Raw genomic sequence first — 61,228 nt, forward strand, 5'->3', positions numbered from 1 at the left:
TAGTCAATAGTACAAACTGGGTGATAATAGATAATAACCACTGGTCCTTTAGGGAGATGTTCCATGCCAAAAACTTCATAACCTGGAAATAATATAAAATGCAATAAATAAATGTTATTTTGTTGAAAAATAAATGGAATATTGCAATCTTTTATTGGAAGAAAACACTGTGGTTCAGAAAACTGAAATTTAAGATCAGTTAAAAAGCTCTCCTATATGTTGCAGCATTCTGGATACTAGGTTGTCATCCACATGGGCCAGAACTTTCTCTGTTGTGCTCACATAATAAATGATATTTCTCGTCTGCTGGAATCTTCGTTCCTTGCTTAATTTTGGGCGCAGGTGGGAAAAAATTGCCTAGTCTTTGAGTGCGCTAAAACTGTGACTTGGTTGCAGACGCAGTGACTCACAGTGCCAACTAACGGGGGCACCCAACGCACAGGGGCGTACGAAGGTGGGTGTGGGTTCCATGCTAGGGGGGAACAAAATGTTCGGTGACACAGTTTCTGTGCTGTCCATCCGCTGCCTCCACACACCTCGCTGCATGGCGGCTAACTGTTTCGGCTGGGATCCATGCGCTCTTATTTGTCGGGACTTGTTGCTGCTGTCGGTGCTGTTGGTGTGCGGCGGATCCCATCCAGAGATCTTCCTCTCCTGCCGCTAGCATTCCCCGATGTTCTGTGCTGGCACATTACGTTGGGTGGTGCTGGGAGAGTGTGACGACAGTGGAAAAGCCAGCAAAGGAACCCACAGCTTGGCACATGCAACAGGATGCATCGTGCCACACCCACAACGTTACATGGTGCTCCTGGCATGGCACTGAAACAGTTAGCTGCCATGCAGCTGGGGCAAGAGCCGACAGGCTCTTCTGCTGCGGGCAGGTTGGTGCGAGTTTGGGAGCGAGCGTTGGAGTCCGGGGAAGAGCCGCCTGCAGAAGACGAACTCCGACGGGCTCTGCTCAGCTCGGCTGTCGGCGGCTCTTCCCTGGACTCCAACCCTCGGCCCTGGACTCTCAGCCTGGGACCCCTGTGAGCCCGGAGCCCGGGTGCCGTGCACCCCTAGCGCCAATGGTTAAGATGCCCCTGACTTTCATATGGGTTATAATACTATATTTTCCTGAGCCTTTTTTATTTCAAAACAGTATTACCCTTCCGTACAGAGTGTTGCACATTCTTTCCCCATCCCTAAGAGCTCTAATTTCAGACATCTTCAGGCCATTCTCTGAATCACTTTATACAATGTGAGAAAAAAGTTTCCCAGACAGATGCACCCTTGACCATGTCCTAAGTATCCACAGGGTTTCATCCTTATGACCCAAGCTTGGTTTTAGTAATGTGTTTCTGATTTATGCTCCAACATCTAAAGGAACACCACACTCTGGGAAGCGATGAGAACATAAGATGGATCCTCTTGATCAAGCCAAAGCTCTCTGTATTCCATCATCCTGTTTCTCACAGTGTCCATCCAAATTAGCAGCCATCACCACATCCTTTGCTGACAAATTCCATGGTTTGTGTACAGAGTTTATGCTTCAGGGTTACCTAGTGATTTACCATGCTGAAGAAAATTGCACCCTCAAAGTCTCACTACAGCATTCTGGATACTAGGTTGTCATCCACACGGACCAGGACTTTCTCTGTTGTGCTCACATATAAATGATATTTCTCAACCCTCTGGGATGCAAAATTGCACCCTCAAAGTCTCACTACATGATGATATACTCATTAAATTCACTGTGTACCCACCACATGGTAAAAACCAGTAGTGGTAACTGTTGTTCCAGGGCCTCAAGTCTGAAATTCTGATGCTCAGTCCTATGAAATTGTAGCTGAATTATTGGTATGAAAGAAACATTTACTCACCATGCCATATCTTTCCAAATATATCTAAAACTTGAAACGCAATTTGCTTTGGCTTTTTCCAAAATTTGGTATCAAAATCAGTTTCTTGCTGGTTATTCCTCTTCTTGTAGACATATAGCAAAAATGAGATTGCACAGATAAACAAATACGTCATTATAACGATTGAACAAGGCAAAATCAGAAGCATACGCAACCACCAAGACTGAGCCACTGAGCTCATGTATTCTTCCAAGTAAGGAAAACTAATCCAGTTTCCCAGCATTTGAGTAAAGCAGCTCATGGTTTCCTGATATGAAGCCCCACGTGTATGCCGAGGAAGGAAACAAATCCAGTTAAACCTTCTTTGGTTTTGATGGTATTTTCCCCACTGTTTACCTGGAAAACAGAAAATGCAGTATATTAGTTTGAACTGCCATTCCAGAAGCGTTCATGATTACATGAATTCTCCTGCTATTTAATATTTTCCCAGTTTTCCCCACTGTAACTTGCCAAGTAGATACAAGTAGATACAAAATGACAAGTGTATGACTCCATTTATTTCTTGTAAAGCAAGCTGGTTTCAGTCCACTGCTGAAGTATTAAGGAAAGTGAGAAAGGGTCACTTCTCTTTGAGTCAGCAGAAATGGTTCCCTGCCTCCTAAAAGTGCAGCTGCATGCATCTTGTGAGTGTCTTCTTTGTGTTGCTGGGCAAACTAACACATATCCCAGGATAGATAAAGAACTCAAGTTACAGCATTCACTGTTGTGGGGCATTGGAGACATGGATACTGTTGGAATGATCTGGGGAAAATATGTCGGATTTGTGAAGAGCTTATCTGAAGGAAGTTAAGACACATTGCAAGATGTCTACACAGAGGGAACTCTGGCAGTTGCAGGACTTTTTTGAGCAAGTGGACTTTGCACTTGCTGTGTGCACTTTTCCTCAGCAAAAACTTTATACGTCGAAACGCTCTCTGGGCTCAGAGAGTGAAGACTTCTTGTAGCAGAGACAGTGTGTGTCTTTGTGCCCCCAAAATAAAAGCGATCTCTGCTGCACAGTTGTTTTTTGTACTGAGGCTATCCACTTAACTTAAATTATGTGGAGCGAACACAACACCGAGCAAGAGGGAGGGTGGGGAAAATAGTGAGCTTATGGGTGGCAGTATTTTGGAATTCACTGCAAAGTGCCTCTTTCTGGGGATGTGAAATGGAATAGCAGCATTGCTGCCGGATAAGAACAGACGCCGATGGCCAAACCCTGTTTTCACTGCCTCTAGAACTTCATTCCGGTTGGGTTATTGGGGACCATTCCACAATACACAACCATTGCAAATTTGTCTAGAAATTACTAAGTCATCCAAAAACAGACCTTCACATAGTTAAATTGCATATTTTTTATTTTACTCTATCTCCACTACATTTTTCAACAAAAAAGTATGGGAAAAGAAACAAAATGGATAAGGGTATGCAGGCTTTATACCACAGCTGTTTTGATTCCAATAAAGACTATGTTGACTTTCTTTCTCTCTTTTGTTGACTATGAGGGCCACTCCATTTCTTTTACGGGATTCTTGCCCACAGTAGTAGATATGATGGTCATCCGAACTGAATTCGCCCATTCCTGTCCATTTTAGTTCACTGATGCCCAGGATGTCAATATTTATTCTTGCCATCTCATTTTTGACCACATCCAACTTACCAAGGTTCATGGTTCTTACATTCCAGGTTCCTATGCAATATTTTTCTTTACAACATTGGACTTTCCTTTCGCTTCGAGGCATATTTGCAACTGAGCGTCCTTTCGGCTTTGGCCCAGCCGCTTCATCAGCTCTGAATCTACTTGTACTTGTCCTCCGCTCTTCCTCAGTAGCATGTTGGACGCCTTACGACCTGAGGGGCTCATCTTCCAGCGTCATAACTTTTATATGCCTGTTGTCTTTGTCCATAGAGTTGTCTTGGCAGGGATACTGGAGTGGCTTGCCGGTTCCTGCTCCAGGTGGATCATGTTTGGTCAAAACTCTCCACTATGACCTGTCCATCTTAGGTGGCCCTGCATGGCATAGCTCATAGTTTCTCTGAGTTATTCAAGCCCCTTCGCCACGGCAAGGCAGTGATCCATGAAGGGGTTGATAAGGGTATGTGGGCTTTAAACCACAGCTGTTTTGATTCCAATAATAGCTGTGTTACAGGGAGGAATTAAATTTCTGCTTCTCAGTGTTATAATATCTGAAAAACTGTAAGTGCTTAATTTCATCTCCGCAAGTAGCAAACATCCTAGCTGTGTTTTAAGTTGACAATGTAGAAACAGGCTAAGATTTTCATACAACTGGTTTTTACACACACATTCAGACAAGACAGCATTTCGCTCTCTCTCTTTGCTGACCCATGCACAGTAACTGACAAATAACACAACTACTAGCACATTTGCAAAACTAAGCAAGAATCATTTGTTGAGATTGCAGGGGCAATGACTAGACAACCCGATGGGCCCCTTCCAACTCTACACTTTATGATTCTATGAACAAAAACTTTTACTTACATTCCTGGTAAGCCTAGATTGACTTGACTTTGGTCACCTCTCTTTGAGAGCAGCAAAAGTCTTGTCTGGTGCTCTACTTTTTCGTAGGCTAATTTCCACCACTATGGAGACACGTCCCTTTATGTGGAGGTTTAAAGAGACTGTGATGGGTGTGCCATCTGTATGAACAAACCAAGCATTGTGAAAATGAGAGAAGACTTGGGGAGGCTGCTTCTGGGAAGTTGTGGCCATTTGTAATCAAACATAAAATATGGAGTCACACCTACAAGAACATTCATAATGTACAATTACATATTGGGTCACAGAAAACCAGTTCTTGACTAAGGAATAAACGTAGGAATTGTACTCGCAACACTCTGTTTGTGATTCAGTCATAGACTCATTAAGAACAAATATCCATGGCTTGTAAAAGCCAAACAGAACCAGAAAACATAAAAAGCGCATGTATCTTCACTAGCCACTTCATGAATCACTTGAAGAAGAGTTAAAGCTAATTAAAACTCATTAAAACCACTTTGTTGTTTAGTCGTGTCCGACTCTTTGTGACCCCATGGACCACAGGAAGACAGGCACTCCTGTCTTCTAAAAGCCAGATAAAAACCACAGGCCTTCCAGAGAGAGATGTTGCTTTGCAAGCTGCTGGGTCCCTTCCAGGCACTGTTCTACTTCATCACCTGACACTCTTGAGAATATGCGTGAGCCCTGTTTGCTTGAATGTTGAGGAAGGCACTTGAGAGCCATCCTGTCAAGTGCCTACCTTAATTCCCAATTCTATAGCAAGACTTTGACAGAAGTGGTGAGCATGCCAACTTGAAAATTCCTGAGTATTCAGGAATCCACCAGATACCATAAGTCTCTGGGAACAGACCACCTTAATGGATCCCCCAGCCTTATAGAAGGGCACTGCATCATCACTTCGAATTTCACTGTCGAATTATCCTTCTCAGACAATGGGCTCAGCACAAACTTCCCTACGAATGGATTTCTGCCTTCCCACTCCCTTGGAGAGACCTGAACTTGGGTATGTTCTGTCTTATGTGTTGGGCCTTTAATTTACTGAGATGGTTTCACGGTTGCCGTGGAGACCAGGACCTAGAGGTTTTATGGTCAAGAGCCATGTGTTGCAGTATTTCTGGTCTGTGAACAGATAATGGAGGAGGATAGAGACTGCTCTATAAAAAGAGGCAATAAAGAAGAAAATACAGTTATAAAAGGGGAAATCAGTGAAATTTATAAAATATAAGTAGAAAAGGGGGATCAAGAATGCAAGGCCCCACGAGATGACTCCGGCCGTTAATTATTTAAGATTTATTGGTTCAACAAAAGCCCCGGTTGGAGCTCCACTAATTTCAGTCTTGAAAATGGAGCTCCACTAATTTCAGTCTACGTTGAAAAGGCTGTCCATAAGAATAAAATAAAATTATTATAAAATTTTTAGAGATGGTATTTAACACCAGTCAGATTAAATCAAATAAACAAGGAATATTGGGTGTTATGTTGGAGGGGATGCCAGGAAACGGAATTATGTTCAAATGGGGTGGGGGTGTAAATATGTGCAATTTTTTTTGGCAAAGTATGTTTAAAGAGATCACAGAAATCACTGGGTTAAAGCTGATCAAAAGTTCAGAGGTAGCATTATTATCAATTTACAATGGGGTGGAAGGGGTATGTCATTTATTCTTCTCTTAGTCCCTCCAGATTTTATGCCATGACGGAGGGGGGGGGCTACTCTTTACCCCCCTGGTGTGGATCCTATATATATATATGTTTGTCCAAATATATATAAAATTGTCCAAATTGGTCTGATTTCTTTTTACTTTATAGAGAAGTTGCTGCTTTAATGGTGGCACTTGAGGCGTTTTGCTGAGAGGTCTTGATTGCACAGTGTCTCTGCGTTCAATATTGGAGCTTCCGTGGATCCCTTCGGTGCTTTGGAGACTCCTAGGGAGCATTCTCCGACACCACTGGACCCTTGGGAACCAGAATTTTCCTTATGGGCTTTTTTAGATAAGGTGCCATGCCCAAGCTCCCTTCCTGCCTATTTGCAGCAATCGGGTTACTCAGGGCAAGCAATCCCCATCATCCACCATAGCTTGCAGCAGTCCACAACAATACATTGCATTTTAAAATATAATAATTTTTAATATTTTTTCATTAATAACAATCCAATATAGACCACATTAATACAATACCAAATCATAATTCAATTAAAAAAGCCAATTGTCAAATTTAAATTAAACATTTTGGTTGAGTTCCCATGTTCTGATTTTAGGAGATTTTTTAGGAGATGTTGATTCCTTTTTGCTGCTTCAATCCAATTTAACCCAATTTATACAGTTCCTATGTTGATCCTTTATTTTATCAGCCACTGATGTGTTGACTTTCATTCGTATTTAATTGTTCCATATCATTTAATTTGCAAGAGGAGTTTATATCTGGTAACTTTCTGTGTGGAATGTTTTTTTTTTAAATGTTCAACCTTCCTTTCTTGTTGCAATCAATTATTTCCAGCATTTCCCCCCTGCTCCAAGGACTCAGTTTTACTGTGTAGTGACCTTTCACCACCTTGCATTTCTCAAAACCGAAAGTGGTCTGGCATCTGGCCATTAATCTGGGCAGACTTCCAGCATTTTCTTTCAATACTTTCCCATCTGATAACAAGCTGATAGCTCATCAACACCATAATAAATCAAAGTTATAATCCTCCGTGGGAGGGTATTGCCACAGAACATCCCAATATGTTCCACACAGTTTCATTCTTTGAATTAATCCATAAGCATTATAAAGTTCTGATTGATTCCCTCTTGCAATCCATTAATAATTGCAATCCATTAGTAACTAACTTTTTGCTTTGGTGAAGAGATGCCATATTATAAAAAAAGCATGGTGAATATATAAAGAGAAAACAAAGGCTTTTCTCTACCACATACCAATCCAATTATGATTAAAATCTTCTCCAGATCGAGACCTTGGCACTCAGTGGCTGATTCATTCAGCAGCAGGTTAACTTGTCTCCTTCTTCCAGAACATGCCTGCTTCTCAAGTCTGAATTCGGATATGTCTTAAAAAACAGAAGAATCTCTGTGCATGGTGACCACGTTGGAGAGTTTCCAATGCATGCAGTGCATTCCGTAGGAGCGGGAGGCAGCTACTGGGTGATCTGCGAGTGAGAGCGCTCCCCCGACCTGGGGTAGGGGGTTGCAAGGATAATTATTCTCAAATTATCCTTAATCGGCTGCATGCCCTTGGTCTGCTGTGGTGAGAACCATTGTTCACCATGGCGTCAAAAAACGGAAGTCCGCAATCTATTCATAACGATTACGATTACGATTATGATATCTTTATTGTCATTGTCCCATGCAGAACAATGAAATTTGAAAAACTACATAAAAATTACATGAAACTACCACAAAACTACATAAAAACTACATAAAACTACATAAAAACTACATAAAACATTCAAACCCCCCTAAAAACTCTAAAACCCCATTTTAAAATACACTATACTATAGAGACCCCTTATGCTGCGTTTAGAACCAGAATTGCATTTGCATAGAAACTGTTTCTCAGACGGCTAGTCCTGGCCTTTATAACCCTATACCTTCTTCCAGAAGGCAGAAGCTGAAAGAGATCATTTGCGGGGTGCGTACTATCCTGTGCTATACATTTCAAACAAAATCAAGTTACACTACACCTTTATCCGCTGCCGTAATACCACAGAACAATCCCTCCAATTCTCAGTCTCCCATCACGGCCAAGAAATCTCTCCCTCTCAGCTCACTTTCTTTTTTTTTTTTATAATATTTTTATTTTTTCCATATAGACACAACACAACAAACATAAATATACAAAAACAAAAACAAAACAAAAAACATGTATCATTTCATATCCTAATTTCATATACCTTTCTTCCCCGACTTCCTCATGCCTCCCCTTTCTGTATTCCAGATTCTTATCAGTTGTTCAGCAAATCTTCCCTTATTTTAGTTTAAATTTGGACTATTCTTTCTTATTCTCCTTGTCTTAACCATTACTAATAGTAACCAATTACTTTCCAGTCCAACATCATTCTAACTTTCATTAACTTTATAATATTTCTTTAAATAGTCCTTGAATTTTTTCCATTCTTCTTGCGCTGCTTCTCTTCCCTGGTTTCGGATTCTGCTCGTCATTTCTGCCAAGCCCATGTAGTCTATCACCTTCATCTGCCATTCTTCCAGTGTGGGTAGCTCTTGCGTCTTCCAGTACTTCGCAATAAGTATTCTAGCTGCTGTTGTAGCATACATAAAGAAAGTTATATCCGTCTTTAGCACCCCTTGGCCGACAATACCCAAGAGAAAGGCCTCTGGTTTCTTGGGGAAAGTATATTTAAATACCTTTTTAAGTTCATTGTCGATCATTTCCCAGAATGCCTTAATCTTCGGGCAAGTCCACCAAAGATGAAAAAATGTACCTTCAGTTTCTTTACATTTCCAACATTTGTTGTCAGGCACATGGTAAATCTTTGCAAGCTTGACTGGGGTTATGTACCACCTATATATCATTTTCATAATGTTTTCTCTTAAGGCATTACATGCCGTAAATTTCATCCCGGTGGTCCACAACTTTTCCCAATCAGCAAACAAAATATTATGACCAATGTCCTGAGCCCATTTAATCATGACCGATTTAACCGTTTCGTCTTGTGTATTCCATTTCAGCAGTAAATTGTACATTTTGGACAAATTCTTAGTACTGGGTTCTAACAGTTCTGTCTCCAATTTTGATTTTTCCACCTGGAAGCCAATTTTACTGTCCAGTTTAAACGCTTCATTTATTTGATGATAGTGCAACCAGTCTCTCACCTTCCCTTTTAATTTCTCAAAACTCTGCAATCTCAATTTGTCCCCTTCCTTTTCCAAAATTTCCCAGTATCTTGGCCACTTGGACTCCATATTTAACTTTTTAACTGCCTTAGCTTCCATTGGCGACAGCCACCTTGGAGTTTTATTTTCCAACAAGTCTTTATATCTGACCCAGACATTTAATAGTGCTTTTCTGACAATATGATTTTTGAAACTTTTATGTGCTTTAACCTTGTCATACCACAAATATGCATGCCACCCAAAAATGTTATTAAAACCTTCCAAATCCAAAATGTCTGTGTTTTCAAGAAGTAGCCATTCTTTCAGCCAGCAGAAAGCTGCCGCTTCATAGTAAAGTTTAAAGTCTGGCAGGGCAAACCCCCCTCTTTCCTTTGAATCCGTTAATATCTTGAATTTAATTCTGGGCTTTTTGCCCTGCCAGACAAATTTAGATATGTCTTTTTGCCACCTCTTGAAACAATCCATTTTATCAATTATTTGCAATGCTTGGAACAAAAACAACATTCTTGGCAATACATTCATCTTTATAACTGCAATACGGCCTAACAAGGAAAGCTTTAAGTTGGACCAAATCTCCAAATCTTTTTTCACTTCTCTCCAGGTTTTTTCATAATTATCTTTAAACAAATTCACATTTTTAGCTGTCATATTTATACCCAAATATTTCACTTTTTTAACCACAGTTAACCCTGTCTCATTCTGAAACCTTTCCTTTTCTATCTGTGTCAAATTTTTCTCCAAAACCTTTGTCTTAAACTTATTCAATTTAAATCCTGCCATTTGACCAAACTCTTGAATTATTTCCAAAACTCTTTTCGTACTAGCTTCTGGCTCTTGTAATGTAAGTACTAAGTCATCTGCAAATGCTCTCAGTTTATATTGTTTAGCTCCGACCTGAATCCCTTTAACCAACTGGTCCCTCCTAATCATATTAAGCAAAACCTCCAGGACCGATATAAAAAGTAGTGGGGAGATAGGGCACCCCTGACGTGTCCCTTTTTCAATCTTGAACTCTTCTGTAACCACATTATTTACAATTAGTTTCGCTTTCTGTTCAGAGTATATTGCACCTATACCATTCTCAAACCCTTGGCCTACCCCCATCCCCCGGAGGTTCTTCAACATAAAACTCCAAGAAATATTGTCAAAGGCTTTCTCGGCATCCACAAATATCAAAACGGCTTTAGTGTTTATGTTCACTTCCAGCTTTTCCAAAATGTCAATTATATTCCTTACATTGTTCGACAAATGCCTTTTTGGGAGAAAGCCCGCTTGGTCCCCGTGAATCTCCTCCATCAAAACTCTTTTCAGTCTCTTTGCTAAAATATTAGCAAAGATTTTGTAATCCACATTCAATAACGAGATGGGTCGGTAGTTTTTAAGTTGGGTCTTTTCAGTCTCTGTCTTTGGTATAAGTGTAATGTAGGCCTCTCTCCACGTATCGGGTGCCCTTTTCCCCTCCATAATCTCGTTGCAGACTTCCTTCAGAGGTTGTATCAACCCTTCCTTCAAAACTTTGTAATATTTGGAAGTCAGTCCATCCGGTCCGGGGGATTTGCCCAGCGTCATACCTTGAATGGCATCTTCAATTTCTTGTGCTGATATCTCCTGATTCAATATTGTCTTACTTTCTTGCGAAACCTTTTTCAGCCCATTTTCCTCGAGGAACTGTTGTATGTCCATTTCTTTCTGCGGCCCTTGTGTGTAAAGTTGTCTAAAGTAGTTCTGAAAACAATTCCTAATTTCCGCTGGGTTGCTTATGTTTTTTCCTTCCACTTCTATATTTGTTACCGTGTTGAGTTTTTGTCTCCTCTTTATTTGCCAAGCCAATAGCTTGCCACATTTATCAGCAGATTCAAAGGTCTTTTGTCTCATTTGTTTAATTTTCCACTCTAATTCTTGATTCATCAGTTCCATATATTGTGTTTGATGAAATTTGATTTCTCTTAAAATCTCTTGGGATTTTGGCTTTGATCTTAATTGTTTTTCCCCTTCTTTTATCTTTTCCAAAATTCTCTCCTTCTTCTCATTTTGCTTTCTCTTCTTTAAAGTATTTTGCTGAATCAAAAACCCTCTCATCACGGCTTTGCTTGCGTCCCATACTATTCTTTTTTCTACTTTAGACCTTAAGTTAATTTCAAAGTATTCTTTCAAAGTTTTTTGGGCCTTCTTGCAGATCTCCTCATCTCTGAATAAGGTGTCATTCATTCTCCATCTGAAGGAACCAGTTGTTGTTTGCCTCATCACCATCTTTACAGCATTATGGTCGGAGAAAGTTTTTGGGCAGATTTCTACTTTTTTTATGTTCGGAGCCATACTGCTAGTCACCCAGATTTGGTCAATCCTTGTCCATGTCATTTTGGCTTCAGAAAAGAAGGTTCCCTCTCTTTCTAGTGGGTGTTTTGTTCTCCAAATATCAATCAAGTCCATATTGTCAGTCATTTCAAAAAAAGTCTTTGGTAGTCTTCCATCTTTTGTTATTACCTGTCTTTGTGCCTTGTCCATATTTGTTGAAACTACTCCATTCATATCTCCCATCAAAATTAAGTTGTAATCCATATGGTCCATCAAGATTTCATGCAACTTCTTAAAAAATTCAGCTTTCCCTTCGTTTGGTGCATAGATTCCCACTATCAAATACTTCTCTCCTTGGGATTGAATTTCAATTGCCAAATATCTTCCTTGATCATCTTTAAAGATTTGTTTCGGTTGCAATTTTTCTTTTGCATAGATCACCACTCCTCTCTTTTTTACTCTGTCTGAGGATATAAATTCCTGTCCCAGTCTTTTATTTATTAGTAATTTTCTGTGTGCTCTTGTCACATGGGTCTCTTGTAGGCAAATCAAGTCCAATTGGTCTTTCTTTAAGGCATGAAATATACTTTTTCTCTTCCTGGGAATGTTCAAGCCGTTACAATTCCAGGTTAGAAGTTGCAGAGCCATGATGGGATTATTTACTCCTTCCTCCTACAGCTCCCTGTTTTTGTTCCTCGTCTGTCGGTGGTGCCGTGTTCGTGTCCAGTGATGGATGCCCCTGTCCTGGAAATGTCTCTTTCTGTAGGTCTTCTTCGTGCTCTCCCAAGAACTTGTCTTTATCACTTACAGTCTTTATTCTTCTCTTCTTTCCCTTATATTTAAAAGACAAGCCTTGGGGAAATTCCCACCTGAATGGTATGTAGTTCTTCTTCAGCAGTGTCACCAGGTCCTTATAATGTCCTCTTGCGTCCAAGATACTCTTAGGGATGTCTTTAAAGATCTCAATAAAAAAATCTTCAATTCGAAGGGTTGTTTGGTAGTGCAGGTTCAGTATTTTATCTCGCTCCTCCTTTGATCTTAGAATAATAAGACAATCTCTGGGTCGATTCTTCTTCTGTCTTGTTCCCAATCTAAATGCACTTTCTATCTTAAAGTCCTCTTTCTCCAACTCCTGCTTCCAAAAATCAGAAAATTCTTTTGTCAAATAATCCACCAAGTTGTCTCCTTCCTTTTCCGGCACAAGTCTGATCCTTAAATTCCTCTCCTTGCGTTGCATATCCTGCATAGAGAGTGCCAGCTCATACTCGTCCAATTTCTTGTAAACTGGTGGAAATTTTTCCTCCGCAGCAGTTGCAATTTCCTTAGCTTCCTCAGCTATCTTTCGTGTTATAGATGAATCTTCCAATAATTTCCCAATTGCTTCTGCATTTGAGTTCACTTTGTTCCCGAGGTCAGTTATACTTTTGGTATTTAAGTCAATTTTCCCAGAGATTTCTTCAATTTTTTTATTTGTTTCAGCAACTTGTACTTTAGTTTCAGCAACTTGCAATTTAGTCTCTGCGCCTTGCTTTTTTAGTTCCTCCAAAGAGTCATTTATCTTCTCCAATACCTTAGCAAATGATTCTTCTGTAGACATTGCTTTCACTTTTGGCTTTGCAGCCACTATAGTTCCAGAGGCTCCTGTTACAGAAGCCCTTCTTTGCATGAAAGGGTCAATTTTATATTGTCTGCCAGATCTCAAGGTTGTTTCTTGTAAATCCCCTTTCTCTTTACCATCTGCCATAACAAAGTCTTTTAGTCAAGGTCATTCCCAGACTTTGGAGCTCACAAACAAAAGTTCTCAGATTTTAAACTCCACTTGTTGCTGAAACAATTTGTAGGTCCTCTAGAGGGCGTAGAGTCAGTTCTATACTTCTCAAAATAATCCCACACTCTTCAGAAAAAAGAATAAAAGTTTCCTAGTCCCTTTCAATTTTTCTTTTCTCTTTCAAGGGGATCCCAATCAATAGTGTCCTGTAAGTAACTTTGCAATGCCACAAAAACAGTGTTTCAAATTGGAAGTAACCAAAGTCAATTTAAGATACTTTTTAGCCTTCTTATAGCAACAGTCCTTAGCCGGTTCCTTTTCTCCGGCAGTCCGATCCCAGGTTAAAGAGCAGCGGTACTTAATCCAATTCTTATAAATTGGCAGGGAAACACTTTAAAATCTTCTTCCCCCCCCCCTCCTGCCTTCGGGGGGGGGGAGTTCTTTGCTTTGGTGGTGGATTTCTTAATTCCCACAAGTTTCCTCTCAAGCAGTTACAGCTAGAGTGCCTTTCACTTTGATCTTGCTACAGAACGGAAAGCAGACTTCCTTTTTAGTGCTTATCCGTCTCGGTGCCCAATTTCTTTATTTTAGAGTCCGATTATATTTTAGCAGTCAATCCTACTCACGGATAGTTGTTCTTTTAATCCAATTTCACGGGAAGAAGTCAGCGCTCTCCGCTAATGGCGACGCGGCTTCGCTTCGCAGGCTGGGTGAAGACGACTCTCAGCACTGCTCCAAAACCCCTCCGCTGCTCCGCAGCCTTTAAAAAGGCTATTTCGCAGCGTCGGGGGGGTGCAAAGGTGCCCGCCGAGTCTCCGGTTCACAGGCAACGCGCCTGTGATTTTTAAGGGTCCCCGCTTCGCCGTAGCTGACAGGACCCGAACCCGCGAAGCAGATCTCTCCCGGAGCTCCGGTTGAGATCCGCCATTAAGCGCCGGCGCTAACCGGAAGTCCTCAGCTCACTTTCACAATAAGTTTGAGAATTCAATGTCCCAAGGGAGGGAAGTAACTCATGGCTCTTGATCACAAAACCTATAGGTCCTGGGGCAGCTCAGGAATCATGGCTTCTGTGGCAACCATGAGTCTCAGTAAATTAAAGGCCCATGAGGCAGGGTATGGATGCGGGTGGCGCTGTGGGTTAAACCACAGAGCCTAGGACTTGCCGATCAGAAGGTCGGTGGTTCGAATCCCCGTGACGGGGTGAGCTCCCGTTGCCCGGTCCCTGCTCCTGCCAACCTAGCAGTTCGAAAGCACTTCAAAGTGCAAGTAGATAAATAGGTACCGCTCAGGTGGGAAGGTAAACAGCGTTTCCGTGCGCTGCTCTGGTTCATCAGAAGCAGCTTAGTTATGCTGGCCACATGACCCGGAAGCTGTACGCCGGCTCCCTTGGCCAATAAAGCGAGATGAACGCCGCAACCCCAGAGTCGGCCACGACTGGACCTAATGGTCAGGGGTCCCTTTACCTTTACCTAGGCAGGGCATACCCTGGTTCAGGTTTCTGCAAGGGAGTGGGAAGGCAGAACAGAAATGCATCGATAGCGGGGTTTGTGCTGAGCCCATTGTCAGATAGATCATTCCCTGGTGACTTTTGGAGTGATGATGCAGCGCCCCTTTATAAATCCTCATAAAACCTGAGAAGTTCAGATCAGAAGAATTTTATTTGCATCAGCCACTAGCCATAGGAATAAAATAAAATAAAATAAAATAATAAAATAATAAAATAAAATGTACTGAAGATAGAGGTAAAAACTTAACTATACAAAATACATTTTGGAGGTTTAGATCAATAATCAAATAATAGATCTTATTCTAATTGCCCCCACTAAAAACCTTGCAGATTTTGCTGCCACCTAGTCATCTAGAAGCTCATGAGCCACTGACTCAATACTGCAATCTCCACATGGACATCATTGTTTTTCCAGTGGAATTTTCTGAAATTAACCCTCAAGCACAGCTGAAGGCAGTTTATTCAAGCCTGCGAAAGTGAAAGCACGTCTGTATTTTGGAATTGTTAAATTTTGCAAATAGGGTGCCCAAGTGTCAAAATGACTAGGTAGAAAATAATCATACCATGGACAAAATTGCCTTATTGTGGCCAAATTATTCTGTCGTTCAATTAGGTGCTGTCTAATTTAATTATTTACTTTACTGAAGCCCAGTGTTAATAACTGTTGTGATGATAAACCAGAAAAGTAAATCTTTTGGCTGACAATTTTAGTCCAAGCACTCTCATGACAATCTTACAATACTAAGTGTAGCAGACCAGTGGGGTTTAAATTTAGGCAAAGCCAATAATTAAATGTCCTACACCAAATCTGTAATTCAATTGAGGGGAGACTAGCCTCTAAGCGCAATGAAGCATTTGGATCACAGGATGGAACAGAAAAAAATTGCCTTAGGAACTTAGGTTGAACAGCTTCTGTAGATCCAAGGTGAGGGCCTGTCCAAATCTGATCCCATGCAATAACTGTGCGAGGGGGTCAGCTTTAAACAGTGCTGATGCTATACGATTGCCACCTTTTGTATGTAAAAAGCCTGTCAGAATTTTGGCGCTTTGAGATGCTTTTTCCTTTGCATATTTCTGATGTGCTCCCCACGACTCTGCTGACTGAAAAACAGGGCAAAGGTATTTAAAGACTTTAACTTGTTCGATCAACAGATTATGCACTTACCACCTATGGGTCCTATAATTTCTTGAAAATTTAGTTTTCTTTAGTTTGACTTCTTGCAATTCACAGCCAGGTGTTCTCTTTGGCAGTATCCTGAGAAAGCCCTCATCAACCTTTTTAGGCGCACTTTTGTTTGCGATAGTAGTACCATTTATTTAATTATTAGATTATCTAATTATTTATTTCATTTCTATACCGCCTTATATTTTAAGAAAAATATCAAAAGCAGTTTAAAACACATTAAAACATCAATAAGACAATCTGAAGAAAGTCAAATATAGACTATACAGTCAAAGCAACATAATTAACTAAAAAAAACAAAACTAAACTAAATTATCCCAAAGATTTCAAAATAAAACATTACAAAGGAGGTAAACTACAGAATACACACTCCACAAACTAAGTTAACAAAAAACAAAACGTAAACATTTTTTTAAAAAACCACTGCTACGTGAGGTCAAATATAAAATGCACATTTAAAGCAGCATAACTAACTAACAAAAGAATAAAACATTATCATAAGCATGACACAGCTGTTTGGCAGGCAGTAAAAGATGGGGCAAAATAATTCAATAGTTAGGGTTTGTTGTCAGGCAATGTCCCTCTGGTCTCACCAGGCACCGCTTTAGTAGAGCTGGTGAGTCTGGGCCCCACCCCCTAGGCCAGGTGGAAAGGGCCTTGCAGGGAGCGGCCTTCACGACTCACAGCAATACCTGAGCTCAGTGGATCACCCAGGGTGGTTATTTATGCTTCTGATTTGCTTTATCCATTACTGAGAATAGTGTATTTGGTTCTCTGTGCTTCCTCATTTTTGCTCTGTTTTTACAAGAAGATGAATAACCAGCAAGAAACTGAGGCTGATAGCAAATTTTGGGGCATTCCAAGGCAAGTTACAGATATGTTTAGAAAGATATGCCATGGTGAGGAGACAGAGCCAGAGCAGCCAGCTGAGATGTTATCAGTGGAGAGTATTTCTGACCCCCCTTCTCCCAGAACCCGGCGTTTGTTGAGAGTGCAAGAGCAAAGGACTCAGAGACAATTAGCCCCCGGTGGCCACTGTAAGGAAAAGTGCTGTTGGTAGGAAGGGAGTGGAGAGGATCTTAGTTGGGGGAGCAGATAAAATCCCCCAAAGCCTGACAATAAATATAGAAATAATTATGTAGATGTAGATGTAGATGTAGATGTAGATAGATATGATCATCATCATATTGTAAACTGCCTGATGAATTTCAGTTTTTAATGAGTCTGTGACTGAATTGCAGGCACTGCATGACAGAGTAAAATGGACCAACATGTATGTATGTGATTATTCCTCTGACTTAACTGATGAACACATGCTGGACTTGGATCCTTCACCTCCACCTGACAGTATTGAACATGTGCCGGATGCCAGAGACCCTTTGATATCAGAGCATGTCAACCTGGAATTTCTGGGGCTCCAAAGCAAGCAATACATGCTGCATAATTAATGCAGCATGGTGCCAATGGAAGAGCTTTTACTGGAGCAGCACAAGGATTCAATATTGTAAACCGAACATGTTATTAAGGTTTGTGTATTACATCATGTTCCTATCTCATACACATCTGATAGTGGGAGAAGCCACCAGCAAATGGAGGTAACACACTTGTCACAATACCTACCTTTACCCCTTAGTCAATACCTGGTGTTCTGTGACCCAACATGTTGTTATGTGACATGACTGCTATTGTAGGTGTGACTTCATAATCTTTAATTACAAATGGGCACAACCTCTTAGCAGTCTTTTTCACAATGCTTGGTTTCTTCATACAAATGGCACACTCATCACAGTCTCTTTAAAGCACCACAGAAGGGGACGTTTCTCCATAGGGGTGGAAATTAGCCTACAAAAAAGTGCACCAGACAGGACTTCTGCTGCATCCACAGAGAGGTGACTGAAGCAAAGGTGATTTAGACTTACCAGGAATGCAAGTAAAAAAAAATTGTTCATAGAATCATAAAGTGTAGAACTGGATGGGATTCCAAGGGTCATCTAGTCAACCCTCTTCAATGCAGGAATCTCATCAAAGTCTCTCATTCAGTTTGAAACCATAGTAGACCCTGCTTCGTTTGCAAATGTCCTGTTGTTGTTGTTGTTTAGTCATTTATTCTCCCTTTACTGTTGCTGAGGCTGCAGTGTGCTTCCGGATCCTCTGGGGACACTCTTTTGCCATGTGCTGTGCACTGTCGCAGATGTAACACTTCCTGCTCCCTCTAGGAGTCTTCGCCTTGACTGCTCCTGGTGCTTGGGCTCTGTTTGCTGTCTGAGCCCTAGCACCACCTATCTCCATCGGCTCTTCTCCCCTCCCCAGTGGAGGCGTGGATAAAGCCCGCGCTGTCTCTTTGGGTAGGAAGGGAGTTGTTCTGGCTGGAGTGTTCGCCCTGCGCCCCTCCTCTCTGCTCCAAGGGTGGTCTTCCAGGCACACTCCTATTGCTAGTGCTCTTTGCACGACCTCTGCGGTGCTTTTAGGTCTTTCTCCTCTTGCCAGCTCATCTTTCACGGCCCCATTCAGTCCCTCCCAGAACAGATCCCTGACGGCAATGGAGTCTTTCTCCCACCCGAGCACGTTCAATAAAGCAAAAAAGTGTGAGTGATATTGCCTCACCGTGGCTTTCCCTTGCTGCAGCCCATGCATTTCCCTCCGCGCCACATCCACATCTACCGTTGATTTAAAACAAGCGTCCATAGCTTTGATAAATGCGTCAGCATCTCGAAGGGCTGGATCATTTTCGCGCCACAAATTCCGCAGCCACGCTTTAGCTTCCCCATGCAGATGAGTAATTATGAATCCCACTTTCTCTTCCTCATCTCTAAAGTCGTTCCGAAGCAAATTGAGCGCGTAAACTATGTCGGCTCTGAAGTTAGGGTACTGCTGCAGGTTCCCGTCGAAGTGGGCTACTATGCTGCCCCCCCTCTTCCCGAGGCCAACTCCCTCCGGCTTGGATCCTGACCGCCCCTCTTTGTCCCAACATTCCCACCTGGTTTGTAGATCCCGGCAGAGCGCTACTGCTTCGTCTTCTCTTTTCCTGGATGCCTCTACTTCTGCATACAGCCGCGTGACTGCGCTTTGCAGTTCTTTCACCTGTTCCTCTGTAGTCATCTTTGTTAATCTTCGTGAGCTCGCAAAACGCCAGGTCTTGCCCCTCGCTGCACCAACTCACGCTGCGAGGGTTAATTCAGTGGAGACGGAGCATACTGTCAGGGCTGCCCAAGGTCCCAGCTCACAAAGGACCAACGCTGCTTCTTTGTTAAGTGCAAAAGTATTTATTGAAGTTCAGTTTCACTTCCAGAGCCGCAGTGCGCAGCTCTACGTCTCAACTGTTAGACCACTGATGCTCCGTCTGAGTCTCCTCCCCCCTGACACCAATTTAAGATTCTAGCCTTACTCCACCTCTTCCTCAGTTCCTTCCGCCTCTGATTACGCCTGGCCGTTGGGGTCTCGCCCTTTCTAGCCTCTTCTGACGCTGAGTCCCCTGAGCCTTCCCCCTCCCTCCGGCGGGCTTTAGGAGCTGGTTCCCCATCCGGGTCTCCTGCTGTTCCCCGCGCCTGTACATTTGAACTTGGCACGCGCGCCCAGCCGGTAACTTTCCTCCTGACCGTTTCACTGCTGCTGCTGTCACTGCTTCCCCCTCTGGGGGGGGGGGCTAGCTGCAACTGACCTCCCCTCCGTTGGAGGCGTGGTCAGCCCTGACTCACTCTCTCTCCCCGCTGGAGGAGACGCTGGCCCTGACACATGTAACTCTTCCCCCCCACTACGCTCTGGTGGGGAAACTGGTCCCAATCCCCCACTGCTGCTTTGGGGTTCCCCTCTGTCTCCTTGTTTCTGGTGCGTCCCCCCTGGGACCCCCCTTGCCCTGACCATAGGCGCCCCCTTCTGGGAATCTTCTGATTCGCTGGAGAAGCTCATGGAATCTCTCGGGCCACTGTCATACTCCCCTACGCTGCCCTCGGATTCTTCCCCTTCGCTCTCCATTTCCTCTCTCCCCAGTGCTCCTGCTCCTGAGTCCCTGACAATCATGTTCCTATCTCATACACATCTGATAGTGGGAGAAGCCACCAGCAAATGGAGGTAACACACTTGTCACAATACCTACCTTTACCCCTTAGTCAATAGCTGGTGTTCTGTGACCCAGTATGTTGTTATGTGACATGGCTGCTATTGTAGGTGTGACTTTAATTACAATAATCTTTAATTACCAAAGGGCACAACCTCTTAGCAGTCTTTTTCACAATGCTTGGTTTCTTCATACAAATGGCACACTCATCACAGTCTCTTTAAAGCACCACAGAAAGGGATCTTTCTCCATAGGGGTGGAAATTAGCCTACAAAAAAGTGCACCAGACAGGACTTCTGCTGCATCCACAGAGAGGTGACTGAAGCAAAGGTGATTTAGACTTACCAGGAATGTAAGTAAAAAAAATTGTTCATAGAATCATAAAGTGTAGAACTGGAAGGGATCCCAAGGGTCATCTAGTCAACCCTCTTCAATGCAGGAATCTCATCAAAGTCTCTCATTCAGTTTGAAACCAGAGTAGACCCTGCTTCGTTTGCAAATGTCCTGTTGTTGTTGTTGTTTAGTCGTTTAGTCATGTCAGACTCTTCGTGACCCCATTGACCAGAGCACGCCAGACACTCCTGTCTTCCATTGCCTCCCGCAGTTTGTTCAAATTCATGCTGGTAGCTTCGAGAACACTGTCCAACCATCTCATCCTCTGTTGTCCCCTTCTCCTTGTGCGCTCTATCTTCCCCTCCCTTTTCCAGGGAGTCTTCTCTTCTCATGAGGTGGCCAAAGTATTGGAGCCTCAGCTTCACAGTCTGTCCTTCCAGTGAGCACTCAGGGCTGATTTCCTTCAGAATGGATTGGTTTGATTTTCTTGCAGTCCATGGGACTCTCAAGAGTCTCCTCCAGCACCATAATTCAAAAGCATCAATTCTTCGGCGATCAGCCTTCTTTATGGTCCAGCTCTCACTTCCATACATCGCTACTGGGAAAACCATAGCTTTAACTATATGGACCTTTGTTGGCAAGGTGATGTCTCTGCTTTTTAAGATGTCCTAGTAGTTGTATTATTTGTTACTTCCTGTGCAGGAGTCATGAGAGAGAGAGAGAGAGAGAGAGAGAGAGAGAGAGAGAGAGAGAGATGCTCTCTCTGTGTGTGTGTGTGTGTGTGTGTGTGTGTGTGTGTGTTTGTGTGAGTGTAAAAACTAGTTGTATGAACATCTTAGCCTGTTTCCACACTATCAACTTAAAACACAGCTAGGATGTTCATTTCTTTTAGTCAGGGTTGATTTGAAGCTGGGATAGATATGGATGGTAGCTAATGTCAAGTGTACACTACTGTCCAAGCCAACAGGGGGAAAGCATTGCATGCAGACTCAGATATATGCGAGATAAAAACATGTTGTTTTAGCTAAAACAGTGCCCCTCTGGAATTCATCATTCCTCAAATACCAGTGATGAGGGATTCCCCATTCCTAGCAAGGGTGGGTGGGAAAGAGCTTTTAATATATTATTATTATTATTATTATTATTATTATTATTATTATTATTATATAAATTTTCCATTAAGAGCATCCAATTAATAACAAATCAAAGCAAATCATAATCCAATTCAAAAACAAAACAAAACAAAAAACTAAACTACAATCTGAATTATTTATTATTACCGTATTTTTTGCTCTATAGGACGCACTTCTTCCCCTCCAAAAATTAAGGGGAAATGTGTGTGCGTCCTATGGAACGAATGCAGGCTCCTTGGCTACAGCGATAGCAACGCGAAGCCTCCGAAGCACAGAGGGAGCGCTCCCTCCGCGCTTTTGAGGCATTGCTTTCGCTGAAGCCTGGAGAGTGAGAGGGTCGGTGCGCACCGACCCCTCTCGCTCTCCAGGCTTCAGGGATAGCCGCCTGAAGCCTTCGGAGCGCAGCACGAGTTCCCGCTGTGCTCCGGAGGCTTCAGGTTCCTTTCGCTGAAGCAAGGAGATTCTTGTTCTCCAGACTTCAGCAAAAGGAACCTGAAGCCTGCGACCCCTCTCACTCTCCAGGCTTCAGGGATAGCCGCCAGAAGCCTTCAGAGCGCAGCATGAGTTCGCGTTGCACTCCGTAGGCTTCTGATTCCTTTCACTGAAGCCGGGAGAGTCTTGCTCTCCCGGCTTCAGCAGAGAGGGAGAGCTGTGCAGCGCCCCTTCAGTCAAGCGGGAGGAGAAATGGAAGGGGATCCGTTTCTCCTGCCGCTTCGCTGAAGGGGCGCTGAGCAGAGAGGGGGAGAATTTTTTCCCCGTGTTCTCCCCCTCTAAAACAAGGTGCGTCCTATGGTCTGGTGCATCCTATAGAGTGAAAATTTCATATGGACTTCCCATATTCTGGACCTCTGAAGAACTCATCTCACATAATGATATTTCTGCCCTCTTCTTCTTGTTCTCATATTTTCCACATTCTGATCTTAAACTCTCAAAGTCCTCAGTCACTGGCTAATCAATTCTCAATCATGTTAAACAATCATATATCCTTTCATCTGTCAGGCGTAGTTTAATTTGTATATATACTGTGTGTGTGTGTGTGTGTGTGCGCGCGTGTGCGCGTGCGTGTGTGTGTGTGTATTTCCTTTGTCTGTTTGCCAAGGAAGCTTTCCCTGGCTCACTCTTATCTTCCAGTCCAGGCTCTTGTCCAAGCCTGCCATTTGAAGTTTTATGATTCAGTAAATTCCCAAGTTGTTGAGTTGTTAAGCATACTGTTCGCAAATATATGTAGCAATTAAAATGGAATATATTCCACAGATATAAATCATTTGGCAATTGATCAGCTTTTCCAGGGACCACACAAGTCTCCCCTCTAGGGAGGGGAGTTGCTAGACACTCGTTTCGCTTTCTCTCCTGTTGTGTATTGAGTCAAAGGATTTTATATCTGTATTATTGTTGTCTGTATTTGCATTAGGGTAAAGTAACTGCCTTTTGGTTCCAGAGGGTACAGCTACTATTGGTTCATTTAAGCTGCTGTATTTGGATCCTCTGTCTTATTGGTTTCCTCCAAAAGGCAGGACTGTGATTGCCTGATATTGTTCCCTCCAAAATGTATCCTTCCTAGCTAGTTCCCTGTCCCTATAAATGTAGCTCTCCCCTCCTCAGTCTTAGTCTTGTTTGCTTTAATAAAGAAGTGTTACTACAGAACTGTCTCCAGCGTATTATGTCAAGAGAGCTGAAATCACAAACCCCACGTCACAACAACTGGCGACGAAGGTGGGATCCGGAATGCTGAGGAGCGGTTAAACGCAGCCCTGCCTCAGAGTCCGGATTGTAGCTAAGAACAAGACTCACTGGCCGGCTGAGAAGACGACCCTGCCCACAGGACAATGGAGAGTCCAAGGGTATTGGAGCCCTTCCAGCCATCAGAGCCCCACACGTGGGAAGACTACGTCGAACGCTTTGAGTTCTTCGCAGTGGCTCAAGGGATCACCGATGCCAGCAAAAGAAGGGCCACATTCCTGAGCTACTGTGGGCCTGAGACCTTCAAGCTGGCCAAGGCATTGCTTGCTCCAGCGAAGCTAAGTGAGACACCTCTCAAAGATATTCTTGCCTGCCTGACAAGCCATTTGGCGCCTACTGAGACCAAGATGGCCCGGCGGTTGGAGTTTCATAAGAGGCAGCAGCGTGCTGGGGAGTCTGTATCTGCATTCCTAGCTGAACTGCGGAAGCTCGCTCAGCACTGCGACTTCCAATGTCTGGAAGAGACTCTCCTGGATCGGTTTATCGGTGGTCTGAGCATCAAGAAAGCCAGAAGACGCATCGTGGCTAAAGAAGAGGTTACCCTTGCTTCAGCCTTGAAGGAGGCCGCTGCCACGGAGAATTATGAAAGAGAGGAGCTTGATGCCAGTCGCAAGGCCCCTAAGATAGAAGTTGCGCATGCCATGGACGAGCTAGAGGCTACTCCGAGCCAAAGCCCAGTCCGTGGGGTTGAGTCAGTGCGTCAGGCCTGCACAGTGCACAAAGATCACCGAGGCAGGTGCCCTGGTTGTGGCGGAAACCATGAGCGGAAGAGTTGTCCTTTCCGGGATGCTATGTGCCGGACATGCGGGAAGACAGGTCACATCGCCAGGGTCTGTAGATCGGCGGCGCTGGGAGCGACAGGAGCAACTAGACTGGAGCATCGCAGACCGTCCACGGCAAACCATGTTCTAAAGGACTGCCACTACGTAACGGAGATCAACGGGAGGGTCGTGCAGTTTCCAGCGCAAGGCAAGGCACACGTCAAGGTGAAGATTGAGGGTCAGCTGTGCGACATGGAGGTGGACTCCGGATCTGGATTCACTATCGTGTCGGACCAGACCGCGAGGACATTCTTTCCCAGGGGTAAGTTGCCCCCTCTGGAGCCCTTCCCGGCAACCTTGCAGTCATACTCAGCGGGCCGCATCCATGTCATGGGAATGTGTGCCGTGAGAGTACAGTTCCGGGACAAACAGGCGGTACTCAAACTGGTGATTGCGAAGGGCAGTCGCCCCAGTCTCCTGGGCACTGACTGGTTCCCCGCCCTGGGACTGAGTATATCAGGGCTTAATTCAATCCAAACCTGCCCTGAGATGAGCGAGGCATTATGCAAAGAATTTGCCGGTCTCTTTAATGGAAAACTGGGTTGTTATAAAGGGCCCCCAGTTGACTTCGAATTGGACCCTGGGGTGGCCCCAATCCGACTCAAACCAAGGCGAGTGCCATTTGCACTGCAACCCAAGATCGAAGCAGAGCTGGATAAATTGGTCAAGCAGGGAGTTCTCTCACCCGTGGACTCTGCTAAGTGGGAGACTCCAATTGTCACGCCCCTTAAAGCAAATGGGGAAGTCAGGATCTGTGCAGATTACAAATGTACTATCAATAAGGCACTCAGGGGAAACTCATACCCCATTCCAGTCGTATCACATCTGTTGGCTAAACTGGCTGGGGGCAAGGTGTTCGCCAAAATTGACCTGGCACAAGCTTACCAACAGCTGCCAGTAACCCCACAATCAGCGGAAGCACAGACTATTGTCACACATAAAGGGGCGTTCAGAGTTAACAGATTACAATTTGGAGTTTGTGTGGCCCCAGGGATTTTTCAAGGGCTCATGGAACGCCTGTTAAGAGGTCTGCCGGGGGTCTTGCCATTTTTTGATGACGTTTTGATTGCTGGAAAAGACCCACAGGAACTGGTTGCGCGTGTCCGTGCAGTGTTGCTCAAGTTCAAGGAGGTGGGGTTGCAACTGAAAAAGGAAAAATGCAGTTTTGGGGTGCCAACCGTGGATTTCTTGGGGTTTAAAATTGATGCATCAGGCATCCACCCCACAGATGCTAAGATTAAGGCCATCATCGAGGCACCACGACCACAGAACAAGACGCAGTTGCAGTCATTCCTGGGACTTATTAACTTTTATCATTCGTTCTTACCCCACAAAGCTTCGGTAGCTGAACCATTACATCGACTGTTGCAGAAAAAGAATGTGTGGCGATGGGGGCAGGGGCAGCAGAAGGCTTTTGACACCTTGCGAGGAATGCTGAGTAGCAGGAGCGTCCTTGCTCATTACGATGAGTCGAAGCCGCTGGTCCTGGCATGTGATGCCTCTCAATACGGCCTGGGGGCGGTGCTGAGTCATAGGGAACCGGATGGGTCGGAAAAGCCCATCTCTTTCTATTCCCGTACGTTGTCGCCCACGGAGCGCAACTATGCTCAAATTGACAAAGAGGCGCTTGCAATTGTGGCAGGAATCAAAAAGTTCCATGATTATGTGTATGGTCGCCATTTCTCCATTGAAACAGACCACAAACCACTGTTAGGGTTGTTCAACCCGAACAAACAAACGCCACAAATTCTCTCCCCCAGAATGTTGCGTTGGTCTATATTCCTAAACGGGTTCCAGTACACCTTGACCCATGTGCCGGGGAAACGGTTGTGCCACGCTGATGCGCTGAGTCGATTGCCTCTTCCTGGCGGGAGCAATGTGGATCCTGCTCCAGCGGAGCACATAATGATGCTGGAAACACTTCCGGGGGCTCCTGTAACGGCTACTGATATAGCTGAGAAAACGAGGAAAGATGCTGTTCTCTCCCGTGTGCTCACTTGGGTGGGGAGGGGGTGGCCAGGTGGTCCGCATGAAGACAAATTCAGGCCTTATGCGACAAGGCAGCACGAGTTGTCCATGCATAAGGGTTGTCTCCTGTGGGGAGATAGGGTGATCATCCCAGCACCACTGAGAAACAGGGTTCTTGAGACGCTTCACATGGGACACCCGGGAATGGTCAGGATGAAGTCGCTAGCCCGATGTTATGTGTGGTGGCCTGGAATGGACCAGAACATAGAACAATGGGTACGAACATGCAAGGCATGCCAAGAGGTGCGGCCAGAAGTGGCCAGAGCACCAGTTCACTGGTGGGAGCAGTCCAGATCTCCCTGGAGCCGGCTGCACTTAGATTTTGCTGGGCCATTCCAGGGGAAGGTCTTTTTGGTTATCGTCGATGCATATTCCATATGGTTAGAAGTGGCGATGGTCCCTAGCATGGCATCAGCTGCCGTAATCAAGGTGTTGAGGCAGCTGTTTGCAACCCATGGGTTACCTGAGACCATTGTATCAGATAATGGGGCAGCTTTTGTATCCCAAGAATTCAGGGCATTCTTGGCTGATAACTTCATAAGAGGGGTCACATCCGCGCCCTTTCACCCATCCTCCAATGGGCAGGCTGAGCGCATGGTAAGAACAGCCAAAGAATCCATTGCGCGCTTAATGGAGGGTAACTGGTCAGCTCGCATCGCGCGAATGTTATTTTTGCAGCATGCGACGCCGTGTACTGCGACGGGCAAGTCGCCAGCTGAGCTGCTCTTGGGTAGAAGACTGGTAACGGTGCTGGATTATGTCCACCCCGATAAAATGCCAAACCGTAATTCAAGAGAAACCCCCCAGGCTGAGGCTGACATAACAAGGTATCTCGCCCCTGAAGATCTGGTCTGGGTGAGGAACTATTCACGAGGTCCGCGGTGGGTGGCTGGTGTGGTCACCCGGACTAGTGGACCAGTGTCCTACTATGTGACCTTGGAAAATGGGCAAGTTTGGAAGAGACATATAGATCAGCTGAGGCGCCGGGCGCTCAGTAGGGAGGGGTCAGATAATTCATCCCTGGCTAACGACGCAGAGCTGCAAGACCAGAGTGAAAATGGCCCAGAGGTGCAGTCACCAGGGGCTTCAGCAAATGAACCAGGGTCTGCTAGTCCTCAGGAGGACGAGGTACAGGTAGGGGACCCTGCGATGTCTGGGACTCCATCTGTTCCTGACGAAACCCCTATAGCACCCCCCCTACCACAGGTAACATCCAATCCAGAACCGGCAACACCTGTTGTCAGGAGATAAAGTAGAAGTTGTAGGCCCCCACAGTACCTGAGAGATTACGTCTGCAGTGCTCACTAGGGGGGGAGGGGTGTTGTGTATTGAGTCAAAGGATTTTATATCTGTATTATTGTTGTCTGTATTTGCATTAGGGTAAAGTAACTGCCTTTTGGTTCCAGAGGGTACAGCTACTATTGGTTCATTTAAGCTGCTGTATTTGGATCCTCTGTCTTATTGGTTTCCTCCAAAAGGCAGGACTGTGATTGCCTGATATTGTTCCCTCCAAAATGTATCCTTCCTAGCTAGTTCCCTGTCCCTATAAATGTAGCTCTCCCCTCCTCAGTCTTAGTCTTGTTTGCTTTAATAAAAACAAAAAAATTTTTTTTCTTTCCAGTAGCACCTTAAAGACCAACTACAGAACTGTCTCCAGCGTATTATGTCAAGAGAGCTGAAATCACAAACCCCACGTCACAACATCTCCCACCCATAAAGAAGAAAAACCTGCAAACAGGTGCACTGTATGTTGTGGGATATTTCCCAAATTATTGTCTCAGATCATTGTAGAATCAGCCAAAAGATGTTTCCCACTCCCACAAAAAAGGGAGGAATTCGCTTTTTCCATCCTGTGTCACAGCTATAAAGCACCAACTTGTTCTGCTCATTTATCTTTGTCAAGTCCAATTAAAACTGTGCAGCTGACTAATCAATTGCAAATAGAAGTCCATCTGTACTCCGTTTAATTTTTTTTAGGTCTTTTTTAATGAGGCTCAGCATATAAAAGCAAATGTAGATATAAAAGAGAGAACGTACTGATCACCTCTGTAAATCCAAGCACCATGATGAGAATCTCTTTGAAGTCCAAACTTACATACCAGCAACTGTGCAGTTCTGCAGATTGTTTCCCTTACCTCCATCAGTCCAGAATACGCCTGTTTTCAGCCAAATCTTATTAATTTTTAAGAAGCAGGTGTCCCTGCTTGAGAGAATGACTCTGGAGAGTGCCCAGTTTCCGTGCCAGGCTTGGCACCCAAAGTGCCAAGGTTTGGCATCTTGTTGTGGGGGCCAGATCACGGACTCTCTGGGTGAGACAGCCCTCTCCTACCCTGGAGAGGTCGGCAGGACTAATTACTCCCATATTAGTCCTGAATTTCTGGCACTACTGGGGGTCCGATCTCATGGAAGGCAGCCATTTCCCTCGGCAGGAAAAAGGAAGTCTGAAAGGATCTGGTAAAATATGAGCCACCGAAATCTCAGGTGAAGCAGTAAGGTTTACAGTCATACCATGTCTGTTCGACTTCCAAAACAGTCTTCGACTTTGAAAACCAAAGCAAGGCTTCTGATTGGCTGCAGAAAGCTCCTGCAGCCAATCAAAAGCTGTGGAAGCCCTGATGGATGTTCAGCTTCCCAGAACGTTTGAGAACCAAGCTATTTGAAAACCAAGGTACAACTGATCTGAGACAAACCACAGCAGTGAAATTTAGTTTTTCATGGCTCTTGGGGGTGAGGAACTGGAGCACTTATGGCTTTTTCGGGTATTAATTTATCCTATCACACAGCTACTATAGGCACAACCCCCCCATCAATATTGTCTATTTTCTCATACCATTAAGTTGAAAAATGTCGTGAAGATCGAGTAGAATCAAAAATATACAATTTGACTATGTAAAGCTAATGGATGTTAAGATGACTTAGTAAGTTGAAGACAAAAAAGTGATGGCTGAGTACTGTGGCATGATCTCCAATAACCCAACTGGAAAGTGTTGAGTATTTGCAGTATGGTAGCGCTGCAGAGAGCTTGCTGGGGAGACCATACATTAAAAAGGGACTCAAAAATAACTTAAACAAGGTTTTAATAAGAAAAACAAAAACTCCATTTACACTAAATACATCAACAACCATGACCCAACCACCAACCCATCCCCCAGGGTAATGGGAGAGCTAGGTGCTGCTCCTTATATACTGCACCCAATTGCTGACACAGCTTAATCAATACAACTCAGCAGCACCTGCTATGTTTCACAGCTGTAAAGCTGGGTCTCGTTAGTTTGCTCTGGCCCTTGCTCTGGCGCCTTAAAGACATACACATCGGGTGGAACAATGATGAACCTTTACATTTAAAGAAACCATTCAACAGAAAGAAGTTCTAGAGGCAGTGATAACAGGGTTTGGCCATCAGAATCTGTTCTTATATGGCGGCAGAGCTGCTATCCCACCTCACATCCCCAGAAAGAGACATTTTGCAGTGTATCCCCAAATGTTGCTACCCTTCAGCTCACTTTTCTCTTCACCCTCAATCTTGTTCGGTGCTGCGTCTGCACCACACAATTTAAGTCGAGTGGTTAGGCCCAGTATAGGGAACAACTGTGTAGCAAAGTTAGTTTTTGCTTTGGGGGCAGAAAGACACAGAAAAAACAAACTCTACAGTTGCTACAAGAAGTCACCACTCTCTGAGCCCAGAGAGCATTTTGACTTATAAAGTCCTTGATGAGGCAAAGTTGACACAGTAAGAACAAAGTCCAGTTGTTAACGAAGACCTGCAACTGCCAGAGTTCTCTCAGTCAAAAGTCTTGCAATGTGTCCAAATTCTTTCAGACAAGTTCTTCACAAATTCCTTCACTTTTTAACCGGATTATTCCAACAGTCTCCATGTCTCCAGTTCTCCATGTATCCTGAGCTATGTGTTAGTTTGCCCAGTAACACAAACAAGATAGTCACAAGATGCATGCAGCTGCATTTTTAGGGGGCAGGGAAACATTTCTGCTGACTCAAAGAGAAGTAACCCTTTCCCACTTTCCTTAATACTTCAGCAGTGGAATGAAACCAGCTTGCTTTACATCAAATAAATGATGGAGTCATACATTTGTAATGTTGTACATCCCCATGATGGATGCTGGAAAAACAATACGTCTACTTGGCAAGTTACAGTGGGGAAAACTAGGAAAATATTAAATCACATGAGATTTCATGTAATCATGAATGCTTCTGGGATGACAGTTCAAACTAATGTACTGCATTTTCTGTTTTCCAGGTAAACAGTTGAAAAAAATACCATCACAACTGAGGAAATTTTCACTTCATATATTTCTTTCATTGGCATACACGTGGTGCTTCAGATTAGGAAACCATGAGCTGGTTTTCTCAAATTCTGGAAAACTGGATCAGTTTTTCTTATTTGGAAGAATATCGGACCTCAGTGGTTCACCCTTTGTGGTTACTTAAGCTTCTGATTTTAATTTATTCACCATTCATATGTACGGTTTTGTGTCTCTGGGCTGTCTCATTTGTGTTACATATTTACAAGAAGATGAATAACCAGCAAGAAAGTGATGTTAGCAAATTTTGGGAGAAACCAAGGAAAATTATTGCTCAAGTTTGTGATATAGCTGGAAAGATATGGTATGGTGAGTAAGCTTTCTTTCATTCCAATAATTCAGTCATCAGCTCCTATACTTTCATAGGATTGAGCATCAGATTTTCAGACTTGAGACATTGGGACAATAGTTGCTACAGTGCATCAGGAGTGGACCTCTAAACCCACTTCAGAGTCACCACAGCTCCAAGCTGGCCTTGGCTCCATATGGATCAAAAGAAAGGCATGGAATTTTTTTTAGGTAATAAGCAATCAAAAAGAAAAACAAAACATATTATGAGGTATGAAATTAAGATATATTACAGAAGAAAGGGTCAGCTGGTGGCTGCATAAACACCATACATTTAATCACATTGAAAGCATGCCTCCTCTCCAAAAGAAACCTGGAGAATGTTGCTTAAACCTCACAGAGCTTTAATTAGCAAAGCTCTTTAAAAATAGTTTCATGGATTGTGGCAAGAGAAGGGGGTTGGGTTTAAACGTGTAGTGATTACGCAGCGAATGTAATGAGTATAACATTGTGCAGTGAGACTTTGATGGTGCCATCTTCCAGAGCATGGTAAACCACTAGGTAACTCTGAAACATAAACTCTGGACACAAACCATGGAATCTGCCAGCGTGGGATGTGGTGATGGCTGCTAATTTGGATGGACACTGCGAGAAACCGGATGATGGAATACAGAGAGCTTTGGCTTAATCAACAGGATCCATCTTATGTTCTCATCGCTTCCCAGAGTGTGGTGTTGCTTTAGATGTTGAAGCATAAATCAGAAATACATTACTAAAACCAAGTTTGGGTCATAAGGATGAAACCCTGTGGCTACTTATGACATTGGTCAAGGGTGCATCTGTCTGGGAAACTGTTTTCTCACTTTTTATAAAGTGATTCAGAGAATGGTCTGAAGATATGAGTATTATAACACATATAAATGCTTAAAGGAGATTGAAAGAGGGTCACAGTTTTAGCTTACTCAAAGACTAGGCAAAAATGTTTTCACCTGCACCCAAAAGTAAGCAAGGAAGGAATATTCCAGCAGAGGAGAATACCATTTGTTCTGGGATCACAACAGAGAAAGTCTTGATCTGTATAGATGACAAACTAGCATCCATAACACTGAAACATATAGGAGTGGTTTTTACCTGATCTTAAATTTCAGTTTTCTGAACTGCACTGTTTTCTTCCAATAAAAGATTGCAATATTTCATTTATTTTTCACAAAGTAATATTTATTTGTTGTGGTTTGTATTATTTCCAGGTTATGAAGTTATTGGCATGGAACATCTCCGTAAAGGACCAGGGATTATTGTTTATTATCACTCAGTCACTGCTATTGACTATTCCTTTCTTGTGGCTAAACTTTTTAAGGAGGCACAGAGAGAGTGCTTTTCAGTCACTCATAGAGGCATATATCGGCTACCAGGTAAATTATTAAATTCAAATCATGCTTTTTCTCAAAAAATATGTGAAATGTGACATAAAACAATCCTATAAAATATAAAACCATGTATCAGGCAAAGAGGTGAAAAACAACATACAAATAAAATATCAGCAAGATGATGGATGTGACCATGGGGAACGTAAGCCAAAGTAAAACTCGTAACCAAGTGTTGATATTTCATTGTATCCCACCTATGCTGTTGGGGCAATCCTCTCAAAGCATGCCTCACTTCATTTCCCAGTGACAAGTTGCCCTGACAGATTCCCATCTGAGTTACAACAATGGATGAGCCCAGAATGAGATGGAGTGTTCACACAAAAAAGAAAGTTGGAAACTGCAGGCTTGCTTTTGGCCATTTACAGCCTCAACCTCTTCTTCCAGTAATGTTTCAGGCACCTTATTTGAATCAGGCTATGTTTCCAACAGGACGCTGGTGGCGCTGTGGGTTAAACAACAGAGGCTAGGACTTGCCGATCAGAAGGTCAGCGGTTCGAATCCCCGTGACTGGGTGAGCTCCAGTTGCTCGGTCCCAGCTCCTGCCACCCTAGCAGTTCGAAAGCATGTCAAAGTGCAAGTAGATTAATAGGTACCGCTCTGGCGGGAGGGTAAAAGGCGTTTCCGTGCGCTGCTCTGGTTCGCCAGAAGCGGCTTATTCCTGCTGGCCACATGACCCAGAAGCTGTACGCCAGCTCCCTCAGCCAATAAAGCGAGATGAGTGCCGCAACCTCAGAGTTGGCCATGACTGGACCTAATGGTCAGGGGTCCCTTTACCTTTACCTATGTTTCCAACACAGCATGTCGGCTTGTGTCTTTTGGCCCATGATCACAGGTTGCAGGAATACCTTATCTGGCCTCATAACAGCTATGAGATTACTTTCTACATTCTTCCTCAGGGATCTAAAAAATGGGGCCAACTGGATAAAGTGACATCTGATTTCTGTGCTGTAACTGCATATAATTGCTTCTGACTTTAATGCCAGAATAGGACAAGGTGTAGGAAACAGGGTCCCCAACTTGATGATTTCTTCAGGTACAAAGATACCAGAAAGCATGGCCCCACCCAAACACATGGCCAATCAAGCACTCCCACACAAAGCTTTTATGCCCCCATGTGACACTGCAATCGAACCCACGTGACACCCTTGCTGTAGTGTTCATGGCCCTCCACTGCCACTCCCCACACATCATCTTCCTCTGCATGCACACAGTAGCCACAGCAAGGAACTATGACACCACTAAAGGGTTATTTAAATAAGGAAGGAAGGAAGTACAGAGCCCAAAAATGCCCAGTAGCACAGAGTGCTCTGTTTGGGGGGTGAATTTGTTCATTGGGTGAATTAATGCAGCATATAATCTCCACCCAGTTACCTGTGCATGAAAAGATGAACTTATGTTGGTGTAGGCAGGATTCAGCCAGCGTGGGCTCATCTGTGCCATGTGTGTATCTGTCTCTCTATGCATGCCGCAAGGCACTGTGGCCTGTATTTTTATCATAATGCAAACTTGAATGTCATTCTGTTGTACTACAGACTTGCCTTGTGGAACGCATGTCTAAAAAGGTGGCCACCTCAGCACTTCCACGAAATCCTACTTGAAAAGGATTGGCAGAGAACTATGCTTGTGATCTGTAACAGTGCAATATCTTTGGAATAATGACACTTGTATAGCATCCACAATATTTCCTAAATAAGCGTTATATAAAACGCATTTTCTTTCTATTTGGGGCTTCTTTTTTCAGGGCTGAAGATACTTTTAAATTCCATCAATTTGAAAGATTTCAATAAAGCTGAATGTGTGGAAATTTTGAAGAAAGGCCATTTACTGGGCACTGCCCCTGGTGGAGGTAGAGAAGCAAACTTCAGTACTGACTACAACATAATGTGGGGTAACAGCACTGGTTTCGCTCGGGTAGCTTTGGAGGCAAAAGTGGTGAGTGATCTTTGTCCAATTTGCATTGCCTTCACGATTATCCTAGATAAGACTTAATGTGTTGACATCCTTGATCTAGCATCCTAAGTAGTTGAGGACGGCAAATATCCTGTTTAGGGGTCAAATGATATCTGGAGTTCCAAATATTTTCCACCCCTGCTTTTTTTTTTTAAGCTATTGAAATCACTTACCATATTTTTCGCCCCATAGGGCGCACCGGCCCATAGGACACACCTAGTTTTTTTTTTGTTTTTTTTATAATATTTTTATTTTTTTCCAAATAGACATAACATACATAAACATACAAAGACAAAAAAAAACAAAAAAAAACATGTACCATTTCATTTCCTAATTTCTTATACCTTTCTTCCCCGACTTCCTCATGCCTCCCATTTCTGTATTCCGATTTCTTATCAATTACTCAGCAAATCTTCCCTTATTTTAATTTAAATTTAAACTAATCTTCCTTATTCTCCTTGTCTTAACCATTGCTAATAGTAACCATTTGCTTTCCAGTCCAACATCATTCTAACTTTCATTAATTTTGCAGTATTTCTTTAAATAGTCCTTGAATTTTTTCCATTCTTCTTGCACTGCTTCTCTTCCCTGGTTTCGGATTCTGCTCGTCATTTCTGCCAAGCCCATGTAGTCTATCACCTTCATCTGCCATTCTTCCAGTGTGGGTAGCTCTTGCGTCTTCCAGTACTTCGCGATGAGTATTCTAGCTGCTGTTGTAGCATACATAAAAAAAGTTATATCCGTCTTTAACACCCCTTGGCCGAAAATACCCAAGAGAAAGGCCTCTGGTTTCTTGGGGAAAGTATATTTAAATACCTTTTTAAGTTCATTATAGATCATTTCCCAGAATGCCTTAATCTTCGGGCAAGTCCACCAGAGATGAAAAAATGTACCTTCAGTTTCTTTACATTTCCAACATTTATTGTCAGGCAAATGGTAAATCTTTGCAAGCTTGACTGGGGTTATGTACCACCTATATATCATTTTCATAATATTTTCTCTTAAGGCATTACATGCCGTAAATTTCATCCCGGTGGTCCACAACTTTTCCCAATCAGCAAACAAAATATTATAACCAATGTCCTGAGCCCACTTAATCATAGCTGATTTAACCGTTTCATCTTGTGTATTCCATTTCAGCAGCAAATTGTACATTTTGGACAAATTCTTAGTACTGGGTTCTAACAGTTCTGTCTCCAATTTTGATTTTTCCACCTGGAAGCCAATTTTACTGTCCAGTTTAAACGCTTCATTTATTTGATGATAGTGCAGCCAATCTCTCACCTTCCCTTTTAATTTCTCAAAGCTCTGCAATCTCAGTTTGTCCCCTTCCTTTTCCAAAATTTCCCAGTATCTTGGCCAATTGGACTCCATATTTAACTTTTTAACTGCCTTAGCTTCCATTGGCGACAGCCACCTTGGAGTTTTATTTTCCAGCAGATCTTTATATCTAACCCAGACATTTAATAGTGCTTTTCTGACAATGTGATTTTTAAAACTTTTATGTGCTTTAACCTTGTCATACCACAAATATGCATGCCACCCAAAAATATTGTTAAAACCTTCCAAATCCAAAATGTCTGTGTTTTCAAGAAGCAGCCATTCTTTCAGCCAGCAGAAAGCTGCCGCTTCATAGTACAATTTAAAGTCTGGCAGGGCAAACCCCCCTCTTTCCTTTGAATCTGTTAATATCTTAAATTTAATTCTGGGCTTTTTGCCCTGCCAGACAAATTTAGATATGTCTTTTTGCCACTTCTTGAAACAGTCCATTTTATCAATTATTTGCAATGCTTGGAACAAAAACAACATTCTTGGCAATACATTCATTTTTATAACTGCAATACGGCCTAACAAGGAAAGCTTTAAGTTAGACCAAATCTCCAAATCTTTTTTCACTTCTCTCCAAGTTTTTTCATAATTATCTTTAAATTCACATTTTTAGCTGTCATATTTATACCCAAATATTTCACTTTTTTAACCACAGTCAACCCTGTCTCGTTCTGAAACCTTTCTTTTTCTATCTGTGTCAAATTTTTCTCCAAAACCTTTGTCTTAGACTTATTCAATTTAAATCCTGCCATTTGACCAAACTCTTGAATTATTTCCAAAACTCTTTTCGTGCTAGCTTCTGGCTCTTGCAATGTAAGTACTAGATCATCTGCAAATGCTCTCAGTTTATATTGTTTAGCTCCGACCTGAATCCCTTTAACCAACTGGTCCCTCCTAATCATGTTAAGCAAAACCTCCAGGACCGATATAAAAAGTAGTGGGGAGATAGGGCACCCCTGACGTGTCCCTTTTTGAATCTTGAACTCTTCTGTAACCACATTATTTACAATAAGTTTCACTTTCTGTTCAGAGTATATTGCACCTATACCATTCTCAAACCCTTGGCCTACCCCCATCCCCCGGAGGTTCTTCAACACAAAACTCCAAGAAATGTTGTCAAAGGCTTTCTCGGCATCCACAAATATCAAAACCGCCTTAGTGTTTATATTCACTTCCAGCTTTTCCAAAATGTCAATTATATTCCTTACATTGTTCGACAAATGCCTTTTTGGGAGAAAGCCCGCTTGGTCCCCATGAATCTCCTCCATCAAAACTCTTTTCAGTCTCTTTGCTAAAATATCAGCAAAGATTTTGTAATCCACATTCAATAACGAGATGGGTCGGTAGTTTTTAAGTTGAGTCTTTTCAGTCTCTGTCTTTGGTATAAGTGTGATATAGGCCTCACTCCACGTATCAGGTGCCCTTTTCCCCTCCATAATCTCATTACAGACTTCCTTCAAAGGCTGTATCAGTCCTTCCTTCAAAACTTTATAATATTTAGAAGTCAGTCCATCCGGCCCCGGGGATTTGCCCAGCGTCATGCCTTGAATGGCATCTTCTATTTCTTGTGCTGATATCTCCTGATTCAAAATTGTTTTACTTTCCTGCGAAACCTTTTTCAGCCCATTTTTCTCGAGGAATTGTTGTATATCCATTTCATTCTGCGGCCCTTGTGTGTAGAGTTGTCTAAAGTAGTTCTGAAAACAGTTCCTAATTTCCACTGGGTTGCTTATATTCTTTCCTTCCACCTCTATATTTGTCACCGTGTTGAGTTTTTGTCTCTTCTTTATTTGCCAAGCCAATAACTTACCACATTTGTCAGCAGATTCAAAGGTCTTTTGTCTCATTTGTTTTATTTTCCACTCTAATTCCTGATTCATCAGTTCCATATATTGTGTTTGATAAAATTTAATTTCTCTTAAAATCTCTTGAGACTTTGGCTTCGATCTTAATTGTTTTTCCCCTTCTTTTATCTTTTCCAAAATTCTCTCCTTCTTCTCATTTTGCTTTCTTTTCTTTAAAGTATTTTGCTGAATCAAGAACCCTCTCATCACGGCTTTGCTTGCGTCCCATACTATTCTTTTTTCTACTTTAGAACTTAAGTTAATTTCAAAATAATCCTTCAAAGTTTTTTGGGCCTTCTTGCAGATCTCCTCATCTCTGAATAAGGTGTCATTCATTCTCCATCTGAAGGAACCAGTTGTTGTTTGCCTCATCACCATCTTTACAGCATTGTGGTCGGAGAAAGTTTTTGGGCAGATTTCTACTTTTTTTATGTTCGGCGCCATACTGCTAGTCACCCAAATTTGGTCAATCCTTGTCCATGTCATTTTGGCTTCAGAAAAGAAGGTTCCCTCTCTTTCTAGTGGGTGTTTTGTTCTCCAAATATCAATCAAGTCCATATTGTCAGTCATTTCAAAAAAAGTCTTTGGTAGTCTTCCATCTTTTGTTATTACCTGTCTTTGTGCTTTGTCCATATTTGTTGAAACTACTCCATTCATATCTCCCATCAAAATTAAGTTGTAATCCATATGGTCCATCAAGATTTCATGCAACTTCTTAAAGAATTCGGCTTTCCCTTCATTTGGTGCATAAATTCCCACTATCAAATACTTCTCTCCTTGAGATTGGATTTCAATTGCCAAATATCTTCCTTGATCATCTTTAAAAATTTGTTTCGGTTGCAACTTTTCTTTTGCATAGATCACCACTCCTCTCTTTTTTACTCTGTCTGAGGATATAAATTCCTGTCCCAATCTTTTATTTATTAGTAATTTTCTATGTGCTCTTGTCACATGAGTCTCTTGTAAACAAATCAAGTCCAATTGGTCTTTCTTTAGAGCATGAAATATATTTTTTCTCTTTCTGGGAATGTTCAAACCGTTACAATTCCAAGTTAGAAGTTGCAAAGCCATGATGGGATTATTTACTCCTTCCTCCTACAGCTCCCTGTTTTTGTTCCTCGTCTGTCGGTGGTACCGTGTTCGTATCCAATGACGGATGCCCTTGTCCTGGAAATGTCTCTTTCTGTAGGTCTTCTTCGTGTTCTCCCAGGAACTTGTCTTTATCACTCACAGTCTTTATTCTTCTCTTCTTTCCCTTGTATTTAAAAGACAAGCCTTGGGGAAATTCCCACCTGAATGGTATGTAGTTCCTTTTCAGCAGTATCACCAAGTCCTTATAGTGTCCTCTTGCGTCCAAGATACTCTTAGGGATGTCTTTAAAGATCTCAATGTAAGAATCTTCAATTCGAAGGGTTGTTTGGTAATGCAGGTTCAGTATTTTATCTCGCTCCTCCTTTGATCTTAGAGTAATAAGACAATCTCTGGGTCGATTCTTCTTCTGTCTTATTCCCAATCTAAATGCACCTTCTATCTTAAAATCTTCTTTCTCCAACTCCTGCTTCCAGAAATCAGAAAATTCTTTTGTCAAATAGTCCACCAAGTTGTCTCCTTCCTTTTCCGGCACAAGTCTGATCCTTAAATTCCTCTCCTTGCGTTGCATATCCTGCATAGAGAGTGCCAACTCATACTCATCCAGTTTCTTATACACTGGTGGAAATTTTTCCTCCGCAGCAGTTGCAATTTCCTTAGCTTCCTCAGCTATCTTTCGTGTTGTAGAAGAATCTTCCAATAGTTTCCCAATTGATTCTGCATTTGAGTTCACTTTGTTCCCGAGGTCAGTTATACTTTTTGTATTTAAGTCAATTTTCCCAGAGATTTCTTCAATTTTTTTATTTGTTTCAGCAACTTGTAATTTAGTCTCTGCGCCTTGCTTTTTTAATTCCTCCAAAGAGTCACTTATCTTCTCCAGTACCTTAGCAAATGATTCTTCTGTAGACATTGCTTTCACTTTTGACTTTGCAACAATTGTAGTTCCAGAGGCTCCTGTTACCTAGTTTTTTGGGGGGGAAATAAAGGGGGAAAATTTATTTTCCCCCCCCAGGCGCGGGGCTGGGGATGCCCAAGCTTCCCCCGACCCCAGCCTCCAGAACAGGCTGCTATCCGCAAGCCTAGGGAGCCCGGCGGGAAGTCCCGCCGGTCTCCCCAGGCTTGCGGATATCTGTCGCCCGAGCTTGTGGGGCTGGCAGCCTCCAAACCAGGTTGGGGAACAGCGGGAAGGCGTGCTGCGCCTCCCCGCTGTCCCCTGAGCTTGTGGGGCTGGCGCTGGGGAGAAGCGTGCTTCTCCCCAGCGCCAGCCTCCAAACCAGGTCGGGGAACAGCGGGATGGCAGCGCTGCGCCTCCCTGCTGTCCCCTGGGCTTGTGGGCTGCAGGCTGCTGCCCGCAAGCCTTGCGAGAACTCCCACCGGGCTCGCAAGGCTTGCAGATAGCTTCCTGAAGCCTGCATTCGCCCCATAGGACGCACACACATTTCCCCTTAATTTTTGGAGGGGGAAAAGTGCATTCTATAGGTCGAAAAATACGGTACATTTAAAAAGAAAAATAGCTTTTTTCCTCTTCAGTTCTTGAAAATCTGGGGGACAGCATGTGCAATTTAAAGTCAATTGCGTCTGGCTTGTCATTGTAATGCCAGATGGGGAGCATTATTCCTAGTCCTTAACCAAAATAAAGGTGGGGCAGGTGGGATGAAGTAATTCTCCAGTTTTCACCTTTCTTTTGATTTTGTATTTCTTCTTTTATTCTTTCAGCCCATCATCCCTATGTTTACACAAAACGTTTGTGAAACATACAGGAACATTGGAAAGTCAAGTGAGAAAAATATCTTATATTCCTTGGTTGATCAAGAGATCTGATATCAGGCAATAAACAGATTAATAATATACAATGATTTTTTAAAATATATATATATATTTCGTACCTACTAGTAGTTTATTCAGTGTACACTTATCTGCAAAAGTTGTGCTGTCTCTTAAAAAATATGCACTCAAATTATTTAACCTCATGTCTGGGATGGATTGATTGGGATCGCTAAAAACTCAGAATGCCAACTAATTTCAAATTTGATATGGGATCGCTTTCTTACATACTCTTTTCCCTTTCATACATAGGGTTGACAAGATGGTTATATGAGAAAACAAAACTTCTCTACCTTCCCATATATGGAGGACTTCCAGTGAAACTGAGGACATATATTGGAGAACCCATCCCATATGATCCAAATATAACAGCTGCAGAGCTGGCTGAAAAAGTAAGCTAACTCTACACCTGGAAGTAAAAAAGTAGAATATTCTTTTCCTGTTGGTTTCTCTCTTTCAGTCGTATAAATTGTCTTCTGCCTACTGACTTTGCTCCTTTTGTATGACGGGAGATAGGGTTTATTATATAGACTTTTGTGCATTATGTTCATCAGCCAGCTTCCCTCTCCGTAAATTGTTGAGACCATGAAAAACCTATGCATTTTATGTAGTGCTGCACAAAGAACTGCTCATGCAATAGGACTTCTTCTCCCCACCATATGCCCCAGAATCTGCCCCAGAGGGTTCTTCCAAGCCCCCTCCCCAGTGGGGGACCCAGTAAGCACTGTACGCTCTTAAGCCTCCGTGAAACTATTACTGAAGAACTTCTGATGTTTGTGTGACTTATTGCAACTCTGCACGTGAATGCGACTCCATCCTACTCTGCTATTTTTACCCATGCCCTGCTGTGCTGTTTTCAGGCATGGAACCAGGAGGTGACTGATTTCTGTCACTAGCCCTGGCAACCATTGCCATTCTAAGAGAACGAGGGAGGTGTTCATAGTGAGTTCAGGTCAGGCACCTCTTTTTCTGGAAAAATAGCACTGAGCATAGTGAAATATAACTCAATAGCATTTCTGCAGTTTTCCTCACATAGCTGGAGGTAACAACCATGCAGGAAAACTAATACGTACCAAGCAGCCCAAGGCACTTATGTTTGGTTGTATCTCTGCCATTCTCATACAGTGCTCTTGGTAAAAAAAACATAATGACAGGGGGCTGGATTCACTGACAGATGAGCAGTTTCCTAGTGGGGGTTCTTCACCCTGGCTGCTCTGGCCCAACACTCCATGTTGAAGAAGCCACTTTTGAGGATTGAGAGACAAGGACTATCATGCAACACATCTCAGTATACAAAGAGATTTGCATGAAAGAAGTTACATATTGTGCTTCTATAGCTGGAATAAATGGGTTACCTCTGCTTCTGATCCCTTTAGCTTTTTCCTCACAGATATTAATAACTGTGAACACCTATTTTGCAATATATTCCTATAACACAATGTATTCCTTTGTTCTTCTTTCAACAGGCAAAGACTGCAATTGAAAATCTTCGTGATAAATACCAAAAAAGGCCAGGAAATATGTTAAGAGCTCTTTCAGAACGATTTGATAAGCATTACAAAGCTAACTAGTCCATATAAAAGAGTTGCAGTGTTTCTTACGAGATATCTGTTATAGGAAGCATTAATAATTATGTTATTAAAGCTAAGCTGATATACACAGAATTGTGCTGGATTGTTTATTAATTATCTGGAAGGGACCCTAGCTCAGTAGCTCAGCTCCTGCTGTGTGTGCAGAAGGTCCTAGGTTTTCAAAGACATACAAGTGCTTTCTTGCCCTATCCTGCAATACACCCAGAATGCCCCTTTTATAATGGGAAGGTGAGTGCTTAACTGAAACATGAAATAATATTACAAGTGAAAGAGTAATGTCTATAATTCACAACTCTTTTATGTTTATAACAGTCGCTCCAAGATTTGAGTCCTATAATGGCTCAACCTTTCTAAACATACAGGAAAAAAGTAGAGAAAACAAAAAGGTAGCCATAATTGGTGGAAATAGCGACTGACCTAACGAAAACAGCCAATTCAGCAATGAATATGGATCTGGGCAATCCAAGTGCAGTTAAACAGCTAAAGTAAGTTGCCTCAGTTTTACAGCTTCAACTTGAGGAATATTCAAGTTGAATATTCCCTTGACTGGGGTCAAGGGAAGGAATCTGAGATGGAAGGGGGTCCCAGAGCAAGAAGAGGGGACAGACATGGCTGCCTTCCTTGCAAAATGGCTGAGCAGTTTGAAAGTGGAGCTCATCCCATATGAAGATGTTCTTGTGCATGCTAATAGAGTCTCAGGACCTGGACAACATAATCATGATACTATATGAAATAGAACATCAGTAAAATTTTAGAGCAACAACTTTAGAACACCTTTTTCCAACTGAAGAGTATCACTTAGAGAGCATTAACAACATCAGAGCAAGTGCAACTAAAATGCTTTTTCTCAAAGAAAAAGCAAAGGACAATGTAGGAAACAATACAGTCAACGTTGAACAGGTTTAAGGCCTGTTGACTGTAACAAGAGAGATAAACTTTCACTTGGTTTGAACCTGTGTTCTGCAGACCTCTGCAGGTACACAGAGTTATCCCAAGGGGTCAACAAAGCAGCTGTGGCTGGCAGGTCCTGGTCAAGGGCCCAGGAACTCAGAGGCCTGCTCGTCTAGCACCCATTAGCTGGCTTTCTCCCAATAGGATGTCTGTGGAGGAAGACATGAGGCGCATCTGCTCTCGAAAAGGAATGATTCAGCACAGTTGACCCTTGTGGTTCACCCCAACTCTATTATTCTATGATTCCTATGAGGCATCCCAAAACAAATCTATATGAATGTTTACTACATTGGAAACAATTCCACATTTAAAAATGTGATTATACACACACACACCCTCAGATGAACAACAACAAATGACACATTACACCATACCATTTATTAACAGAAATAAAGACAATATGGAAAAGCCATGTGTGAAAAACTAAGTACATCTTATTATTAAATAGCTTGTAAAACCACATTTAGCAACAATAAGAAGCTATCATTTTCCGTAGGACTTTATCAGTCTCTCACATCACTTCAGCTCATTGAAGTTTGCTGGCATCTGTTAATGCACATCTATCTCAAGGTCTTGTGCAGCATTTCAATTGGTCTGAGGTCTGGACTTTGACTAGGTCATTGATTCTGTTCTTTTCCAGTCATTCTGTGGTAGATTTCCTGGTATGCTTGGGATCCTTGTCCTGTTAACAGCATGACCCAATTTTGGCCAAGCTATAGCTGTCAGCAAATTGCCTCACATTTGACTCTAGAATACTTTGGTATACAGAGGAGTTCATGGTTGACTCAATGACTACAAGATTCCCAGCTCCTGTGCCTACAAAACAAGCCCAAATCACCACCCCATGCTGCTTGTGCTGATATGCTGTTTGGTTTTCGCCAAAGGTAGTGCTGTGCATTAAGGCCAGACATCTCCACTTTGGTCTCATCTGTCCAAAGGACATTGTTCTAGAAGTCTTGTGGTTTTTTCGGATGCAACTTTGCAAACCTAAGCCGTGCTGCCATATATTGAATAATAGAATTATTCAGAAGGTATTGAATAATCAGGATCAGGTGCACAACCTTGGGGTCATTTTGAACTCACATCTGTCCATGGATGCACAGGTTAATTCTGTGTTGATTCTGGTAGCTAGACTGGTGATAAGAAGCGGCCGGTGGCACCATATAACACCCAGCCTGGAAGATCTATATTGGCTCCCTGTACATTTCTGAGCACAATTCAAAGTGTTGGTGTTGGTGTTAACATTTAAAGCCCTAAATGGCCCTGCCACTGTATACCTGAGGAGTGTCTCCACCCTCATCATTCAGCCCGTGAACTAAGATCCAGTTCTGAGGGCCTTCTGGCGGTTCCCTCACTGCAAGACGTGATGTTACAAGGAATCAGGCAAGCTGCCTTCGTAGTTGGGAGTGGCTCCCGCCCTGTGGAACACCCTCATCTGATGTCAAATAGATAAACAACTACACAAATTTCTGAAGACATCTGAATGCAATCCTGTATCAGGAAGCTTTTAATCGATGATGTGTTGCTGTGTTTTTATTATGTTCTTAGCTGCCCAGAGTTGCTGGAGCAACCAGGCTTACACTTACACACACACACATCTTTATCTTTTAGCTCCTGAAAGACTCAAGTTTCCATCTTAGCTGATTTCTTTCTGCCATAGCCTCAATTATTAATACCAGAGTAGGCTGATCAGGATTTAAGAATTTGTTGGGCATTTGTTCCTGAAGATGATGTGAACAAAGGCCCAAGCTTTCGATCTGAAAATCATTGGATGTGTTGGGGAATGTTATTATAGAGATGAGAGGTAGATATTCTTTATGATGCCTGACAGTTTTGGTGTCAGGGACTGGAATGAAGAAGCAGACAGATGAGAGGAATCTCTCCCCCCCCCCCACTTCTCCTGGAGCTGACAGGGGGGAGAGAGACAGCTTTGAATTGCAGCCAAACTATGAGAAAGAAAACCAGGCAGAGATGGGAGATCCTCCATCCCCTAGGATGCAGCATTCGCTGCGGGTACCAGAGCAGCGTACGCAACAATGTTTGGCAATGGAAAGCTTCCATAGGAGTCGATGCTGCTGGGGGAGGGGAAATGAGGAGGAGTCAGAATGAATAATTCCATGATGGTGTAAAGACTGGAATTCTTTGTGTTACAGCAGTGACTGAATAAATCATACTTAAAAGCCTTCTTGTTTTCTCCTGGCTCCTTGAAAACATCAGGAAGGGAGGGAGAGATTCCTCAGGCCTGACAATTAGAGTCATTTGCAAAGTGCCATGGATGTAGATTGCGCCACGGCAATAATAATTTGGTGCAAGTTTAGTCGCAGTATGCTTCTTAGTCTTTACACGGTTTAATTTATTTAGATTTATATCCTGCTTTTTGACAAAATTCCTCAACGTGACTGGTTCCTTTTACTAAAATAATGATGCTAGAATAATGGAATCTGCAGAAATATCTACAGAAAATATCCAAGTAAGCAGTCATGGGGAAATCAATCACACTTGTTGCAATGTTTATGTGGTATTCATTCAGCAGTGGCGCCATTCTTGCCACCCTGATAGCATCATTGATTGATGTTCTCACTGCCCACATAGTGAAAGTTTCCACAATCCAGGGTGGATATCACCTTAGTGGGGTGTGTCACCCCATTTCAAAACCACGCCAGCTTAGTTGGAGGTGTGGGTGTTTCCCAAGCCATTAAGGAGGCACAGCAACTGCAGAACACATTTTCTTACATGCCACTGTATGGCACAATGATGAATGACAGCAGTAGCTGGAGGTAGAGAGGGAAAGGCAAGTTGGGAATGAGGTCAGCACAGTATACGCAGACAAGAAGGACTGGCTCCATCAATGTGTTTGAATCACATCCATCTTGCCACTATCTTCCTCGCTCATCTGCTGCATCATGATAAGTACTTTGATCCTGACTTAAAGCAACCAAGTCAAATACCAGGAATGACTTAAAGCAACCAAGTCAAATACCTGACTTAAAGCAACCAAGTCAAATACCAGGAAGCCCTTGTACAATTTTGAAGCAGTTATTTCCCATATTCTTTCTGTTCCCTTCACTACCATATTGGAGAAACAACTGGCTTCTCCTGAATAGGCTGTTCCAAGGAAAGGAAGGAAAGGCAAAAGATAAAAAGATAAATGAAACATGATCCTTCTCTAGTCCTTTTGCAAGCTCTCATTTTTTCAGTTGCTTCCCTATACAAAGCCACTAGTTCTAGGCATTCAGGTGTGTTGAGATAGACCACTTGGCCAGTGGGATCTGTTGCATTAGGGTGGATGAGGCAAATTCAGGCTGTGCAATTAAAGCTGATAAAACGGTAACCGGCCTTCTGCCAGGCCCTTTCTTTTTTATATATATATAAATTTTTATTAATTTTTCAACATATATTAAAACACAATACAACTGACAATACATAAACAAACAAACATATAAACACGTATAATTTCATAACCTCTTTTCCTTAAACCTTGTTTCAACGACTTCCCCATACCTCCCTTTTCTGCATCCCTGTTTTAAACTTTTCCAGCAACCCCTAATTTCAATTACTTATAATTCACTTTCTTTAATCCCTTTTCTCTTACCCAATTATTTGTCACTGCAATTCTGTTGTACATTACCCATGACATTTTAGCACTCATTAATTTTACAACAGTTCTTAAGATAAACTTTAAATTTCTTCCAATCTTCTTCCACCGTCTCTTTTCCTTGGTCGCGGATTCTGCCAGTCATCTCGCCCAGTCCCATATAGTCTATCACCTTCGTCTGCCACTCTTCCAGCGTGGGTAGTTCTTGTGTCTTCCAATACTTTGCTAAAAGAACTCTTGCTGCTGTTGTAGCATACATAAAGAACGTCCTATCTTTCCTTGACACCAATTGGCCTACCATGCCCAGGAGAAAGGCCTCTGGTTTCTTATGAAAGGTACACTTAAGGACCTTCTTAATTTCATTATAGATCATTTCCCAGAAGGCCTTGATCCTTGGGCACGTCCACCAAAGATGGTAGAAAGTACCTTCAGTTTCATTACATTTCCAGCATTTATTATTGGGCGTATGATAGATTTTTGCAAGCTTGACTGGGATCATGTACCACCTATAAATCATTTTCATAATGTTCTCTCTTAAGGCATTACATGCCGTAAACTTTATACCGGTAGTCCATAACTGTTCCCAGTCAGCAAACATAATGTCATGACCAATGTCTTGTGCCCATTTAATCATAGCTGATTTAACCATCTCATCCTGTGTATTCCATTTCAACAGCAAGTTATACATTCTTGACAAATTCTTAGTATTGGGTTCCAACAATTCTGTTTCTAATTTTGATCTCTCCACCTGAAAGCCAATTTTCCTGTCCTGTTTGAAAACTTCATTTATCTGGTAATAATGAAGCCAGTCTCTTACTTTAGACTTCAATTTCTCATAGCTCTGCAATTTCACTTTTCCCTCCTCTTGTTCTATAATTTCCCAGTATTTTGGCCATTTAGATTCCATATTAAGTTTTTTCACTTCCTTAGCTTCCATTGGTGACAGCCACCTAGGGGTTTTGTTTTCCAACAGATCTTTATACCGAATCCAAACATTATATAGTGCTTTCCTAACAATATGGTTTTTGAAACCTTGGTGAATTTTAACCTTGTCATACCATATATATGCATGCCAACCAAACCTATTATTGAACCCTTCCAGATCCAAAATGTCTGTGTTCTCAAGAAGCAGCCAGTTTTTCAGCCAGCAAAAAGCCGCTGATTCATAATACAATTTTAAGTCCGGCAGGGCAAACCCCCCTCTTTCTTTTGCATCAGTTAATATCTTAAATTTTATTCTGGGCTTTTTGCCCTGCCAGACAAATCTAGATATGTCTTTCTGCCACCTCTTGAAACAATCCATTTTATCCACAATCTGCAATGTTTGAAACAAAAACAACATTCTCGGCAAAACATTCATCTTAATAACAGCAATTCGGCCTAACAAGGAAAGTCTCAAATTTGACCATATTTCTAAATCTTTCTTAACTTCTGTCCAACATTTCTCATAATTGTCTTTAAATAAGTTCACATTCTTAGATGTCAAATTAATCCCCAGGTATTTCACTTTCTTTGCTACCATTAAACCGGTTTCACTATGAAACCTCTCTCTTTCAGCAACTGTTAGATTTTTCTCCAGTACTTTCGTTTTCTGTTTATTCAGCTTAAAACCTGCTACTTGACCAAATACTTGTATTAGCTCTAAAACTCTTTTCGTACTAGTGTCTGGCTCTTGTAAAGTTAATACTAGGTCATCTGCAAACGCTCTCAGTTTGTATTGTTTAGCTCCGACCTGAATCCCTTTAACCAGCTGGTCCCCTCTGATCATATTTAATAAAACCTCCAAGACAGATATAAAAAGTAATGGGGATATTGGGCACCCCTGTCGTGTCCCTTTTTCAATAGCAAATTCTTCAGTAACCACGTTATTTACAATTAATTTTGCTTTTTGTTCAGAATAAATTGCACCTATACCATTCTCAAAACCTTGGCCTACCCCCATCCCTTCAAGATTCTTTTTCATAAAGCTCCAAGAGATATTGTCAAAGGCTTTCTCCGCGTCCACAAATATTAATACTGCCTTAGTATTAATATTGGCTTCTAAAAATTCCACAATATCTATTATGTTTCTCACATTGTCAGATAAATGTCTTCCTGGAAGAAAGCCCGCCTGGTCTTTGTGAATCTCTCCCACCAAAACTCTCTTCAGTCTTTTTGCCAAAATGTCTGCAAAAATTTTGTAATCCACATTAAGTAATGATATAGGGCGGTAGTTCTTAATCTGGTCCTTCTCAGTCTCCGATTTTGGTATAAGTGTAATATACGCTTCTTTCCACGATTCGGGTGCCTTCTTCCCCTCTAAAATTTCATTACAGACTTCCTTCAGCGGTTGTACAAGCCATTCTTTCAAAGCTTTGTAGTATCTGGAAGTCAATCCATCTGGTCCTGGAGATTTTCCCAATTGCATATTTTGAATGGCTCCCTCTATTTCTTGCTCAGTTATCTTCTGGTTCAAAATCACTTTACTTTGTTCAGAAATTTTTTGTAATCCATATTTTTAAAGAAATTCTTCTATCTCTTTTTCATTCACCAGCCCTTCTGCCAGGCCCTTTCTGCCTGCCTTCACACATATGACATGGGGATGCCACTGCCTGGCAGTTTCCTCCTCCTCAGTTTCTGTTGCCATTGTAGTACTCAGCATGGACAAGGACTGGGGGCATCACTAGAATCAGTGGCTCTGGGTTTCCTTCCTGTTGGCATTCCTGCCTTCTGCACTACCCATCCCAACAGGCACCAGCTAGCACTGATTTCGTGCACCCCGGTCCCTTAAAAAACAGGTGCCTTTTCCCCCCTACAGCAATGTGCCTAAAAGAACCTTTACCTAGTTGGCCTTTGCAAGGGTTGGTGGGCTTGTGTGTCTTGGCTACTTTCTTATCACTTTCATGTTTTTTGAGAAATAAACGTTAATACCTTCTTCCAATGATGTTGTCTTCTTGTTTCTTTAAAGGTGCAAGGAAATTTTTGTGTGAGGGGAAACAATACTTCAGTCAGCAAGGGTTGCTTGGCCAAATTGCCCCATGGTGTCACATAATCTCGGTCAGATGCCTCCATCAGCAATCTAGCCACCTATTCTACACCTGCTGGTATTTCTTCATCAGGCCCAAGGGCAGTTCCACACAGAACACATTACAGAAATATAGCCTCAAGTTACCAACCAACACCTGGAGCACAGTGCTCAAGTGGGAACCTGGCCTTGCAGTTGATTCATTTTATGATGAAGGTAATCCATCAAGGCGACCAAGGCTGATTCAGTTCTGAATTCAGGTCTGAACCTAGAATTTAATGAATCTAGAAAATCATTTTCATCCAGAAATGCCTACAGTTGCTTCACAATCACCCTTTCCATCTCCTTTGGCAAAAAAGAGGTGTCAGTGACCAGTCTATAGTTTTTGCATTCTGTTAGGTCTAGAGTGGGCTTTAAAATAATTTTTAAAAATTGCATTTTCTAAAACAATAACAGAGAGCATATTTAACCCCCTCCCTTTCCCTCCCACCCCCCTGTCCCACATACAGCTTCATACCAAATACAGCATGTATACATATACCATATGCTTCCCTTCCACACTTTTCCTGGTTCCTTTTACTTTTCTACTACTCCACGTAATCCACATCTTTTTAATCATCCAATTTGGTATCAACTAAATACTCTATCTATTTCAACTCTGCTGGATTTACACGAGGCCTGCTAAGCTATGTATTTGTCTTGAAATAGTTAATAAACCTTATCCATTCCTACTTATATTCCTTATCTCCATTTTCTCTTATGCTGTTCATCAGGCCAGCCAGTTCAGTATATTCCAACATTTTACACTACCATTCTTCCTTAGTGAGTACTACACTTGTTCTCTACCTTTGTGTCAATAAGGTTCTAGCTGCAGTAGTGGCATAAAGTAGTAAACTCTTTTGTTTTTTGGGACCTCCGTTGTTACCATCCCCAAGAGGAAAATCTCAAGTGTTTGGGGGACGGACAGTGTACGCCATGCTAGTTTCCGGATGGGGGCAGTGAACAAGTGTGCACACTCATAGATTCAGGAGCGTCTACAGATTTTATAGACTTGGACTTTGTGGAGAGGCTGCAGATGGCCATGCAGAGGTTGGAGCCCCTGCTAGAAGTACAGACCATTGATGGGTGGCCCTTGCTAGCTGCAGGTGTATCTGAGGCTATGATGCCGGTACGCCTGGGGTTGCCGAGCCAGAGAGAGACAATCGCATTCCACATCACAAGGTTGGCAACTCACCCTGTGGTGCTGGGAATGACGTGGCTATCCCGGCACGATCCTGTGATCGCTTGGGGGCAGAGATCCATAACCTTTGCCTCGGCCTATTGCCGCCTACACTGCCTAGGTGGAAGGGGGCCAGAGAGGGCAGAGGTTGGAGGGGCAGAGGCCCTAGGAGCCCTCATGGGGAACGAAGGACAATTACCCCCTCCCTACAAGGCCTATCAAGATGTGTTCTGTGAGAAGGAAGCTGATAGATTACCACCCCATAGGCCTTATGACTGCAAAATCGAATTGCTGCCAGGGGCCCAGCTGCCCATTAGTTGTCTTTATTCCATGTCAGAAGCAGTTTGCCGAGCTGAAGGAATTTCTGAAGAAGAATTTGGCGCATGGCTTTATCCATCCTTCTAAGGCTCCTTGGAGTGCACCTGTGCTTATCATGAAGAAGAGGAACAACTCTGAGCTGCGCCTCTGCTATGATTACAGGAGGCTGAACCAGGTGACGGTGCCCAATCACTACCCCTTGCTATGTATAGGGAACTTGCTGGAGTGGTTGAGGTCAGCAAAGATCTTCACAAAGCTTGACTTGAGGGGGGCCTATAACTTGATAAGGATAAGAGAAGAAAATGAGTGGAAGACCACCTTTTGTACCATTTAGTCATGCATAAGCTGACTCCGTCAGAGCAGAACTACACCATCTGGGAGAAGGAATTGTTTGCTATATGGGACACTCTGGAGACATGGTGACACTTCCTGGAGGGGGCACAACATAAAGTGGAGGTCCACACCAATCACCGTAATCTAGAACACTGGCAGACGGCTTGGTGTCTTAACCAGAGGCAGATAAGGTGGGCACATTTCTTTGCCAGATTCAACTTCAGAGTGCAGTATGTGGTGGGCCCTCAGAACCAAAAAGCAGATGCTCTTTCACGGAAACCGGAGTATCTGGAAGAGGCTACCCTAGTGCTGAGTCACATCCTCAGACCGGCTACAGATAGCAGTGGTCTCAGCAGCTGATGCTCAACTTCCAGAAGCAAACTGCCGAGGATGGGTTTGCAAGGGAGAACATAGAGGCAATACAGAGATGGGATAGTGCTGCAGATGGCTTTGCTGAAAGAGGTGGATTGTTGTATAAGGGAACAGCGTTATATGTCTCAGAGGAGGAGCTCCATGCCAAGGTTTTGAAGCTGTGTCATGACAGCCCCATTGCAGGGCATTTTGGGCAGTACAAAACCTTATTCTGAGTGACAAGACTGTTTTGGTGACCAAAGCTGAAGGAGGAAATGAAAGAGTATGTGAAGGCGTGTGAGACTTGTCAACGGGCAAAGAGACCCCACGAAGTGCCTGCAGCACTACTCCAACCACTTCCTACATCTCAAGGACCATGGGAGGCGATAGCTATGGATTTTATCACCGACCTGCCTGGGTCACAGAAGCAGACGGTGATATGGGTGGTGGTGGACTTGTTCTCAAAGATGGCGCATTTTGTGCCCTGTAAGAAGTTGCCCTCGGCACAGGAGACGGCTCAACTTTTCGTGGAGCATGTGTTTAAGCTGCATAGATTGCTCTAAGGGTCATCTCAGACAGAGGAACACAGTTTACCTCCCAGTTTCAGCGAGCCACCCACAGACCAATGGAAAGTCGGAACGGATGAACGCGACCTTGCAACATTATCTGAGGTGTTATGTGAACTATCAACAGGATGATTGGGTCAACAAGCTGGCTCTAGCAGTGTTTGCATATAACAGTGCTGTAGACCCATCTACACAACAGTCTCCCTTCTTTGCCCGCCTGGGAAGTCACCCCACACCTTTCCAGGACAGGAAGACAACATGTCAGTCCCAGCTGCGGAACATCTGGCAGAGGAATTGGCGGCTCTACACAGCTTACTACGAGAGCAGTTGGAACAGGTGAAAGACGCATATAAGAGGGAGGTGGATAAGCATAGAAAACAAGGCAAGGAGATAAGGGTGGGGAACCAAGTGTGACTGTCTACAAAAGGATGGTGCCGGAAGTTGGACCTTCAGAGGGTGGGGCCATTTGAAGGAGTAGAACAAATTAGCCATGTATCATTCAGGCTTTGTTTGCCCACCTCCATGAAGATACACTCTGTATTCCATAGGTCCTTATTGTCACTCATGAACCCTGCACACCCGTATCAAGTGCCCAAGGAGGCACCCCCCCACACAACCAATCATTGTGGAAGGTGAAAAGGAATACGAAGTGCCACAGTTGCTGGACTCTGGCTGAAGGGGAAGGAGATTGCAATATTGAGTATCTTGGAAAGTTTATGGGAATGAGGGAAATTCTTGGAAAGGTTATGGGAATGAGGAAAATTCTTCGGAGGATTCTAAAAATGTGCATGCCCCTAGGTTACAGGTAGAATTCCACCGCAGGTGCCTCAGCAAGCCGAAACCCAGAAGGGTGGAGGGAGAAGGAGAAGGCAGTGGAAGAAGATGGCAAAAGTGAGGCTGAAGGAGGGGGGGCAGCATAGTCGGGAACTCTCAAGAGGAGGAAGAAGAGAGTGAGAATGACTGGTGGGAAAACACAGACAGGGAGCCTCAGGAGGAGGGGGAGCAGGAGGAGGAGGATTATAGGGGAGGGAGTGGTGTTGTGAACACACCAGCCCAAAGCAAAGACATACTGCCTGAAATAGAATGCAGGCAGATGCAGAGGGAGCAGAGAGGCTTGTATACTTCTCAAACAGTTGAAACAGGGGGGTTGTCTATCCCCCTCTTTTGAGAGCTGAAAGGAATGCAGCTTATCTGCTTTGGCAGAGCAGGCTGGAGGCAGCCAGCCCTCACAAGAAGCACAGTCATGCCCAGCACAAAGGAGAGCGAGTAGTTCCTTACAGGAAGAGGAGGCAACTAATACCATTAGTCCCAAAACTAGGTGAATAGGGAAAGTCCTAGAAAGAAAACAAGCCCCAAAACATAAGGGTCAGAAGTTCAGGATATTCTGCAGAAACCGGAAGGGCTCTTCAGAGTCAACTTGACTGTGATGAGCACATACTCCAATAGAGCAGTCAGAGACTAACTGCTGCTTGCAGTAAATGTACCAGTTAATTAAGTCTTGCGTGCTGTTATTAAGCAGGATGCCAGCCCACACCTGGCAAAGGCACACGGGCACAGCACGGGCGTAGGAAGGGGGTGGGGGGCGGTCTGCCCCAGGGCTGACAAAGGGGGTGACAAAAAGGCAGACAGTGAGGGGCTTGCCTCGTCGCCGCCACACACTGCGGAATGGCTCATTGCCGCGTGCACGGCGGATCATCCTGCCCCCCCCAGCTCGTCCCGCCCATGCAGCTAACTACACCACTGGGGCACAGATCGCCATTCCAGTCTTCTTGAAGCAGCACCACTCCCAACGCCCTATTGGAGGCATTGATCTCCACCACCATGCTGGGAGTCGGCATGGGCTAGATACTCCTCTGAGGTGAATACGGCCTTGAGTTGCTCAAATGCCTGCTGAGCCTCTGCTGTCCACAGGAAGGGTTTTATTTTACCCTCAAGGAGTCCGTAAGAGGTGCCGTGAGCCTGGAGTAGCCAGACACGAACTTGTGATAGTAGTTCGCAAACCCCCAAAACCTTTGCAAGTCCTTTTTGGTTTTGATCTCCTTCCACGACACTACCACCTGCACCTTGGCCAGATCCATGTGCATTTCACTTGGCGTTATACGGTACCCCAAGAACTCTACTTCTGAGACGTGGAACTGGCATTTCTCCAACTTTGTGTAAAGGCAATGCTCTCTCAACCTTCGTAGCGCTGTCATGTGATGTACATGCTGTTCTGGGTTCTCGGAATAGATCAGAAGATAACAAATGACCTGCATATCCACCAGGTTCTCCAACACATGGTTGATGAATGCTTGCAACATCACTGTCCCTGATTGAAACCCGAAAGGCATGACCAAGTATTTGAAACTGCCATAACTGCAGAATGTTGTCTTCCACTCATCTCCCTCCCTCATACGTATCAAATTGTAAAGGTAAAGGTAAAGGGACCCCTGACCATTAGGTCCAGTCGTGACCGACTCTGGGGTTGCGGCGCTCATCTCACTTTATTGGCCGAGGGAGCCAGCGTACAGCTTCCAGGTCATGTGGCCAGCATTGACTAAGCCGCTTCTGGCGAACCAGAGCAGCGCACGGAAACACCGTTTGCCTTCCCACCGGAGCGGTACCTATTTATCTACTTGCACTTTGATGTGCTTTCAAACTGCTAGGTTGGCAGGAGCTGGGACCGAGCAAGGGGAGCTCACCCCGTCACTGGGATTCAAACCGCTGACCTCCTGATCAGCAATTCCTAGGCTCTGTGGTTTAACCCACAGCGCCACCCACACCCCCCTTAAATCCAGCTTTATGAAAATCTTTGCAGACCTCAACCTCTCTAGCAAATCCCCAATGCATGGTAAGGGATAGCGATTGGGCACCATGATGCAGATAATCTGGTGAAAGTCCATGCAGAGACACAGTTTGGGTGTGTCTTTTTTCTTTATAAACAGCATGGGAGAGCCCTCTGGCGCCTTGGATGGCTGGGTAAAATCCCGTGCCAGGCTCTTCTCGAGAAACTCCTTGAGAGATGTCAGCTCCTTCTCAGACATCAAATAGACATCGGCTTCTGGGCATCTGAGCCCCCGATAGCAAGTCTATTTTACGGTCATAAGTTCGATGTGGAGGCAAACTGTCTGCCTCCTTCTCACAGGACACGTCCCAGTAGGCCTTGTATTGGGGTGGCAACTGCCCTTCCTCTCCCATTAGGGGTCCCAATACTTCCACCCCCCTTGCGGCGGCTGCTACTGGGGCTTCAATACCTAAGCAGTAGGTATTTTCCTTGGTTTTATTTTCTGGGAAATCTGCTGCTCGCTGGGAAGGAAATTTGAGGCAGCCTGCTGCAGGAGTGCATTGGAGTCCATAGATCACAGTCTGACAGCCGGGTCAGTCCAGCAACAAATGGAGCTGCAAACCCATTGGGAACTCGCTTTTGATCTCCATAGAACCTTCAACGTCCTGGTAATCCCCAAGATTACCATACATAAACTTTATGTATTGCAGGGTGATCCTATCTGGTACCTTATTTGAAGGGCGAGAAGCTACCAGGAAAGGGAGGTAATACACGTGCCGCAATACTACCTTTACTCCTTAGGCAATAACTGGTTTTCTGTGACACAGTATGTTATTGTGCAATATGATTGCTATTGCATATGTGGAAAACTCCAAAAAAAAAAAAAAAAAGTTAGAAGAAACTAATCATGTCAAACAAATTAAACAAGGTAAAGCTATCAAATTATTTCTCCCCTGTTGATCAAACCCCTTAATGCAGGAAAGTACTACTACTCTGTCACAATGAATACCTCTCCCCTCAAAAATAGAGTAAAACAGACCACCATATGTGTATGTGATTATTGCTCTGAATTAAAGAGAATTAAAGAGAGAGGTCCAATGCATAAACTTTTCCTGATGCAGCGCTAGGATTCAATATTGCAAACAGAACATGTTATCAAGGTTTACGTATTGCAGGATATTTTGCAAGCACATCTTGACCCCATAACTTACATTTAATTAAAATGACCACAACTTCCAAGAAGCAGCCTCCACAAGCCCTCCCTCTTTTTCACAATTCTTCATTTCCTCATACAGATGGCACACCCATCAGAGTCTCTTTAAACTGCCACATAAAGGGACATGTCTCCATAGGGGTGGAAATCAGCCTATGGAAAAGTGCACCAGACAAGACTTCTGCTGCTCCCAGAGAGAGGTGACTGAAGCAAAGGCAATTTAGGCTTACCAGGAATGTAAGTAAAAGTTTTTGTTCAGTGAATCATAAAGTGTAGAGTTGGAAAGGTCCCAAGGGTCATCTAGTCAACCCCCTGCAATGCAGGAACCTCATCAAAGTCTCTCATTCAGTTTGAAACCATACTGGACCCTGCTTCATTTGCAAATGTGCTAGTAGTTGTGCTATATGTCACTTCCTGTGCAGGCATCAGCAGAGAGAGAGAGAGAGAGAGAGAGAGAGAGAGAGAGAGAGAGAGAGAGAGAGAGAGAAATGCTGTCTGTCTTTCAATGTGCTTTAGGGCTGGGCGATATCAGGTTTATAACATCACAATATATTACCAGCTAAATACCACAATATCTCAATACATCACATGATATATCTGCGGCTGCAGAGCGCCTTGCCAGGCTCTTGGAGAAGTGACCCTTTCTCACTTTCCTTAATACTCCAGCAGTGGGGGTTGGGGAGACCTTTATAAAAAGTATAAAATCAATCTATAATGAGCAGACGGCCAATATAATTGTAAACAACACATCAGGAAAATGTATGATATATAAAGGGGTGAGGCAAGGTTGCTCAATGTCCCCGCTGTTATTTATATTAATATTAGAAGTACTGGCTCAAAATATAAGGATTAACAATAAAATCAATGTAACAACAGTGGGCCAGCAAAATTACAAATTGAAAGCATTCGCGGATGACATCGTATTAACCTTAGAACAACCCAGAATGAGCATACTGGAGGTGACAGAAGGGATAAGTAGATTTGTAAAATTGGCTGGCTGCAAACAAAATAAAGGGAAAATCAAGATGCTGCTAAAAAAATAAAGAATAATCAAACAAAAAAAGACATTGAATCGGAATGTGGGTGGGAAATAGAAACAAAAATAAAATATCTGGGGATTTGGTTAACAATAAAAAAACATAATATCTATCAAGACAACTATTTAAAAGCTTAGAAAGCAAGAAAGATTTGGAAATATGGGAGACAATGAAGCTATCACTGTTTTGGCCATCAAAATGTATGTCCTTCCAATTATAAATGATATTTGATGTTTCATAGAGTGGCAGAAAAAAGTATTCAGGTTCATATGGCAGGGAATGAAGCCCAGAGTAAAATTTAAAATTATGCTTGATGAAAAGAAAGAGGAGGTTTGCCCTGCCAGACCTTCAACTTTACTTCAAGGCATCATGCCTATGTTGGATAAAAGATGCTCTCTGTTACTGTTTTTGAAAATGCAAAAAACAAAACAAAACAAACAAAAACCTTCAGCAGTGGAATGAAACCAGCTTGCTTTACAACAGATAAATGATGAAGTCATATATTTGTAATTTTGGAAGTCTCCATGATGGACGTTGGAAACACAATACGGCAACTTGGCAAGTTACAGTGGGTTAAACTAGGAAAATATTAAGCAGCATGAGATTTTCATGTATTCATGAATGTTTCTGGGATAACAGATCAAACCAATGTACTGCATTTTCTGTTTTCCAGGTAAACAGTGGGGGAAATAGCATCACAACTGAAGAAAATTTCACTTCATATATTTATTTCATTGGCATACGCTTGGTGCTTCAGATCAGGAAACAATGACCTGGTTTACTCAAATTCTGCAAAACTTGATTAGTTTTCCTTATTTAGAAGAATACCTGAGCTCAGTGGTTCACCCTTGGTGGTTTCGTAAGCTTCTGATTTTGCTTTCTTCATTAATGATAGATATATATTTGGTTGGCTGTGCTTGCTCATTTGGGCTATATGTTTACATGAAGATGAATAAGCACCAAGAAACTGGTCCTGATAGCAAAATTTGGAAAAAGCCAAGGAAATTTATTGCTCATATTGTAGATATATATGGAAAGATATGGCATGGTGAGTAAAAGTTTCTTTCATAGCAATAATTCTTCCTTATGAGTCACTATAATTTCATAGGACGGGATCAGAATTTCAGGCTTGAAGCAATGGAACAATAGTTGCCACAGTGAATCCGGACTGGACCTCTGAACCCCCCTCAGAGTCACAACAGCTACAAGTTTGGGTTGGCTACATAAGGATCAAAACAAAGGCATGGCTATTTATTTATGTACAGTGGTACCTCGGGTTAAATACTTAGAGTGGTGCCTCGCAAGACGAAATTAATTCGTTCCGCAAGTTTTTTCTTCTTGCGAGTTTTTCGTCTTGCGAAGCACGGTTTCCCATAGGAATGCATTGAAAATCAATTAATGCGTTCCTATGGAGACCGCTTGCCAGGCTGGCGGTGCGGAGAAGGGCTTTTCTCCCCACCGCCAGCCTTCGGAGGAGGTCCGAGGACAGTGGGGAAGACGCGCTGCGCTTCCCCGCTGCCCTGGAGATTTCCCTATGGGCTTTCGTCTTGCGAAGGAAGCCCATAGGGAAATTCGTTTTGCGAAGCGCCTCCAAAACGGAAAACCCTTTCGTCTAGCGGGTTTTTCGTCTTGCGAGGCGTCCGTCTTGCGGGGCACCACTGTAATTCGTTCCGGAGGTCCGTTCGTAACCTGAAACTGTTCTTAAACTGAAGCATCACTTTTAGCTAATGGGGCCTCCTGCTGCTGCCGTGCCACCGGAGCACAATTTCTGTTCTCATCCTGAAGCAAAGTTCTTAACCTGAGGTAATATTTCTGGGTTAGCGGAGTCTGTAACCTGAAGCGTCTGTACCCTGAAGCATCTGTAACCCAAGGTACCACTGTATGTACACAAACTATGGAATTTGCCAGCGCAGGATGTGGTGATGGCTACTAATTTAGATGGACACTGCGGGAAACAGGATGGTCTAATACAGAGGCCTTTGGCCTGATCCATAGGACTCTTTATATGTTCTCAATGCTTCCCACAAGTCTCATGTTACTGTAAGTGTTGAAACTTAAATCAGAAATACACGACTAAAACCAAGTTTGGGCCATAAGGATGAGACCGTGTAGCTACTTAGGGCATGGTCGGGGGGGGGGTGTCTAGGAAGCAGCTTTCTCACTTGGTAGAAAGAGATTCAGAGAATGGTCTGAAGATGCCTGAAGTTGGAGTTCTTAGGGACGGGCAAGAAATATACTGCAGGCCCTAGATAGCTCTCATACAGAAGGGGGATACTACTCTTTAAATTAAAAAAGTCTCAGAAAAAATTAGTATAACTTTAACAACATATTAAACTGTCTCAAGGGCTAAACCCCATATAAAAGCTTAAAGTAGACTAAAACAGCAAAACACAGTTTTAGCTCACTCAAAGTCTGGGCAAAAATGTTTCCAGCTGTGCTCAAAAGGAAGCAAGGAGGGCACATTCCAGGAGAGGAGAAATCCCTTTATTCATTAAGGGAGCACCACAGAGAAATGATGACAACCTAGCATCCAGAATGCTGGAGCATATTGTTGTTGTTGTTTAGTCATTTAGTCGTGTCCGACTCTTTGTGACCCCATGGACCAGAACATGCTAGGCACTCCGGTCTTCCACTGCCTCCCGCGGTTCGGTCAGATTCATGCTGGTAGCTTCGAGAACACTGTCCAACCATCTCGTCCTCTGTCGACCCCTTCTCCTTGTGCCCTCAATCATTCCCAATATCAGGGTCTTTTCCAGGGAGTCTTCTCTTCTCATGAGGTGGCCAAAGTACTGGAGCCTCAGCTTCAGGATCTGTCCTTCCAGTGAGCACTCAGGGCTGATTTCCTTAAGAATGGATAGGTTTGATCTTCTTACAGTCCATGGGACTCTCAAGAGTCTCCTCCAGCTTCATAATTCAAAAGCATATAACAGAGCTTTTAACCTGATCTTAAATTTCATTTTTTTTCTGAACCACTCTGATTTCCACCAATAATGGTTGCGATATTTCTTTGTTGCATTTCGTATTATTTTCAGGTTATGAAGTTACTGGCATGGAACATCTCCCTAAAGGACCAGGGATTATTATTTATCATCATGGAGTTGCTCCTCTCGGCTATGCCTTATTTGTGGCTAGATATTTTTTAGAGACGGGGAGAGTGTGCTTTTCATTAATTCATCGTTTGGGGAATTGGGTACCAGGTAAACTATTTAAATTTAACTCATGTAAAATATGACAAAAATCAAATTAAAATTAAAATTGAATTTAACTCATGTAAAATATGACAAAAAACAATGCTATAAGCTTTGAAACAATGCTATAAAATATAAAACTATATATCAGGAAAACAGGTGAAAAACAACTGATAAATGAAATAGCAGCAACAGGTGAAATAGTTTAGTTAGTGCAGATGAAGGTATAATAATAGTAATAATTTATTATTTATACCCCGCCCAGCTGGCTGGGTTTCCCCAGCCACTCTGTGCACATTCCAACAAAAGATTAAAAATACTTTCTCACCATGTCTTTACTAGTAAGACAAAATCAATGTAGGCTGAATTATTATTTCCAATTCACAACTGAAATCAGCAGAAATGGTTTCCATGCAGAAATTCTATGCTTTGTTGTACAACTGTTGTATCTCTGTATTTAACACCACTGGGTGGCAGCTGGGATGGGGTGGGAGCTACAGCTAAGGAAAAGGGCAGAAGCCCAAGTGAAGCCCCAAAGACATGTCCGTGGCTTTCATAGCAAGTCCAACCAATCACCAAATCTGCACACAGATCCCAGAAAACATGGCCCCACCCAAATACATGGCCAATCAAGCACTCCCACACACAGCTTTTATGCCCCCATGTGACACTGCAGTCAAACACATGTGGCACCCTTGCTGTACTGGTCATGGCCCTCCACTGCCTCTCCCCCCACATCATCTTCCTCTGCATGCACACAGCAGCCACACCAGGAAACTATGACATCACAGAAAGGTCATAGGAAGGAAGGAAGGAAGGAAGGAAGGAAGGAAGGAAGGAGTCCAAAGAGGCCCAGTAGCACAGAGTGCTGTTTGGAGTTTTTCTACTAGGTTAATTAATGCAGCATATAACCTCCACTC

The 61,228-nt window shown here is 43.1% G+C and overlaps 1 protein-coding gene and 2 long non-coding RNA genes across 3 annotated transcripts; 2 read left to right on the plus strand and 1 right to left on the minus strand.

Annotated features, from left to right (window-relative positions):
• LOC310755097 lies at positions 1-4,583 on the minus strand. Its single transcript, XR_014544154.1, has 3 exons — positions 4,381-4,583; positions 1,863-2,237; positions 1-82 (listed from the first exon to the last, which is right to left on the minus strand). It is a non-coding gene; the product is annotated as an uncharacterized lncRNA (long non-coding RNA).
• A 15,639-nt stretch (positions 4,584-20,222) lies between these two features.
• On the plus strand, positions 20,223-41,841 carry LOC310755098 (DGAT1/2-independent enzyme synthesizing storage lipids-like). Its single transcript, XM_083631783.1, has 7 exons — positions 20,223-20,404; positions 30,363-30,735; positions 31,962-32,126; positions 33,883-34,073; positions 40,070-40,130; positions 40,430-40,569; positions 41,644-41,841. The coding sequence occupies exons 2-7, from the start codon at positions 30,459-30,461 to the stop codon at positions 41,746-41,748; spliced, it is 939 nt and encodes a 312-aa protein (XP_083487909.1). The 5' UTR covers positions 20,223-20,404; positions 30,363-30,458; the 3' UTR covers positions 41,749-41,841.
• A 12,986-nt stretch (positions 41,842-54,827) lies between these two features.
• LOC310755096 lies at positions 54,828-60,282 on the plus strand. The gene is made up of 3 exons (XR_014544153.1): positions 54,828-55,798; positions 56,166-56,320; positions 60,153-60,282. It is a non-coding gene; the product is annotated as an uncharacterized lncRNA (long non-coding RNA).
• The last annotated feature ends 946 nt before the right edge of the window (positions 60,283-61,228 follow it).

Source organism: Podarcis filfolensis (assembly GCF_964270895.1).
Source record: "Podarcis filfolensis genome assembly, contig: HAP1_SCAFFOLD_172, whole genome shotgun sequence".
In the NCBI taxonomy this organism is placed as follows: domain Eukaryota; kingdom Metazoa; phylum Chordata; class Lepidosauria; order Squamata; family Lacertidae; genus Podarcis; species Podarcis filfolensis.

What these genes read in the sequence shown, in the direction of transcription:
- LOC310755098 (XM_083631783.1), top strand. Translation starts at nt 30,459, where the DNA reads ATGAGCTGGTTTTCTCAAATTCTGGAAAACTGGATCAGTTTTTCTTAT. An exon ending in AGCTGGAAAGATATGGTATG is followed by an intron (nt 30,736 to 31,961) that starts GTGAGTAAGCTT and finishes TATTATTTCCAG; the next exon opens with GTTATGAAGTTATTGGCATG. An exon ending in CTGCAGAGCTGGCTGAAAAA is followed by an intron (nt 40,570 to 41,643) that starts GTAAGCTAACTC and finishes TTCTTTCAACAG; the next exon opens with GCAAAGACTGCAATTGAAAA.